The 72089-nt window shown below is 36.2% G+C and overlaps 4 protein-coding genes and 2 pseudogenes across 4 annotated transcripts; 4 read left to right on the top strand and 2 right to left on the bottom strand.

The window, feature by feature from the left end:
* The first annotated feature begins 4962 nt into the window (after positions 1-4962).
* Positions 4963-6729, top strand: LOC149493761 (uncharacterized). Its single transcript, XM_089726333.1, has 3 exons — positions 4963-5190; positions 5756-5965; positions 6286-6729. Exons 1-3 carry the CDS (start codon positions 4963-4965, stop codon positions 6727-6729), a joined length of 882 nt encoding a protein of 293 aa, XP_089582459.1.
* A 1558-nt stretch (positions 6730-8287) lies between these two features.
* Positions 8288-22022, top strand: LOC110009973 (CCA tRNA nucleotidyltransferase, mitochondrial). The gene is given in 11 exon segments (XM_089726332.1): positions 8288-8406; positions 12311-12360; positions 12472-12570; positions 13040-13149; positions 13305-13485; positions 14860-14972; positions 15453-15516; positions 15879-16022; positions 16403-16570; positions 21745-21842; positions 21918-22022. Coding segments are annotated over 11 exon segments (1251 nt in total).
* Positions 22023-41324: 19302 nt separating this feature from the next.
* Positions 41325-65614, top strand: LOC119369100 (tRNA nucleotidyltransferase cca2-like; annotated as a pseudogene).
* LOC149493760 (uncharacterized) lies at positions 44806-46130 on the top strand (annotated as a pseudogene).
* On the bottom strand, positions 46942-48359 carry LOC149493759 (uncharacterized). The gene has a single exon (XM_089726216.1). It carries the CDS (start codon positions 48229-48231, stop codon positions 47128-47130), a length of 1104 nt encoding a protein of 367 aa, XP_089582342.1. The 5' UTR covers positions 48232-48359; the 3' UTR covers positions 46942-47127.
* Positions 65615-67973: 2359 nt separating the features above from the next.
* On the bottom strand, positions 67974-69265 carry LOC149493758 (NAC transcription factor 47-like). The gene has a single exon (XM_089726257.1). The coding sequence runs from the start codon at positions 69178-69180 to the stop codon at positions 68074-68076; it is 1107 nt and encodes a 368-aa protein (XP_089582383.1). The 5' UTR covers positions 69181-69265; the 3' UTR covers positions 67974-68073.
* Between the last annotated feature and the right edge of the window lie 2824 nt (positions 69266-72089).

Genomic DNA, 72089 nt, shown 5'->3' with positions numbered 1-72089 from the left:
ATCGGGAGAGCTTGTTAGTGATTTTAGGGTTGTTTCCCCGACTTGAACAACTAAAGTTGATTAACAAACTAACAAAAATAAATTGGATAGAGTTAAGTGAAATCAAAATCCCTAGTAACTTTAAATCCTTGATTTCTTTCCTTCAAATACTGTTGCTTGATTTATTTTTGTTCTCTTTTAATTATTTATTTTAAATTTCTTACAATCATTCCCCTTATTGCCATTTAAATAATAATAGGTTAACATAATTTTGGTATTTGATATACAATCCTGTGGAGACGATACTCTACTTGCTGCGATTTCATACACTTGCAAAAATCACTGTCAGAAGACAGGTAACAATTTTGTACAGATCTACAGATACGTACTTGAAGTTGCAGTACAGGCAAAAGTATTTTGTTATAAAAATTGACTGTAGTTTCACCTTCTAAGCATGATTGTTAAGAATCAGCAAAATTGTATTTTAACTATGGGCTTTATGACCCACTTATTCTACTGTGTTTACACTTGGAATCGTAAACATTTTGACTTGTTCATATAACTGGTATATAGCTGTTAAATATTAGTTCATACAGTTCGTATTTTAACTGCTTTTGGGTTAAGTTTAAAAATCTTATAATGATTCCTTTTCAATTGATCCTCAAGAAGAAGACTACAATTCCCATCTTGGATCGTTTTTGAATCAGATGTCTGGTATTTGATTGAAATGTCTTCTGTGTACCATGGATATGGGCATGCTAGAGAAGCAACAGGCTCAAGAACTCAACAAATCTCACATAACAGTCATTTTAACTTACAAATCTAGTCTCAGTTTATCACGTCAGAAAAAATAGAAATCAATTCCCTATCAAATTCTTCTGTAAAGTGTCTGTTTTATTTTGAAAAACATTTACATGGAATTAACAGAGGAAATTGAACATCTTAATTTGGAGTATTTCATTATTTTGGCAACAGAAAGGAACAAAAAAAAAAAAAAGCCTTTAAGACCAAAATACACAAACTGAAAGCCTTGCAACACAGGCATCAAACCAAACATCTTGAAATCACACGAAACTTGCAGGGACATTTCTTTCAACCAAAAACAGAGGATACCGGACAATACATTTACGTATGCAAGGAAGGAAGCAATCTTGCTCATATCCATATGAACCCATCATTCAAATGCACAAATTCAGCATTTCCCAACACATTACTAATTGAATTGAATTGAATGTAGACAAGTTGAAAATACTAAATAATACTGCAAAGAAACAACACATATGTTTTGAATCCAATACTTGAGTTTCCTTTAATGAATCAACATGTAAATTGATTACACAGAAAACACCAATAGTGTTCCATATTTTTGAAACAAACTAAAAAAAAGAACCACCAAAAATGTTTTCCTTGTCATATCTGCAATTAAACCGCAGCTCAATGGCTAAGGTTGTGGAAAAGAGGAAGAGAGAATGTACAAGAGGCACTAAACAGAACCAGAATTAGGATCAGAATCAGACCCCAGAAATTTCTACATATCAGCAAAAAAATCCTCATTCTCATCGCCATAATCGATCTGATCAAATTCAAAGGTATTAGCATTATCCAGCAGCTCCTCAACACTAAATTCAGTACCCATTGGCTCATCGCGATCAGCGCCTACCGTCAAACATTCATCACCTCCAGGAGCCCAGATATCATTACATTCTGAGACAACGTGTTCAAGCTCGTCTACCTGATTATTAGCCCTAAGTTCAGTTCCCAATGGATAATCAAAATCGCTACCTATAACCCAATTCCCATAATCTCCGTTTCCTCTCATGATACTACAATCTGATGTTACTTCTTGTTGTTCTTCTACTTGATTATTAGCCCAAAATTCAGTACCCATTTGATCATCAAAATCAGAAGCTATAACCAAACAATCATCATCTCCATTAGCCCTAATCTGGTTATAGTATGACTCTGCTTCATTGTCATTAGCCTTGATACGCTTATTGCCAGACATAAACATCTCACAGTTTACAACTTCACCACCCTCACAATCATCTATTTTCCTCTTGCCCTTATTTTTTTCCCCTGTTTTAGACCCATTTTTCCTCAAACGACAGAGCACTAATTCACGGTTCAAATCAGGCAAACTATACTCAAACAAGATCCAACCGCAATGGTGGCTTGAATTTCTGTTTTTGTATTTGAACCTTTTCTTGGTTGCTTCTATCTTAATCCTACAATCAAAATCTGCCCTAGCCGTGACTTCAAAAATTTTCCCAGAATCTTCTCTATGCCAGTTACCCTCACCAGTACCAACACTTCGATCAACTCTAGAACAGTCAGTAATCAGCGTTTGTTTGTTCTTCTTCTGCGAGGCTTTCTTCTTTAATTCAGTGAAAAAGTAGAGATCCTTAACATCAGTTCTCTCGTCACCACCGAATCTCTTCCAGACTTCCCAGGGCTCTTCTCTTCCATATAACTGGCAGTCACTTACTATCATCTCCGCTGCCGCAAAAGGCTTTCCAGTGAGTTTCTTGTACAGATAGTGACCTGCTAACTCCTCATCGGTAGGATCGAACCGAAATCCAGGAAGCATGGTTGAATTCTAGTCTCCCGTTCTTGATTTTCTCTAGAAATTCTTGAATTTTCTCAGCTTTCTCAGGGAAAAGTAGCGCAGAAGCCAAATAATAGTTTGGGAATCAAGCAAAAAGAGGGAACGAGGGAAAGCAATAAATACCTAATGGAGAGACGCGGGATGTTACCGTTATACCGTTAGAAGAAGATAATTTGAAATCTTAGTTTTATGAGTTTTGCGTGTGGACAGATAATTTAAATCTTTGAATTGGCTATATATAAATCTTGAAAAGTGTTTAACATTGTGTCTAACAATAAAAAAAACGCGTTGGTAGATATATTTATTTGCTAATGAAAAAATGAAACTCTAATAATTTTAAATGAGTTGGATTTAAGTAAATTATTATTCAATTATTATGTAATATAAAATTCAAATAATCAATTAATTCTGCAAGTAATATAATCAAATATTATAGTACTCAAACTCAGCTTAATTATTGGGTCGAAGCTACTCGATTTTAAGTTTAAAACAATTAAAATCAAGTTAAACTCAAATTTTTTTGTTAGTCCAATCGAAATAGCTCATAAATAGTTTAGCTCACTTGCATCTCGATTAATTGAATACTTTGTGCAAAAGACCAAGGTTGATTAAGTTTTACTCCCTAATTAAAAGTATGTGATGTAGTGCAAGAAGTTAAGTTTCGACAATTGACGCTTTTGGAGGCAATTTTTGTAGAAATGATGAAATGTATTTTGACAATTAAGTTTCAAATTCTAATCTGACTCATTGAGCAATTTAATTGAAAATTTTCATACATTGAATGTTTATTTAACCACTTTCAATTATTTGATATGTGTTTAAGAAGAGTAATTTTGTAAATTAAAATATCCAACAAATTAAATTAAAGTTCGATGCATCCATTTTTATAGGAATTCAAGTCTTGAATCTTGCAATGAATCTTTATTTTGTTTTTGAGATATTGTGAATGCTAATGGATTTTATTTTCATTGTCTTAAAAAATGTGAATTTGATTCCGCTTAGATACAATGCTTTTACAGAATACCTTTACAATAGAATCTTTAATCCTTTCATTGAAGCTACTACCGTTATATAGTCATTCAAGCAATAGAGCTAGGAGGCCAAAAAATAAATAAATAAGGAATAATTTAATATTTGGTCCTTGAGGTTTGAATGAAACATTCGCAATAAAAATGGTTGTTTCCCTTTGAGTGTTTGACTTTCATTGATTAGAAATCTCATCACTGCATTAAAAACACAAACAAAGGTAGGAACATTTTGGAGATTTCTGTGAAATAGTCGAATATTGTTAATAACCGTTAACATACAATAATAAAATATATTAAAATAATAATACTAGACTCCTAAATAAACTCTAACTAATAGATAATTTAGGATTCGTAATCCTTATCCTAAGTCCAGTATATATACTCTAAATTTACCCTAAGGACACGTTATTTCACAATTTACTACACCTCAAATTTCGAGAGCTTAATAATTGGTGCGGTGAGCGTGGAAGACACCTTTAAAACCTAAAAAATCCCCACAGTTTTTCTCAATTCCTATGGCTAATGATTCCACTGAACGCCTCAACATGGAAGGCCAAGAAAACAACCATGGCGAGGCCAAGAAAACAACCATGGTGAGGCCAACCAAAAACCCACATTCGCCCCCTCCAACAACCACTGATCCCCAGGTAGTAGCTACTCTATCTCAGGCTTATTCGTTGTTTACCACTATGCTGAAATGCCTCTTAGAGAACCCTCTACCTATTGGCGAGCCAGTACCACCCACCAGGCCGGCGAACCCCCCAACCTAGAACATAGCCTCCCTCCCACCTCGCCTAAATACTGAAGTCATTTAGTGTCTGATCGATACCATGAGGCGGAATCGGAGGTGGACCCTAGTGCGATTAACCTTGGCAGCCAAGAGCTAAGTCACACTTAGCCAGTCTTGGACGAAGTTAATCTTCAAAATGTTGTCAAGGAATTGGTTTGAGAGTGTAGAGAGACAAGAGAACCATGGGATTATGGTCTTCGACAAGACTCGCGCTTGTCAGCTGATATTTTGGCTGTAGCCTTCCCACCAAAGTTCAAACTTCCTACTTTCCAATCATATGATGGATCTACCGATCCCCGAAGCCATCTGGCGACCTTCCGGGCAATGATGTACTGGAGGATCTAATATGCAAGGTCTTCCCAACTACCTTGAAAGGAGCAACTCAAGAGTGGTATCAAACACTCAAAACAGGATCTGTTCATTCCTTCTCCCAGTTAGCCACAATATTCCAAGCTTGTTTTATAACATGTGTATCATCCAGAAAAATATCATCTGACTTGGTAGATTTAAAAAGAGAAGAGGGGGAGACTCTAAGGCAATACGTATCCAAATTTCAAAGAATGGTGATGCAAATGGAGAACTTGAATGATGAGGTGGCCATTAGCGCCATGGCAAAGAATTACAAGTACAATAAGTTGTTTAAGAGTTTAAGTATAGACCCTCCCCTGACCTTCGCCGAGCTCATGGTGCAAGCTCACAAATACACCAAATCAGATGAAGCCTATGAGGCACAACAGCATAGATCGCCTAAAGAAGACCGGTATAGGCACAGAAGACACTCATCCCCGGTAAGGAGATGATTGTCCCAAAGGGGGTTGCCCATCTGGCTCCCACGAACCAGTTACTCTGTTCGAATGCCATACTTAAGAGATGGCAGACCACAATAAGATCGAGAGTTTACCCCTTTGAATAGACCACACTCAAAAATATTGTCTTGAGTTAGAGAACATGGCAATCAAATTCAGTTCTATTATCCTAGAAAGATGAAGCAGGATACCTCGAGCCATCGAGATAAAAGCAAGTATTGAGAGTTCCATAGGGATGTAGGCCACAAGACCGAAGCCTGCTGGCAATTAAAGAAAGAGATAGAATGCCTTCTGCAAAGAGGCGAACTAAAGCAATTTGTTGGGAGAGCTCGGAGGGAAAGTGAATAGAAAGACAAGAAGGTGGAAAAATGTCATAACCTAGGCACAATCCACACCATATTTGGTGGCTCATCGGGGGGGTGACAGCAATGCAGCTAGGAAAAGGAGAGTTATGGAAATGTATTCCATTCTACCCCAGTAGAAATTGAGCGCTAGTCCGCCCATATCATTCTCTAAGGCGGATGACAAACTTGTACATACTCCACAGAATGATGCCCTAGTAATTAGGGGAATTTTGGAAAACTTTCTAGTAAAAAGAATCTTGGTAGATGAAGGTAGTGCAGTGAACTTGTTGAGCATGAAAGTGTTCAAGGCTTTGAAACTAGACCAGGCGAAGCTTAAACCTGTCCGAACCCCTTTAATCGGCCTGGCAAGAAAACCTGTACAATTTTCTAGATCTATAGACATAACCCTAGAGGTCAGAACTAAAGTCTCATCAAGGAAACTCAAATTGGAGTTTATGGTAGCAGACATTCACTTTCTATACAATTCTATGTTGGGAAGACTAGCCCTATTTGAATTGAAGCGACCACATGCATCAGGTATCTCACCATGAAGTTTTACTCCGACAAGGGCGAAGTCATCGCTATTAGGGGAGACTAGAATATAGCTCGGGAAGTAAATATGATAGCACTGAAAGGGTTACCTCTTACCCTACCAATCATGTGGATGCTAGAATAAGAACCACCATAAAGTCAACCAAACACCAACCCTTTGATATCCCCAAACATAATACAGACCAGCCCAACACCTGTGGGTAAGCTGATCACATGGGAAGGGAAACAGGGGAAGAACTTAATGTCAGGAGACGATCTTTCGAGAGAGGTACATGATAATCTTAAGACAGTTTTAGGGGATAATGTTAACAGCTTCAGCTGGACTGCGAAAGACATAATTGATATCGATCCTGATACCATATCCCGCACGCTCAGCATAGACCCAAGCTTTAAATCGATAAAGCAAAAAAAGCGGAATCATGGTCTAAAAAGACAACATGTTATTGCAACTGAAGTGGCTAAGATTTTGAAATCAAAGTTTATAAGGAAGGTGAACTATCTAGAATGGCTAGTGAACATAGTTTTAGTATCGAAGTCCAATGGAAAATGGAGATTATGTGTTGACTTTACTGATTTGAACAAGGCATGCCTTAAAGATCCTTACCCTTTACCCAATATAGATTAGCTGGTAGATTCAGTAGCCGACTATGAAATATATAGTTTTATGGATACAGAAGTTGGATACCGTCAGATAAGGATGAACAAACTGGATGAGGAAAAGATGAGCTTCATCACTGATAGAGAAATTTATTGTTATCAAGTCATGCCATTCGGATTAAAGAACGCAGGAGCCATATACCAGAGTTGGTCAATAGCATGATCCAAGATCAGATAGGCGAACCGTAGAAATATATGTGGATGACATGATAATAAAAAGTACTCAAGCTGTCGACCATCCTAGAGACCTACATGAAGTGTTTGAAATCCTGAATAGGTTTAATATGAAGTTCAATCTAGACAACTACACATTCAGAGTTAAGGCGGAGAAATTTTTGGGTTTTGTGATATTATGAAGGGGGATTGAGGTGTACCTTGATAAGATCAAGGCAATTTTGAAGATGCAAGAACCCACCAGCATTCATGAAGTTCAATAGTTGAATGGTCGAATTACAGCCTTAGTGTGATTTATCTCCTACTCGGCCAAGAGGCGCATGCCTTTCTACCAAACCCTAAAGCAGTTGAAAGGTTTTCAATAGGATGAAAAGTGCTAGCTCACCTTTGAAAGAATTAAAGATTTATTGTCTTTTGCTCCCCTCTTGAGCAAACCTAAAAAAGATGAGCCCTTATACTTGTAGTTAGCTGCTATTGAAAATTTTGTTGCATCAGTATTGGTTAGGGAAGAGGAAGTTGAGCAATATCTTGTTTATTACATTAGCAAAGTCTTAAGGGGTTTTAAGCTCAGTATCCAAATGTTGAAAAATTAGCATTCGCCATCCTTAATTCGACGAACCAGCTGTGGCACTACTTCCAATCTCACACTATAATTATCCGAACTAACCGCCCCCTAAAAAAGATCCTATACTGAGCCGAAACTTCCAGAAGATTGGTGGAATGGTCGATTAGATTAGGAGAATTTGATATCAGGTACACTCCTTGTACCGTAATGAAGGCACAAATGCTTGTAGACTTTGTGGCAGAAATTTCTAGTGAAGATGAAAAAGGCGAGCCTGAAGCCGAACTCCTGAACCCCAGCTACAACACTTGGCAGTTGCACACTGACAGGGCCTTAGGGAGCTCGGGAGCTACAGCAGGGGTAATCTACAAGGGCCAAGAAAGAAAAAAATTCAGTATGTCGTACGCCCAGACTTTACGACAACTAACAATGGTGCCGAGTATGAGAGTTTAATAACCAAAAAGCGAAATCTATTCAAGTACCATTATCTAGCCTTATTCCTCTTACACAAGTTAGAAGAAGAAGGCAGCATTAGGAAGATGACCTAAATAGAACGGGTGAACAATAAAGAGGCAAACTCCATAGCCAAAGCTGCAACGCGGGAAGAAGATTTACTAAGGGAAGTGATTGTCTAACACCAAAACCGGCTGAGCTATGAGTTAAATGAAGTCCTTGTATCCCAACCGATAGTAACTGGATGGGTCTGATCATTGACTTCTTATAGAATGACGTTCGGCCTAGCAATAAGTAAGAGGTGATCAAGCTTTGCGGGAAAGCGGCGAACTATGCAATGGAAAATGGAGAACTCTGCAAGAGATCAAAATCACATCATTGGGTGAAGTGTCTAACTGAGGAAGAAGGCAATTATTGGCAAATGAAGGTGTTTGCAAGGCACATGAGGGCTCAGAGGTATGCTTCGAAAAATACTGCTCCTAGGATACTATTGGCAAATAATGAAGAAGGATGTTAGCCAGCATATTCGCCATTGTAGCACTTGTCAAAAATATGATCGTGTATCCAGAAAAGCCTTATCAGAACTACAATCCTTATCATCAGCCTAGCCTTCGCTCAATAAGGGATAGAAATTCTAGCACCTTTTCCCACAACAAGAGCGTAAGAAAGTTCATGCTAGTTGCAATTGATCACTTCTCCAACTGGGTAGAAGTCAAGGCCCTCAACACCATTACCCCAGCTCGGGTTATTAGCTTTTTCAAGAACAATGTGATATTTAGATATGGCGTGCCCCATAAAATTGTTACTAAAACTGGTAAGCAATTTGACTCAGGAGTCTTCAAATCTTTTTGTTAAGACTGGCACATTGGGCTCCATTTACCTTGGTAGCCCACCCACAAACTAATGGCCTTACTGAAGTCACCAATAGTACCATCCCGCAAGGCTTAAAGAAGAGGTTGGATGGAGAAAAAGAGAACTAGGTAGATGAACTAAATAGCGTCTTATGGGCTTATAGAACCATGCCTCGGCAAGCAATATAGCAAACCCCTTTCTCTTTAGTATATGGGACCAAAGCAGTTGTATCAGTAGAGATCAGCATACCTAGCAAAAGAGCAGGAGTGTACGAAGAGCTCGACAGCAATGAGAGCCCAAAAATTAGCTTAGACTTGGCAGAGGAGCTTAGGGAGGATGCTGCGGTCCGAGTTGAAGCATACAAACAAAGGATAAGAAGATACTTTAATAAGCAAGTTCAAAGTAGGTAGTTCAGAGAAGGAGACAGAGTATGGCGAAAGGCAGAGATAACCAGATGCTTAACAGATGTGGGTAAATTAGGATAGAAATGGGAAGGTCACTATGAAATTTTGAAGTATTAGGCCCAAGAACATATAAGCTGAGAAAGATTGAGGGAGTTGAATTACCTCGGACATGGAACGCTAATAATCTAAAAATGCATATTGTATCTCTAGTTAATAATATGTAAAGTAACTTTTGTATTTGAATAATAATAAGGCCTCAGGTTTTTTCACTTAATGTATCAAGCCTTTCAAAGATAAAAAAGGGCATGATGCACTAAGTTTTTACTAAAGGATCTTACTTAAAAATTTTTCTCTTTCCAGCCTTCACATTAGTTCGCTAGATGACTTATGCGGTCCTTTTCACTAAGTACATTAGCTTGGACATTCGTAGCCTGTCCAGATGACCTAAGCAGTCCTTCTCATTAAGTCCATTAGGTCGAACATACATAGCTTGCCTAAATGACCTAAGCAGTCCTCTTCGCCAAGTCCATTAGCTCGGACATACGTAGTTCGCCCAGATGACCTAAGCGGTCCTTCTCTCTAAGTCCATTAGCTCATAGCTCACCCAGATGACCTAAGCGGTCCTTTTTACTAACTCCATAGATTTGGAAACACGTAACTCACTGAATAAAACTTAAGTAAACCCTTAGGCTCGATTATACACAGTTTGGATTTTAACTTTAAATCTTAAAAGTAAAAGAAAAATACTTAGGCAAATATGAAAAGCTCAACACACGAGCAATAGTGATAATTTTCATTCATTTCATAAAAAGTGATCACATAGTTATTTTACAAGGTATCCCTATTTAAAAAGATAAGTTACAAAACTTTTTACCCTCTATAAATCCTAATCTAGCTATATGTCTTGGTCAGTAGACCCATCCCTAGTTGCACCTCGCCCTTTTGAAGAAATGAGGTGAATATTAGCAGATACCTTAGTTTCTACCCTTGGTGGAGACAAATAATCGATAGGGCGATTTGCATCCTCTTCTCCTTCCTCGTCTTCATCACCCTCATCTAGGTGTACTTCATTTATCCAACCCCAGTCAACTTTAGGCTCCTTCGCCTTCAGTTGGGTTAGAATGGTCGTCCTCAAGCTTAAGCATGCCTTTGCCAGATTATCTTCCTCAGACCCCACTTAATCCTAAAACTTCTACAGCTCCTTCTCATCTCTTTTACCCTGCTTTCAAGCTCTTTATTCTTGTTGAGTAATTCCCAGCTCTCCTCTCTCAACCTGTCTACATCAGCATCTCGAGTCGCAATCTCTGCCTAATGCTGAGCCTCCTGTTCCCTCATGGTAACTTCAACACCCTTTAGTGCATCCTCCATGTGGTTTTTCTTCACTTTCATCTTAGTATAACCTATCTTTAACTTGGTTATCCAAGCAAAGTTCATACTGTTGGCGTTGATAGCTTGAAACAAGCATTGGTTGATTAGATCCTTTATCTCCACATCGTCAGAATAAGGCAACTGAAGAGTCACCTCATTTAATAAGGCAACTCTTCAAGTACCCCCCCAAACCAATGCCTAATTCTTTGCAAAATAAAGATGCCATAAAATGACAGCCTTCACAACAAGCAACACAACAAAAGCTTATAAAAAAAAACTAATGAAATAAACAGACACTAAAAATACATAAACACTACATTTGGGCATAAAATGACCAAATAACTAATGGGGAACTACTGTTAACATACAATAATAAAATATATTAAAATAATAATACTAGACTTCTACATGAACTCCAACCAACAGATAATGTAGGATTCGTAATCCTTATCCTAACATGACTATCATAAATCCAGTATATATACTCCAAATTTGCCCCAAGGATGGGTTAATTTACAATTTACTACACCTAAAATTTTGAGAGCTTAACAATAACTAAGCAATTAAATTTTGAAAAAGATAACCAATGAGTTTTGTTTAGTGATACTGAAACTATTTGCAAAAATCTAAAAGTTTCGAATTCAAATCTCCACTTACCTAAACTAATCCAAAGTTAAAAGTTGAAAAGCAGAACCTATCCACTTTAGTTTCAAAGCTTGGAGTTGTCTCCAAGACTATGAATTTGCAGCCAAGAAAAGTTCAAATTTCAAAAGACAAATGAGAGACCAATATAGATAACATAAATACATTAGGCCTAAATAAAAAGAATGGTATACATGTGCATGTCAGAGTTTGTTATAATTTTTAGAATTTTAAACCTACTTCTTACTCATTAATCTATCATCTATCTCGTGTTAGTTTTCCAATTGCATGCTTGATTAAAACTTCAAGTATGTTTAAGAAGCCAAGGAAAATCAAGTTAATAAATACAAATCACATTTTTTTTATTATCATTAATTTATTTTGAGATGTTTTATCAAAACTACAATGAATTAATTTTACAGTCTTCACTTTTCCAATTTAACCAGCAAATGACTACTGCCTATTGTTAAGTTTTTCAAGTAGACTATCTAACTACTGACTTATGTGGTATCCATCAATAACTACATCAATAGGCCAAATTAAACCATTGGTCACTCAAATTTTTAAAGCTAATTTTAGTTTGGTAATTAAAGATCCATTTGTTTATTTGATGCCAGACTTTTTCATTTAACAAACCAAATATAATCATATTAAAATTTAAGAGCAATCCTACCAGGAAAATACAAATCAAATAGGGTTTTTTTTTAGAATTAGGGAGGTGGTTTTCGAGCCTAAGACTATGCCAAAATTTGTATTCGGTAATTGCACTAGGCATAGCTTGTGAGTGCAATGAAATATCAAAATTTAAAAATTTGCTTATGCATAATAAGTTTTGTTGAAATATTCAAGATATTTTTCAGCTCAAGGCAGGTTCACTTGTATTATAACGAAAAACATAAATGGAAACAATAATTATTTTCAACAAAGTCAAAACAAATTATTCAGCAATTAGCTTCGTGAATAAATTACATTCATTTATGTTGGTATCTTCCTCTTTAAATGATTAAATTGGTGCGCTCTCTGTACGCTATTCATGATAACTATATATTTGTTGTTGGACTAACGTATGGCATTAACATTTCATTTTATGTCAGCTTGTTCTACAATATTAATACCAGTTCAGTTGAGGAATTTACCGAAAGAGGTTAAGATAGGCTTTCTATGCTGTTCTCTTTCGTTTACTGTTAAGTAAATTTGTTACGTCCTTTGCATAAAGCTTTCTCACTTATATTGCCTTCTCTTTCTTTCATTGCAGGCATTGAAGATCTAAAGTCTGGAAAAATAGTTACTCCTTTACCTCCAAAAGCTACTTTTTTGGATGATCCACTTAGAGTTCTTCGAGCTATTCGATTTGGTACTTCTGAATTTAGATTTTATTTGATTGTGTTGGGAATTTCATTTTTCTTTTTCCTTTTGGTGAAATTTGACTACACATAATTTTTTGGATAACATATGCAAGTTTCTCGCTCAACATGTCTTGAAATAGTTCAGTATCAAAACTTCCTTGGTTTTTTTTTTCTAGGGCTTCATTTTAAACAACTACCAACTAATAACAGCAGTAATTAAGAAGTAAGATCAAACTTAAGTATTGCTCTGAAATTGCTATGCATATATGGGCAATAACTCAACTGCTGAAAACTTTTGAGTCCATGTCTATTATATAACCTGATCATGTCTTACAAAACACCTCAAATTTTTTCATATGCGTAGTCAGCTAGCGTGATCTTACAACCTAATATTTTTCTTCACTTCTATTGGTTCTTTTTGTTTTGCTTCTCTTTTTCCATTTCTATGTCTTACATGGCTAATTTCTGGTTATTTAGGTGCAAGGTTTGGATTCATACTTGATGAAGAACTCAAAGTAGCTGTTGCCTGTGATGATGTGCAAAATGCTCTTGCAGTGAAAATTAGCAAAGAGCGCATTGGAACTGAAGTATGCTAACCCTCTTGAATAGATGAATAGCATGTGCCTCAAAATATTTTTTGATGTCTGGCAAGACATTGACTTGCTTGTGAGGGACTTCTTTATATCCATTGTGTACTATGATAGTTGTTTATTATTTATCTCGTTGCTGCTCTTCTGTGCAGGTTGATCTCGTGATTTTTGGCAATCAACCTGTTAAAGCTACGACACATATTTCAAATTTGACATTATTCTTGGTTGTCTTTGGTTTTCCTCCTAAGGTTGAGCCAGCATTGTCAGATGGATGCCACAAGTATGATATGGTTCATGATGTCATTGATAATTACATCTTATCTCTGTTTTTATGTAAAATAAATCTGATGCTAAGTTTGAGTATCAAACTAGGCCAAAATCCAAATTAGAGTTTGTTATATTATTTAGCAAGAGCTTAGGAATGATGAAGGCATGCATTAGCATGATTATAATTTATCTTTCTCTAGTTAAGTATGACTACCGGTTCATTTTGAACTGGAATCGAACCGTACTGTAGATGAACCTAATCAAATCAAAATCGTCGGTTCAAAATTTTGAACCGAAACCGGTGGTTCAAGGGCCGGTTAAGGTTCATGTGAATGTTAAAATTTGAACCTGAACCAGCCCTGAACCGGTGGTTCCAGTCCAGTTCGAACCGAAAATTTTCTCTTTTTATTTTCAAAATAATAATCACTTAGCATATTTTATACATCTCTAAAAGTCTTAATAATATATTACTACATGATATACTTTACTTAAGATTTTTTAAAAAAAAAATACGCTTTACTTTAAAAGTTAAAAATTTAAAAAGTAAAATGGAAAGAAAAGAGAGAAATACTTGGTCCAAACTTATATTGTTTTTAACTTTTTTTTTTTACCCTTTTAAATTGTTTACTAAGTTTAAAATTACATTTTTTTTGAAGCATTTTTCAAAATTTTCTTATAAGTTATTTAATTAATAACATTTAAACAAAATAAAGTGATAACTTATTTGATTATTTTGTAAAATTAATTATTTTTATTCTTATATGAGTATGAGCATTCTAAAATTTATTTAAAATAAAATTTACTAATATTTTTTAAACTCATATTAATATTTTCGAAAAAAAGATGTAACTTTAGAACTGATTTTTTTTAAAAATATATATATATATATCACCAGAAATCGTGATCGGAACCGTTAGTTCATCAAAACTGTACCGTAACTGGAACCCGACCGGAACCGACAGTTTAAGAGCCAATTCAGGTTTAACAATTTAAAAATTTTGATCCGTTGGTTCAAAAAACCGGAACCGACGGTTCAATGAATCGGCTATGCCTATCTCTAGTCCAGTAATTTGGTGGTCAAACATAGTGCGTTTTAAAAGTTTTCTCCTCTATCCTGAAATTTTACCGCTTTGGAATTTAAAAATAGATGCAGCTTATTGAGCAAAGTAAACCCATTCATTCAATATCGTTTCAGCAGTTTTGATGTTTTGCATTTTTATTAAGAAATTTTTGTAGTATTAATAGCAGCTGGAATGCACTCTTTTCATGAGATATTGATCCTGAGAGAATTCCTATACACTTTTGCTGACATCATTATTATTGGGCCGCGAATTATTTCCCAAATCTTTTTACTTTCACCTTCTTCTGTTGACATTATCTAAAGTAGTTTCCATTTCAATTCTTTTTATGCATGTTTAGTGTGTTGTCTTTGGTTTTGAGTTATAAATACCGTCACATTTGCATTCTAGGATGAACAAAGGAGACTCTGTTTATATGCTGCGTTGTTTCTTCCATTCAGAAATGTTAAATAGAAGTATGAGAAGGGTAAAAAGGTATGGTCCTTGTTTCTTTTTCTTTATATCCTGCATCTTTTTGTGCTTGTTTCTTTATTTCTGGAAGCATGCAACGGATCCACATGAACACTAAACGTGCATCACAGGAAGTTGTTACCATTGTTTAGTTTCATAATAGGATGATGCAAATATTTAAGCTTTTTTCGCACCATTTGTTGTCCCCCTTGTATAATTCTCTCACCCTCTCTCAGAATGGGATTTTGGCAGGGAGCCACTTTACAGTTGTATTTTTTTGGGGCATCCTGACCCGGCTGCAACATTCAACAAAGTACAAACAATTTGATTTTGAATCATAATGAATTCCCTTTGGCCCTGAATTATCTTTTCAGGCTTTTGACGTTTCTTAATTTTCTGATTGTACTCTTTGTCTTGGGTTTCAATACAAGCATATCTTTATTTCGATATCCAATAGTTAAGTTTATTTGCTGCTGAAGCTGCCCATGTGTTCTCATGCTGCAGGCTCCTGTTGTCAACTTTGTCTTCAAAGACTCTCTTAAGCAAAAAGTCAGCGACTCTGAAACAGTGAGTTTAACCTATTCTCTTTGGTTTCTAACTGCATCTACTAATGATAGGATATAATTTCAACAGTCTCAGGGGCTTCTTGAAGATAACTTCAATTGTTTTTTTGTAGGTTATTTGTTGGAATTCTAGGGAAGGAGAAAGGGAAATGCATAAGATGATTAACAATGTTTAGCACTTCATTGAATTAACAAAAGGATATGCCTATTTATAGGCTTACAAGTGAATCAAATAAGACCTAAAAATACTCCTAAAAATCATTAATCTTAATAACAAAAACATCAAATTCTATGCAGAAAATCTGGTATAACTAAAATTGAAATCTCAATATATTTTTAATAATATTATTTTGAATTAATCCTAACATTATTAAGATACATAGTTCAATTGAGAAATTCTTAAACTTGATCCCTTTGCTTACTTCTAATGAGGACACCCATCCAGATGAAGTTGACTGGGGAGTAGAACTTATTGATGTGCCTTTCTCATTAGAACACCGCGTATTGGCAAGTATAAAGTTGTCCGCGACATATTCAACCTCTCGCTGATTTCTCTATGATTCTTTCTTATTTGGCTCGTCTATTGATAACTTTCACTACTATAAACAATCATTCTAGTAAATACCTATAAATTTGTAACAAGTCACCCAACCTCTGTCATTTTATTCTAGATAGTCAATTTTCTATTCTAAATAGTAAGTGACCACAATATCCGTGACCGTATAGATGTGCCGGAATAGTTCAGTATTCTTACCCTGAAATAGCCTGATTGCCTAAATCCGCCCCTTTTGGCATTCATTGGAATGGCTGCTCAGCCATTATATTAAATATATCACAAACAATTAGGGCATTCAGTTCAGTAAACTGCTACTTGTAACTTTAATGATGCAGGATTTCGGCTACGAGAAATCAAAGACTTCTGGCGAGTTGCTTTATTGATATCTACTGTGATATATCCCACCAACACAGATTTTACTCAAGAACTTTTAGATAAACAGTTTCAACTCGACAAGAGAAGAGAACTATTTAAGACAGTTGAGAATGCCATTACTGGACTAGGTATGAAAATTCATCTGTGTTATATGATTCATACTCTGTAAAGTGTATATATTGTATTTTGTATCCTCACAGGCATGTTAGTTTAGTCTAGACTCTAACCGAATGCCAACTCACACAACTCTGTGATTGGTTCAGTTCTTGTATAAATACTAACACAGATATGTGAATAAACAGAAAGAGATTCAGGAATGCTATCCCAAAACGGCATCTCCTGTAAACACTCTGTGTTCCATTGTTGCTGGCTTCTTTAATCCTTATCATGGTATCAGAGTCGTGGTAATTGTATTAATCGAAACCTTGTTTCAATTGCCTAAAATTGAGAAAAGTACATAAGTTAGAAAATTTACAATCGAGACGATGATGTCTCCAGAAGATCTGGCGAAGATCATTGCTGCGATCAACACCAAATCAACTGAGGATGATCCATATCATACTCATGGTTCGGAGGCGCCTGGATTCAGCCTAGTGAGTGTACCTTTGAGAGGACCAAATTACCTCTCTTGGAGCAGATCAGTTCAGATTGCTTTAAGAGCAAAGAAGAAGCTGGGTTTTGTTGATGGGAAGATTAAAGCACCTGAATCTGGGTCGGCCGATTATGATAAATGGTTGACTGCAGATAGTATGGTGGTTTCATGGTTGCTAAACGCCATGGCCAAAGATATATCTGATGCGTTTGTTTTCTGCAAAAACACAGAAGCGTTGTGGGATGAGTTAAAGCAACGATATGGTGAGAGTAATGGACCGATGATCTATCAAATTAAAAGGGAGATCGCTAGTTACAAGCAAGGAGATGATATTGTGCAAGAGTATTATACAAAGCTTAAGAAGAAGTGGGATGAGCTTTTATGTTTAGCACCTTTACCAGTATGTTGTGAGGTTGGTACAGCTATCACTGATTATGATAACAATCGTAGGCTTATGCAATTTGTGATGGGTTTAGGGGATGAATATGATAACGTGAAGAATCAAGTGTTGCTGCAAGATCCTCTTTCATCGATTAACAAAGCCTATTCCATGGTGATGAGTGTAGAGAAACAAAGGGAAGTACAGACCAGCAATATCACATCCACTGAAATGGCAGCAATTATGATGGCGAGAAGGGGTAGCAGTAGTTATTCCAAAAATAGAAATAAAATTAAGAACAGTGGCGGAAATTCATCATACACCAGAAAAGAGGATAGGAAGAAGGAGTATTGCACCAACTGCAAAACAGGAGGGCACAAGATTGATGATTGCTTCTCTATTCATGGATATCCTGACTGGTTTATTGAGTCACAGAAGAGTAGGGGGGTGGACGTGCGCAAGTATTATGCTGCTAATAATGTTTCACAGATTGCAGAAGCAGAGTCTCCATTACAACAACATAGTCAGAATCAGAAAGGAAATGATCTACCCAATGCTAATAACGTTGTCTCTGATTATTTACAGCAAGAGTTCCAAAAGTTTCTCAGGTCCAAGGGTGGCTTTGCTGAGCAAGATGATGGGAATATCAGAAATGTGAACTTCGCAGGTACGTTACTTAATTCTGTTATTTTTGGCATTGATATTAATTGCAAGGATAATTGGATAATTGATTCTGGAGCAACTTATCACATCACACCTAAGCTGTCCTTTTATAATCAAGTGATTGAGCTAAAACCACCTAAAACCATTCGGTTACCTGACAATTCTACCAGATCAGTGACACATATAGGGAATATAAAATTAAATGATCGAATAACTTTGTACAATGTCTTATATGTTCCCTCATTTAATTGCAATCTCATGTCCGTCAGTTTGGTCACTAGAACTTACCGTTTGTCGGTCCACTCATTTCTTGAACATTGTGTATTCCAGGATTTACTGACTAAGAAGGTGTTGGGAGAAGGAAGGGTTATTGAAGACCTTTATTTTTTGACAAGTGATTCTTTTAATAAACACAGTAGTTGTTTTTCTACTGCTACTTGTAATAATCACGATAGGCATTTAGCAATGCTGTGGCATGCTCGTTTGGGGCATATAGCACATAAAAGATTGAAACATGTTCCTGGAATTTCTCAATATGATTATGCTGATTTGATGTGTCCAATTTGTCCCATTGCAAAACAAACTCGTTTGCCGTTTTCAACTAGCACAATCACTACTGTGGATATTTTTTATCTCACTCATGTGGATTTATGAGGCCCTTATCAGTTAAAATCTGTCACTAATGCTGTATATATGTTGACGATTGTTGATGATTTCAGTCGGTTTTGCTGGACATATATGTTGAAAAGTAAAGATCAGGTATTGACAGCTCTAAAGTCTTATTTTCAATATGTGTTCACGCATTATGGCAAGACTATCAAAATAATACGATCGGATAATGGCACTGAGTTCATTAATTTTGCTTGCAATTCATTTTTTCAAGAAAAGGGCACTTTACATCAACGGTCTTGTGTTCACACTCCGCAGCAAAACGGAGTTGTTGAAAGAAAGCATCGCACTCTTTTGAATATTGCCAGAGCTTTACTTTATCAATCTGAGCTTCCATCTTCCTTTTGGTCTGAATTATTGTTGATTGCTACTCATATTGCTAATAGGTTACCCTCCGAAAATCTTAATTGGCAAACACCCTATGAAAGATTACATGGCAAATCTGTTGATTATAGTTATTTTCGAACTGTGGGTTGTTTGTGTTTTGCTACCAGTACTTTACCACACAAGCGAAAGTTTGCTCCTCGGGCTTCTCCTTGTGTTTTACTTGGTTATGCTCAGCAGCAAAAAGCATATAAACTTTATAATTTGCACACCAAAGCTCTTTTCAGTTCTCGGGATGTGGTTTTCTTTGAAGATGTGTTTCCATTTCATCATTCTAAACCTGACAGTATCACAGATTTTGTTTTACCTAAATGTATTACAGATTAGGATGTCCCTATTTCCACTTTTCCCTCTACTGCTCCTTTACCGCTCGCTGACATAATATCACTGCCTCCTGATTTGGTTGAACATCCAGAAAGTGGTCCACCTGATATCATTCAACAGCCACATTTGACGGTTGAGGTTGGTTCTGGTAGTGATTCGATGGCTGAGGTTGGTTCCGGCGATGGTTTGGCAATTGTACCTATTGTTTCTGAACCAGTATTACGGAGAAGTACTCGGTCTCGCAATCCACCTCCATGGTTAACCGATTTTGTCACTGATTCAACCAAAAGTTCTCATATCCATTTTTCTACCTCTCATTTGTCTTTTGTTGCTCAAATATCCAAGATTATTGAACCTTGTAATTATAATCAAGCTAAAAATGACATTAATTGGGTAATTGCCATGCATAAGGAACTCACTGCATTAGAACAAAATAATACTTGGGTGCTCACTGATTTACCTCCTAATGTCACTCCTATTGGTTGTAAGTGGATTTACAGGGTGAAGTATAATGCAGATGGCAGCATCGAACGCTACAAGGCTCGTCTTGTCGCCAAGGGGTATAACCAATTGCTCGGTTTGGATTACAACCAGACCTTTTCTCCTGTGGCTAAATTGGTTACTGTTCGAGTTTTCTTAACCGTTGCAGCTGCTTTCACATGGCCCGTGCATCAACTTGATATCAACAACGCCTATTTACATGGGTTTCTTGATGAAGACATTTATATGCAGGTGCCGCCCGGTTATGAGAAAGCTATGCCTGGACAAGTTTGTAAGTTGCAACGGTCACTTTATGGGTTGAAGCAAGCTGGCCGCCAATGGAACAAAGAATTGACTTCTAGTTTGCTCACACAGGGGTTTACTCAATCATCCTATGATCATTGTTTGTTTACTAAAGGTCAAGGTCCTGCCTTTTTGGCTATCTTGGTTTATGTTGATGATTGTCTTATTACAGGTCCTTCGATTGACTTGATTACTGCTTTGAAAGAATCCTTACATACCAAGTTCACTATCAAAGATCTTGGTCCTGCAAAGTATTTTTTGGGTATTGAAATTGCTTGATCCTCGGATGGTATGTTGTTAACGCAACATAAGTTTATTTCAGATATTGTGGCCGATACTGGTTTACAGGATGCCACAGCCCTTTCTAGTCCTTATGTTCAGGGGCTAAAACTTACAGCTGACATGGGCAATCCTCTTCCGGATCCTGAATGCTACCGCCATCTTGTTGGTCGATTGTTATACCTGTCTCTTACTCGACCCGATATAAGTTTTGCTGTTCAGCAATTAAGTCAGTTCATGCAGGTTCCAAACCAACATCATTTTAAAGCAGCCTTGGCTGTTGTAAAATATTTGAAAGGCACAAGTCTTATGGGTTTATTTCTATTTGCCGTGAATGATTTCAAGCTTCGGGCATTCTCTGATGCCGATTGGGCAGCTTGTGCTGACACCAGGAGGTCCGTTACAGGATTTTGTATTTTTTTGGGTACTTCGTTGGTCTCTTGGAAATTGAAGAAGCAGCCAACCGTCAGTCGTTCTTCTACCGAATCTGAGTACAGGGCAATGGCATCCACTGTTTGTGAGCTACAATGGTTATCTTCCTTGCTTACTGATTTTCATATTATTGTACCTACCCCAATACCTTTGCATTGTGACAATAAAGCAGCCATGCACATTGCTGCTAACCCCGTTTTTCACGAAAGAACTAAACACATTGATATTGATTGTCACGTGGTGCGCAACAAGTTACAAACTGGGTTTATTAGTACTCCCTATCTCCCCAGTTCACTTCAGTTAGCTGATTTGTTCACCAAGCCTTTATCTAATCAGCCATTTCAGACTTTTGTTTGCAAGCTTGGATTGGTTGATTTCTCTCCAAATCCAGCTTGAGAGGGGGGGTGTAAAGTGTATATATTGTATTTTGTATCCTCACAGGCATGTTAGTTTAGTCTAGACTCTAACCGAATGCCAACTCACACAACTCTGTGATTGGTTCAGTTCTTATATAAATACAAACACAGATATGTGAATAAACAGAAAGAGATTCGGGAATGCTATCCCAAAACGACATCTCCTGTAAACACTCTGTGTTCCATTGTTGCTGGCTTCTTTAATCCTTATCATACTCCTAAGAATTTTTATCCTTCTGAGCATAGGTATAAAAATGTCAAATACTCGTTATTTGCTATGTATATATTATAGACATAAGAAAACCCTAGTTTGTTTTATTTTGACTGGGAAGCTCCCCTGCATGTCCTTTTTCTGATTGTGATGTTTTTATCATGATACAGGTCTTGAAAAAATCTGGGACGTATAGCGACTGGTTAATGGCAAAGATATTATCAGCGTTTTGCAGCTTAAATCAGGAGGACCTCTTGTTCGGGAATGGGTAAGGCAATCGTTCTTTCCCATAGTTGAGAGCTACTATAAAATTTCTTGATTCTAATTTATTTCCTCTTTGCAGCAACAAAAATTGCTAGTTTGGCAACTTGCCCATCCCACAGGAACTGCAGAAGAATGCCTTGATTGGATGAATGAAACGCACTCAAAGCGTACCAAAATGGCGTAAACATCAATCTAATTCAATCTCTATTTAATATAAGACCTCATCTAATCTGACTGGAAGTTGCTTTTGCACGTTACCCTGAGTTCCCATGAACATTCATGTAGCTTTGGGTAATAGACTGATGGAGAAATGATGGAAGACAGGTAGCACGAGAAAATTTCTCAAGTTTCGAGTAACAATTTTGTACAGATCTACAGATACGTACTTGACTATAGTTTTGAAACAGGAAACGCGGTTCAGGTAACTCATTTCTAGATTTTAAGTGATCGAAGCTAAGATGCTTAGTTTTGAAACTTAGAGCAATAACTAGTGCAGTTGTGGGATTGGGCAACGAGAAGAGTGCCTTTATAGAAGGAAGGAGCGGTTTTATAAAACAGGAAACAGGAAACAGGAAAAAGGAAATGGTTTTGTTCAAAATAATAGCGGCGGGACCCAACGCCGAGGTTGTTTGGGCCTGTGTTCGTCCTGAACTTAGTAATTGTGTACGAATGTGTGCTTCTCTCGGGAGAAATTCAATATCTCTTGTAATAAAAAAAAAAAAGTTTATTATTTATTTGGATTGAAAACGAACTCATACTAAACCCAATTTAGGTTAGCTTAGATTGTGTTAATATATTATATAATAACTTAAAACTTTTCTTTTAGAAATTAAAATTCAATTATTAATTATTAATTATTAATTTAGTGATCAATATATACTTCAAATTATGTAGATTATGATTTTATTAAAAATATATAAGGGGAAGATATTGTTGATGAAAAATTATTAATTTATTTATGAATTTTTGTAAAAAATTATATGTCAATTTTTAATTTTTCACTTTGATCTATTGAAACTCTCTATTTATAAAATTATATCTATTAAATATTTTAATTAATAAAATTATTATATTAAATGCCCAACTTGTAATGAGCAAAGTCTTTCGAACAAAAATATTTGTTGAATAATTAAAAAATGTGAAAATTAGTTTTAGAAAATAATATTAATTAGGGGGTGAGCAAAACAACTAATCAAAATTACATATATTAGTTCAGCTCAGTAAACGCATTGAAAGGGAATTTTGTTTTATGGGTTAGTTAGTTTGAATTGAAATTATTAGTGATTCGACTTGATTTTACAAAAATTAACTGGTTAGACTTAAAATCGATTCCAAATGGTACAAATTGATCAAAATCGATTGGTTCAATATGGTTGAATTTAATATCAATTTTGGTTCGATTGCAATCAAACAAAATTCAAATTTAGATTTTTAACTTTGGTTTGGTTAGGTTTGAATCAAATGAACCATTTTCTCATCCCTAATATTAATTACACATCAAATCATTAATGCTAGTATATAAAAATATATAAAATTACTAAAATCAAAAGTATTTTGTTATAAACATTGACTATAGTTAATTGTTAAGAATCAGAAAATTGTATTTTAACTATGGGCTTTATGACCCACTTATTCTACTGTGTTTACACATGGAATCGTAAACATTTTGACTTGTTCATCTAACTGGTATATAGCTGTTAAATATTAGTTCATACAGTTGGTATTTTAACTGCTTTTGGGTTAATGTTCTTAAACGTCATGGAATTTGATGGAACCCATATAAGTTTAAAAATCTTATAATGATTCCTTTTCAATTGATCCTCAAGAAGAAGACTACAATTCCCATCTTGGATCGTTTTTGAATCAGATGTCTGGTATGTGATTGAAATGTCTTACTGTGTACCATGGATATGGGCATGCTAGAGAAGCAACAGGCTCAAGAAATCAACAAATCTCACATAACAGTCATTTGAACTTACAAATCTAGTCTCAGTTTATCACGTCAGAAAAAATAGAAATCAATTCCCTATCAAATTCTTCTGTCAAGTGTCTGTTTTATTTTGAAAAACATTTACATGGAAACAAACAGAGGAAATTGAAAAACATCTTAATTTCGTGTATTTCATTATTTTGGCAACAAAAAGGCAAAAAAAGAAAAAAAAGCCTTTAAGACCAGATTACACAAACTGAAAGCCTTGCAACACAGGCCATTTGATCAGGCATCAAACCAAACATCTTGAAATCACACAAAACTTGCAGGGACATTTCTTTCAACCAAAAACAGAGTATACCGGACAATACATTTAAGTATGCAAGGAAGGAAGCCATCCTGATCATATTCATATGAACCCATCATTCAAATGCACAAATTCAGCATTTCCCAACACATTAATAATTGAATTGAATTGAATATAGACAAGCTGAAAATACTAAATAATACTGAAAAGAAACAACACATATGTTTTGAATCCAATACTTGATTTTCCTTTAATGAATCAACATGTAAATTGATTACACAGAAAACACCAATCATGTTCCATATTTTTGAAACAAACTAAAAAAAAGAACCACCAAAAATGTTTTCCTCGTCATATCTGCAATTAAACAGCAGCTCTATGGCCAAGGTTGTGGAAAAGAGGAAGAGAGAATGTACAAGAGGCACTAAACAGAACCAGAACCAGGATCAGAATCAGACCCCAGAAATTTCTGCACATCAGCAAAAAAATCCTCATTCTCTTCACCATAATCGATCTGATCAAATTCAAAGGTATTAGCATTATCCAGCAGCTCCTCAACACTAAATTCAGTACCCATTGGCTCATCACGATCAGCGCCTACCGTCAAACATTCATCACCTCCAGGAGCCCAGATATCATTACATTCTGAGACAACGTGTTCAAGCTCGTCTACCTGATTATTAGCCCTAAGTTCAGTTCCCAATGGATAATCAAAATCGCTACCTATAACCCAATTCCCATAATCTCCGTTTCCTCTCATGATACTACAATCTGATGTTACTTCTTGTTGTTCTTCTACTTGATTATTAGCCCAAAATTCAGTACCCATTTGATCATCAAAATCAGAAGCTATAACCAAACAATCATCATCTCCATTAGCCCTAATCTGGTTATAGTATGACTCTGCTTCAATGTCATTAGCCTTGATACGCTTATTGCCAGACGTAACCACCATCTCACAGTTTACAACTTCACCACCCTCACAATCATCTATTTTCCTCTTGCCCTTATTTTTTTCCCCTGTTTTAGACCCATTTTTCCTCAAACGACAGAGCACTAATTCACGGTTCAAATCAGGCAAACTATACTCAAACAAGATCCAACCGCAATGGTGGCTTGAATTTCTGTTTTTGTATTTGAACCTTTTCTTGGTTGCTTCTATCTTAATCCTACAATCAAAATCTGCCCTAGCCGTGACTTCAAAAATTTTCCCAGAATCTTCTCTATGCCAGTTACCCTCACCAGTACCAACACTTCGATCAACTCTAGAACAGTCAGTAATCAGCGTTTGTTTGTTCTTCTTCTGCGAGGCTTTCTTCTTTAATTCAGTGAAAAAGTAGAGATCCTTAACATCAGTTCTCTCGTCACCACCGAATCTCTTCCAGACTTCCCAGGGCTCTTCTCTTCCATATAACTGGCAGTCACTTACTATCATCTCCGCTGCCGCAAAAGGCTTTCCAGTGAGTTTCTTGTACAGATAGTGACCTGCTAACTGTAAGGCGGTTATGAATAATATTTCTCATTGATACAGAGTACTCCTATTTATAATACATTGTAGAGAGAATTTAGGTGTTACAGATATAATATAATACAAACTATATTTATCTCTATTAACAGAATACAGCTAGAATAGTTATCCAATACCCTCCCTCAATCGATGTGTGGTTGAACACAGAGATTGCTTCGCAAAAACTGAAAACGTTGTGCTGTCAATCCTTTCGTGAATAAGTCTGTTGTCTGTTCTTTTGACGGAATATGTCTAACACTTAGCTGGCCTGCACTTACTTTTTCTCTAACAAAATGAATATCTAATTCAATATGCTTAGTTCTAGCATGTTGAACTGGATTGGCTGCCATGTATGTTGAACTTATGTTGTCACAAAAAACTTCAGGTCTGTCCTTCAAGGTAACATTTAATTCATGTAACAAATACCGAATCCATGTCAATTCTGCTATACAACTCGCAACTGCTTGATATTCAGCCTCCGCACTTGATCGAGAAACTGTTGCTTGCTTCTTAGAGGACCATGAAATCAAGTTGCTGCCAAAATAAACACAAAATCCAGTTGTGGATCGACGAGTATCATGACATCCTGCCCAATCCGCATCTGAATAAGCTGTTAAACATGGTTCGCCTCCTTTATACAATTGTAACCCATAGTTTGATGTTCCTCGAAGATAACGAAGGATTCGTTTTACAGCGTGTAAATGCTTTTCACGTGGTGAATGCATATATTGACATACCTGATTTACTGCAAAGATGATATCAGGTCTTGTGAATGTCAAGTACTGCAGCGCACCCACTATGCTGCGATATAGTTGAGGATCCGAACAAAGTGGGCTTTCAACTGAAGAAGTAAGCACATCATTAATTGCCACTGGTGTTGAGAGAGGTTTCACTGTCTCCATGCCTGACTTCTTTAATAAATCCAAGATGTATTTCGTTTGATGCATAAATAGACCAGATGAGTTTTTCGTAACTGCAATCCCCAAGAAATAATGCAATGTTCCAAGGTCTGTCATCGCAAATTCATCCTTCAACGAAGCCAAAATCTGTTCTAACAATAAACCAGATGAAGCAGTTAGAATAATGTCATCAACGTACAGAAGCAATACTGCCATATCCTCTCCCTTTCGCAAAATAAACATAGAATTATCAGCACGGCTACATTGAAAACCCAATAGTTGAAGATAAGAAGTAAAGCGTTCAAACCACGCTCTCGGTGCCTGTTTTAAGCCATAAAGTGCTTTTCGAAGCTTACAGACATATTCTGGAAATTCTGGATGAACAAACCCACGTGGTTGTTGCATATAAACATCTTCCTTTAACACTCCATGCAAAAACGCATTTTTGACATCTAATTGATGTATCGGCCAGTCCCTCGAAGTTGCCAAAGAGAGCACAGTTCGAATAGTTGTTGATTTAACAACTGGACTGAAAGTTTCATCATAATCTTGTCCAGCCTTCTGCGCAAAACCTTGAGCCACCAAACGTACTTTGTATCGCTCTAAACTTCCATCAGATCGAAGCTTGACACGATAAACCCACTTTGACCCAATGATATTACCACTTTGCGGCTTTGGAACAAGTATCCAGGTCTGGTTATTTAACAAGGCATTATACTCCTCTGACATTGCCTTCTTCCATTGTGGATCTTTATTTGCTTGTGTGAAACAAGTTGGCTCAACAAACTGTGTACTCTGAACAGCAGTCATAGAAAATATATTCTTTGGTTTGCGTATACCTGCCTTTGATCGTGTCATCATTGGATGTTGATTAATTTGTTCAGTCGGCCTTTCTTCAACAGTTGCTAGCGGCATTGAATTGGAGGGATTTTCTGCACTTTCTTGCCGATCAGAAGAACACTTGTTGCGTGCTGAAATCTGTATCCTGCAGTAACAGAGGTGATGCTGGTTGTGATAACAGAACTGGTGCTGATTTTGCTTTTCTTTGCAATGAAGTTACAGTAGATGGAAAACTTGGTAACGGCAGTCGAAATGGAGTAGTGGCAGAAGATTGATGTTGTTCCATTGCAGCAACAAGCTTTTGATAGGGAAATTCATTCACATTGAACGTGACATGCCTGGAAACAATGACTTTCTTCGAAACTGGATCATAGCAACTGTAACCCTTATAATTCAAGGGAATTCCCAAGAAAACACAATGAATTGAACGAGGAGCCAATTTATGAGCTGCAGTGGCAAAAACGTTAGGAAAACAAGAGCAGCCAAAAACTTTAACATGAGCATATATAGGAGGTTTAGCAAATAATTTCTCATGCGGAGAGACATAAGCCATAGTACTTGAAGGCAAAATATTATACAAATAAACTGCCATGTGCAATGCTTCAACCCAAAACTGCAGTGGTAAACATGCTTGACTCAACAATGTGCGAACCATAGTAATAAGTGTACGATGCAACCTTTCTACTGCCCCGTTTTGTTGAGGGGTATAAGGACATGAGTATTGAAGTTTTATACCATTTTCCCTTGCAAAATCCTGAAGTAAAGAACTTGTATATTCACCTCCACCGTCACACTGCAAAACCTTAATCATACAATGAAATTGAGTTTTGATAAACATTGCAAATTCAACAAAAATTTGATAAACATCACTCTTGCGTTTCATTGGAAAAAGCCATACATAACGAGAAAAATCGTCCATAAACGCCACATAGTATTTAAAGCCACTAAAAGACAAGACAGGAGACGTCTAGACATCAGAATGAATTAATGTAAAAGGAGCAGAAGCTCGTACATGAAAATTAGAAAATGGCAGCCTAGTATGCTTACCCAATTGACAAGCATTACAACTTATTTTATTAAAACTAGAAGAATGAAAAATTTTGGACAAAATAGACGAGCTATAATGACCCAAACGACGATGCCATAATACTGGAGAATCTTGAAACGCAACATGACTTGACGAACCAGAAGACGAAGACAACGAAGGAGGAAACTCATAAAGATCACCAGGACTACTGCAGCTGAGAAGAGGATTCCGCGTCCGCAGATCCTTCACACAAAAGCCAAAAGGATCAAATTCAACAGTACAATTATTATCACGAGTAAACTTTTTAATAGAAACAAGATTACGAGCAACTGAAGGAACAACCAGAACATTTTTAAGACGAAAATTAGAGGAAGGAGTAGACAACATATAATTACCAACATGAGTAATTGGAAGTGAGGACCCATTACCAAACTTAACAGAATCATGACCTTGATAGGATTGAACATTATTAAGAATACCTGGATTGCCAGTCATATGAGAAGTAGCCCCAGTATCGGGTAACCATGGAGTTGGCACAGGTTCTTGAAGATTGAAAGCCGCATATGATTGATTATAACCAGATGGACATGACTGAGACTGACGCAGAAAGAAGGGACAATCACGGGCTGAATGAGAAAATTCAGAACAGATTTGACACTGAACAGATTGATTTACTTGTTGAGGTATAGTGTGCGAAACTGGCGGTCGTGCTCCAAGAATTCCAGTGTTATAATTTGCTGTATAGTAAGGATTGGAAAATGATTGCTGTGGATAGGATTGTCCTCTTCTGCCTCTACCTCGCCTGCCACGTCCACGATTGTAAGAATCATAAGAATTCTGGTTTTGATTGTATCCTCGACCACCTCTTCCACGACTTGAATTGTTATTATTTGTAGGTGACCGATCGACAGCAACAAGAGCAGTTTGAGAAACAGACGTTGCTGTAGACGAGGCCTGCCTTTTTGTTCGATTCTTTATCCTGAGCTCTTGCAAATATAAAGCAGTCCGAGTTTCAACAAAATTCGGAAGAGGTGTTTTGCTGGTGAGGCTTATAACCACATTCTCATATTCAGTTGGTAATCCTTCAAGAACCTGCATGACCAGATCATCTTCTCCAATTTGATACCCAATAGTACAGAGAGAATCATAAATACTTTTGAGTTTTTGCAAATACTCATCAATCGAAAGAGTGTCCTTAGTAACACTGTAGAATTCTGCCTTTAATTGAAGGAGCTTGGCATGTGCCTGATCTTTAAATAGAGTTTCAATAGAATCCCAGGCTTGCTTCGCTGTAAGTGTGACATTAGGTTTAATAAGACTTCTCAAAATTTCAGAATTAACCGTAGCTTGGATCCATGAGAGGACAAGAGAATCAACTTGCTTCCATGACACAAACTCTGGATTACGTATTGAAACACCATCCATAGTAATTTTCTCAGCAGGAGATTGTTCAGAACCATCAATATGACTATAGACATTGTACCCTTGAAGCACGGGTACCATAAGTGATCTCCACACCAGATAGTTTGTGAAAGACAGGGTTTCACTAACATAATTTCTGATATTTGAAACAGAAAAGGAAGGATGAGTCATAGAAGGAATAGCAGAAGAAGACGACACACCAGTATTCTGAGTAATGGAAGGAGGTGTTGAGGGAGGAGTGACCATTATGATAGAAAGACACAGAAATTTAGCCAGAAAAACGCAAAGAAAGATGGAAGACAGAAAAAAAAAAAAAAAAAAAAAAAAAAAAAAAAGAGAATTTGGAACCCTAAGGCTCTGATACCATGTAAGGCGGTTATGAATAATATTTCTCTTGTAAGTCTTATTGATACAGAGTACTCCTATTTATAATACATTGTAGAGAGAATTTAGGTGTTACAGATATAATACAATACAAACTATATTTATCTCTATTAACAGAATATAGCTAGAATAGTTATCCAATACTAACTCCTCATCGGTAGGATCGAACCGAAATCCAGGAAGCATGGTTGAATTCTAGTCTCCCGTTCTTGAATTTCTCTAGAAATTCTTGAATTTTCTCAGCTTTCTCGGGGAAAAGTAGCGCAGAAGCCAAATAATAGTTTGGGAATCAAGCAAAAAGGGAACGAGGGAAAGCAATAAATACCTAATGGAGAGACGCGGGATGTTACCGTTATACCGTTAGAAGAAGATAATTTGAAATCTTAGTTTTATGAGCTGTGCGTGTGGACAGATAATTTAAATCTTTGTATTGGCTATGTATAAATCTTTATAAGTGTTTAACATTGTGTCTAACAATAAAAAAAACGCGTTGGTAGATATATTTATTTGCTAATGAAAAAATGAAACTCTAATAATTTTAAATGAGTTGGATTTAAGTAAATTATTATTTAATTATTATGTAATATAAAATTCAAATAATCAATTAGTTCTGCAAGTAGCCATAATTGAATATTATAGTACTCAAATTCAGCTTAACTATTGGGTCGTAGCTATTCGAGTTTAAGTTTAAAACAATTAAAATCAAGTTAAACTCAAATTTGTTTTGTTAGTCTAATCGAGATAGCTCATAAGTAGTTTAGCTCACTTGCATCTCGAATAATTGGATACCTTGTGCGAAAGACCAAGGTTGATTAAGTTTTACTCCCTAATTAAAAGTATGTGATGTTGTGCAAGAAGTTAAGTTTCAACAATTGACGCTTTTGGAGGCAATTTTTGTAGAAATGATGAAATGTATTTTCACAATTGAAGTTTCAAATTTTAATTTGACTCATTGAACAATTTAATTTTTAAAAATTTCATACATTGAATGTTTATTTAACGACTTTCAATTATTTTATATGTGTTTAATAAAAGTGCTTTTGTAAATTAAAATATCCAACAAATAAATTTTTATAAATTAAAGTTCGATGCATCCATTTTTATAGCAATTCAAGTCTTGAATCCTGCAATGAATCTTTATTTTGTTTTTGAGATATTGTGAATGCTAATGGATTTTATTTTCATTGTCTTAAAAAATGTGAATTTGATTACGCTTAGATATAATGCTTTCACAGAATATCTTTACAATAGAATGTTTAATCTTTTCATTCAAGCTACCACCGTTATATAGTCATTCAAGCAACAGAGCTAGGAGGCCAAAAAAAAAACAAGGAACAATTTACTATTTGGTCCTTGAGGTTTGAATGAAACATTCGCAGTAAAAATGGTTGTTTCCCTTTGAGTGTTTGACTTTCATTGACTAGAAATCTCATCACTGCATTAAAAACACAAACAAAGGTAGGAACATTTTGGAGATTTCTGTGAAATAGTCGAATATTGTTAATAACCGTTAACATACAATAATAAAATATATTAAAATAATAATACTAGACTCCTAAATAAACTCTAACTAACAGATAATGTAGGATGCGTAATCCTTATCCTAACAAGACTATCCTAAATCCAGTATATATACTCTAAATTTACCCCAATGACGTGTTATTTCATAATTTACTATACCTCAAATTCTGAGAGCTTAACAATTGGTGCGGTGAGTGTGGAAGACACCTTTAAACCCTAAAAAATCCCCACAGTTTTTCTCGATTCCTATGGCTAATGATTCCACTGAACGCCTCAACATGGAAGGCCAAGAAAATAATCATGGTGAGGCCAACCAACAACCCACATTCGCCCCTCCAACAACCACTGATCCCTAGGTAGTAGTTACTCTATCTCAGGCTTATTCGTTGTTTACCACTATGTTGAAATGCCTCTTAGAGAACCCTCAGCCTATCCGCGAGCCAGTACCACCCACTAGTCGGGCGAACCCTCCCCACCTAGAACATAACCTCCCACCCACCTCGCCTAAATACCGAAGTCATTCAGTGTCTGATCGATACCATGAGGAGGAATCGGAGGTAGACCCTAGTGCGACTAACCCTAGCAGCCAAGAGCTAAGTCACACTTAGCCAGTCTTGGACGGAGCTAATATTCAGAATGTTGTCAAGGAATTGGTTTGGGAGTGTAGAGAGACAAGAGAAACATGGGATTATGGCCTCTGGTAAGACTCGCCCTTATCAGCTGATATTTTGGCTGCAGTCTTCCCACCAAAGTTCAAACTTCCTACTTTCCAATCATATGATGGATCTACCGATCCCCGAAGCCATCTGGCGACCTTCCGAACAATGATGTACCTTTAAACCAACTCGGAGGATCTAATGTGCATGGTCTTCCCAACTACCTTGAAAGGAACAGCTCAAGAGTAGCATCAAACACTCAAAACAGGATTCGTTCATTCCTTCTCCTACTTAGCCACAATATTCCAAGCTTGTTTTATAACATGTGTATCATCTAGAAAAATATCGTCTGACTTGGTAGATTGAAAAAGAGAAGAGGGGGAGACTCTAAGGCAATACGTATCCAAATTTCAAAGAATGGTGATGCAATTGGAGAACTTGAATGATGAGGTGGCCATTAGCGCCATGGCAAAGAATTACAAGTACAATAAGTTGTTTGAGAGTTTAAGTATAGGCCCTCCCCTGACCTTCGCCGAGCTCATGGTGCGACCTCACAAATACACCAAATTATATGAAGCCTATAAGGCACAACAACATAGATTGCCTAAAGAAGAGAGGCATAGGATCAGAAGACACTCATCCCCGATAAGGAGACGATCGCGCCGAAGGGGGTTACCCATCCGGCTCCCACGAATCAGTTACTCTGTTCGAATGCCATACTCAAGAGATGGCAGACCACAACAAGATCGGGAGTTTACCCCCTTTAAACAGACCACGCTCGAAAATATTGTCCTGATTTAGAGAACATGGCGATCAAATTCAATTCTATTATCCTAGAAAGATGAAGGAGGATACCTTGAGCCATCGAGATAAAAGCAAGTATTGTGAGTTCCATAGGGATGTAAACCACGAGACCGAAGCCTGTTGGCAATTAAAGAAAGAGATAGAATGCCTTGTGCAAAGAGGCGAACTAAAGCAATTTGTTGGGAGAGCTCGGAGGGAAAGTGAATAGAAAGACAAGAAGGTGGAAAAATGTCATAATCTAGGCACAATCCACACCATATTTGGTGGCTCATCGGGGGGTGATAGCAATGCAGCTAGGAAAAGGTGAGTTAGGGAAATCTATTCCATTCTACACAATAAAAATCGAGCGCTAATCCGCCTAAATCATTCTCAGAGGCGAATGACGAACTTCTACATACTCCACACAATGATGCCCTAGTAATTGGGGGAATTTTGGAAAACCTTCTAGAAAAAAGAATATTGGTGGATGAAGGTAGTGCAATGAACTTGTTGACCGTGGAAGTGTTTAAGGCTTTGAAACTAGACCAGGCGAAGCTTAAACCTGTCCGAATCCCATTAGTCGGCCTAGCAAGAAAACCTGTACAAATGTCTAGATCTATAGACATAACCCTAAAGCTCAGAACCGAAGTCTCATAAAGGAAAATTGGAGTTTATGGTAGCAGACATTCACTTTCCATACAATTCCATATTGGGAAGACTAGCCCTATTTGAATTGGAAGCGACCACATGCATTAGGTATCTCACCATGAAGTTTTACTTCGACAAGGGCGAAGTCGTCGCTATTAAGGAAGACTCGAATATAGCTCAGGAAGCAAATAGATAGCACTGAAAGGGTTACCTCTTCCCCTACCAATCATGTGGATGCTAGAAGAAGAACTATGACAAAGTCAACCAAACACCAACCCTTTGATAACCCTAATCATAATACAGACCAGCCCAACACTTGTGGGCGAGCTGATCACATGGGAAGTGAAACAGGGGAAGAAGTTAACATCGGAAGACGATCTACTCAGAGAGGTACAGGATTGTATTAAGACAGTTTTAGGGGATAATGTTAACAGCTTCGGCTGGACCGCGAAAGACATAATTGATATCGATCCTGATACCATATCCCGCACGCTCAGCATTGACCCGAAGCTTTAAACCAATAAAGCAAAAAAGCGGAATAATGGTCTAAAAAGACAGCATGTTATAGCAACTGAAGTGGATAAACTTTTGAAATCAAAGTTTATAAGGAAGGTGAACTATCTAGAATGGTTGGCGAACGTAGTTTTGGTACCAAAGTGGAATGGAAAATGGAGATTATGTGTTGACTTTACCGATTTGAACAAGGCATGCCCTAAAGATCCTTACCCTTTGCCCAATGTAGATTAGCTGGTAGATTCAATAGCCGGCTATGAAATATATAGTTTTATGGATACAGAAGTTGGATACCATAAGATAAGAATGAAAGAACTGGATGAGGAAAAGACGAGCTTCATCACTGACAGGGAAATCTATTGTTATCAAGTCATACCGTTCGGATTAAAGAACGCAGGAGCCATATACCAGAGGTTGGTCAATAGCATGTTCCAAGATCAGATAGGCGAACTGTAGAAGTATATTTAGATGACATGATAATAAAACGTACTCAAGCTGTCGACCATCCTAGAGTCCTACATGAAGTGTTTGAAATCCTGAATAGGTTTAATATGAAGTTCAATCTAGACAACTACACATTCAGAGTTAAGGCGGAGAAATTTTTGGGTTTTATGATATCATGAAGGGGGATTGAGGCGTACCCTGAGAAGATCAAGGTAATTTTAAAGATGCAAGAACCCACTAGCATTCATGAAGTTCAACAATTGAATGGTCGAATTATAGCCTTAGTGCGATTTATCTCCTACTCGCCCAAGAGGTGCATGCCTTTCTACCAAACCCTAAAGCAGTTGAAAGGTTTTCAATGGGATGAAAAGTGCTAGCTCGCCTTTGAAAGAATTAAAGATTTATTGTCTTTCGCTCCCCTCGTAAGCAGACCTAAAAAAGATGAGCCCTTATACTTGTACTTAGCTGCTATTGAAAATTCTGTTGCATCAGTATTGGTTCGGGAAGAGGAAGGTGAGCAATATCTTGTTTATTAGATTAGCAAAGTCCTCAGGGATTCTGAGCTCGGTATCCAAATGTTGAAAAATTAGCATTCGACATCCTTAATTCAGCGAACCAGTTGCACCACTACTTCCAATCTCACACTATAACTATCCGAACTAACCACCCCCTGAAAAAGATCCTACACTAAGCCGAAACTTCTAGAAGATTGGTGGAATGGTCGATTAGATTGGGAGAATTTAATATCATGTACGCTCCTCGAACTGCAATGAAGGCATAAGTACTGGCAGACTTTGTGGCCGAAATTTCTAGTGAAGATGGAAAAGGCGAGCCTAAAGCCGAACTCCCGAACCCTAGCTACAACACTTGGCCGTTGCACACTGATGGGGCTTTAGGGAGCTCAGGAGCTATAGCAGGGGTAATCTACAAGGGCCAAGGAAGAAAAAAATTCAGTATGTCGTACGCCCAGACTTTACGACAACTAACAATGGTGCCGAGTATGAGGATTTAATAACCAAAGAGCGAAATCTAATCAAGTACCATTATCTAGCCTTATTCCTCTCACACAAGTTTGAAGAAGAAGGCAGCATTAGGAAGATGACCTAAATAGAATGGGCGAACAATAAAGAGACAAACTCCATAGCCAAAGCTGCAGCGCGGGAAGAAGATTTACTAAGGGAAGTGATGGTAGAACACCAAAATCGGCTGAGCTATGAGTTAAATGAAGTCCTTGTATCCCAACCAGCAGCAACTGGATGAGTCTGATCTTTGACTTCTTATAGAATGGCGTTCGGCCTAGCAATAAGCCAGAGGTGATCAAGCTTTGAGGGAAAGCGACGAACTATGCAATGGAAAATGGAGAACTCTGCAGGAAATCAAAATCACATCCATGGGCGAAGTGTCTAACTGAGGAAGAAGGCAATTACATCATAAGGGAGACCCATGAAGGTGTTTGCAGGGCAAATGAGGGCTTAGAGGCTATGCTTAGAAAAATACTGCTCTTAGGATACTATTGGCAAATAATGAAGAAGGATGTTAGCCACATATTCACCATTGTAGCACTTGTCAAAAATATGATTGTGCACCTAGAAAACCCTTATCAGAACTACAATCCTTATCATCAGCCTAGCCTTTTGGTCAATAAGGGATAGACATTCTAGCACCTTTTCCCACCACAAAAGCGTAAGAAAGTTCATGCTGGTTGCAATTGATCACTTCTCCAAGTGGGTAGAAGCCGAGGCCCTCAGCACCATTACCCCAGCTCGGGTTATTAGCTTTTTCAGGAAGAATGTGATATTTAGATATGGCGTGCCCCATAAAATCATTACTGACAATGGTAAGCAATTTGACTCTGGAGTCTTTAGATCTTTTTGTGAAGACTGGCACATTGGGCTTCATTTTATCTTGGTAGCCCACCAACAAACTAATGGCCTTACCGAAGTCACCAATAGTACCATCCCGTAAGGCTTAAAGAAGAGGTTGGATGGAGAAAAAACTAACTAGGTAGATGAACTAAACAGCGTCTTATGGGCTTACAAAACCATGCCTCGACAAGCAACATAGCAAACCCCTTTCTCTTTAGTATATGGGACCAAAGCAGTAGTATGAGTAGAGATAAGCATACCTAGCAAAAGCGCAAGAGTGTACGAAGAGCTCGGCAGCAATGAAAGCATAAAAATTAGCTTAGACTTGGTAGTAAAGCTTAGGGAGAATGCTGCGGTCTGAACTGAAGCATACAAACAAAGGATAAGAAGATACTTTAATAGGCAAGTTCAATGTAGGTAGTTCAGAGAAGGAGACAGAGTATGTCGAAAGGCAGAGATAACCAGATGCTTAACATATGTGGGTAAATTAGGACAGAACTGGGAAGGTTACTATGAAATTTCAACGCAGTTAGGCCCGAGAATATATAAGCTGAGAAAGATTGAGGGAGCTGAATTACCTCGGACATGGAACGCTGATAATCTAAAAATGCATATTATGTCTCCAGTTAATAATATGTAAAGTAACTTTTGTATTTGAATAATAATAAGGCCTCGGGTTTTTTCACTTAATGTATCAAGCCTTTCAAAGATAAAAAAGGGCATGATGCATTAAATTTTTCTTGAAGGATCTTACTTAAAAATTTTTCTCTTTTCAGCCTTCACATTAGTTCGCCAGATGACCTAAGCGGTCCTTTTCACTAAGTCCATTAGCTCGGACATTCATAGCTCATCTAGATGACCTAAGCAGTCCTTCTCATTAAGTCCATTAGCTCGAACATACACAGCTCGCCTAGATGACCTAAGTAGTCCTCTTCGTCAAGTCCATTAGCTCAGACATACGTAGTTCACCCAGATGACCTAAGCAGTCCTTCTTACTAAGTCCATTAGCTCGAACATACATAGCTCGCCCAGATGACCTAAGCAGTCCCTTTTACTAACTCCATAGATTTGGAAACACGTAACTCACTGAATAAAACTTAAGTAAACCTTTAGGCTCGATTATACACAGTTTGGATTTTTACTTTAAATCTTAAAAGTAAAAGAAAAATACTTAGGCAAATATGAAAAGCTCAACACACGTGAAATAGTGATAATTTTCATTCATTTCATAAAAAGTGATCACATAGGTATTTTACAAGGTATCCCTATTCAAAAAGATAAGTTACAAAACTTTTTACCCTCTATAAATCCTAATCTAGCTACATGTCTTAGTCAGTAGACCGATCCCCAGCTGCACCTTGTCCTTTTGAAGAAATGGGGTGAATATCAGCAAATACCTTAGTTTCTACCCTTGGGGGAGACAAATCATCGATAGGGCGATTCGCATCCTCTTCTCCTTCCTCGTCTTCATCACCCTCATCGGGGTATACATCATTTATCCAACCCCAGTCAACTTCAGGCTCCTTCACCTTTAGTTCGGCTAGAATGTTCGTTCAAGCTTAAGCATGCCTTGGCCAAATTATCTTCCTCAGACCTCACTTGATCCTGAAACTTCTACAGCTCCTTCTCATCTCTTTTACCCTACTTTCAAGCTCTTTATTCTTATTGAGTAATTCCCAGTTCTCCTCTCTCAACCTGTTTACATCAGCATCTCGAGTAGCAATCTCTACCTTGTGCTGAGCCTCCTGTTCCCTCATTGTAACTTCAGCACCCTTTTGTGTATCCTCCATATAGTTTCTTCACTTTCATCTTAGTATAACCTATCTTTAACTTGGTTATCCGAGCAAAGTTCATACTGTTGGCGTTGATAGCTTGAAACAAGCATTGGTTGATTAGATCCTCTATCGCCACATCGTCCACATGCTCAAAGTAGCTAGCATTTGTAGGGAATAGACAATGGTGAGCCACTTCTCGGCTAGGCTGTCCTCCCAAAGATTGCACGTCACCCCATACTTATGTAGGAAGTCGCTCCGGATGTCCAACGCCCTTGGAGGAACAGGAGAGGGGACAGGAACACGTACTTCCCTCTGCCTTTTTCTGAGAGGCTCTACCAGCGGGCTTAAGGGAGGTTGTTTGCAATGAGTGACCCCTACAACAGCGTCAACTTTGATCGGTTGAGTATCAGGTACCACCGAAGGAGCCTCGTTTCCCGAAATCCCAGCAACAGCCTTTTTCTTCATTGCTTCGATGACCTTGGCTATCTTAGAGCTTTTAGATTTCTTCAGTACCATTTCTGCGCCGAAGCAAGAAGGGAAAATTAAGAGATGTTAGTGTCAAGAATCAAAGGCAAAGTTATTAAGGACAAAGCTTACCAGAGAAGGAAGGGTTGGGTCTCATGGGTCCACTAGGGTAACAGGTCGGATAACCCTCGGCTATCACCTGCTTAGATTAACAGAACCAAGTCCCTTAGCCTTTATTAACTCCATACAAGTTCGGTCATAAGGACTGGGCAAGGTAGGAATGTGGCAAAGAGGATCCTCAGACCAATGGTTTGCCACTCCAAACCCCCCAGGATATTTGATAATGAAATAATAAGATTTTTAATTTTTCAAAGAGGAAATGTTATATTTCTTTGAAAAAATGTTGCAAGTGTTATTTGCCTGGTGGAAGCAGTGGTCCTCCATTGGGCGAACGGAGAAATGATAAAGCTCCCAAACCGCCCTAGCCATCACATTATACCCATCTTGGTGAGCCAACGCTATTAGGCCACACAAGAGCCTCAAGCCATTGGCGTGTAGTTGGCTGATAGTAATGTTGTACTCATTGAAAACTTATTTCAGTGATTTGGATAAAGGAAATCGAACCCTAGATTGGAAGCTTTCTTCATACATCATATAATAGAATATCCATCTAACGGCTCGATTACCCTCTTGCCCTCTGAAGGTTGGATCAGTTTGTATTCTGGTTAAAGGTTATGTATAAAACATACATCCAATAGCTCGCCCTCATCAATATCAGATGTTATGTTGGCAATTATAACATTCTCCTTCCAACCCTTGGCTTCGCCCACCCCCAAGTCAATGTCCGTAGTATGCTCATCACCGAACTAATCATGTAACATCTGGACATCCTCGTCACCAGAGGAACCCATGACCCTGACAGGCAAAATGCAAAAGGAAGAAAGGAGCAGATTGAACTTACTCGGAAGAAGTTAGAGAGGGAAACAATTTAGAGAGAGATGCTCTGAGGATCAATTTCTGAGAAGTGAAACAAATGAAGTAAGGAAGTGGCCTTATATAGGTCAGGCTAGGCAACTGAAGAGTCACCTCATTTAATAAGGCAACTCTTCAAGTACCCCCCCCCCCCAAACCAATGCCTAATTCTTTGCAAAATAAAGCTGCCATAAAATGACAGCCTTCACAACAAGCAACACAACAAAAGCTTGTAAAAAATAAATAACTAACGAAATAAACAGACATTAAAAATACATAAACACTACATTTGGACATAAAATGACCAAATAACTAATTGGGAACTACTGTTAACATTCAATAATAAAATATTTTAAAATAATAATACTAGACTCCTACATAAACTCCAACCAACACATAATGTAGGATTCGTAATCCTTATCCTAACATGACTATCCTAAATCAAGTATATATACTCCAAATTTATCCCAAGGATGGGTGAATTTACAATTTACTACACCTCAAATTCTGAGAGCTTAACAATAACTAAGCAATTAAATTTTGGAAAAGATAACCAATGAGTTTTGTTTAGTGATACTGGAACTATCTGAAAAAATCTAAAAGTTTCGAATTAAAATCTCTACTAACCTAAACTAATCCCAAGTTAAAAGTTGAAAAGTAGAACTAATCCACTTTAGTTTCGAAGCATGGAGTTGTCTCCAGGACTATGAATTTGCAGCCAAGAAAGTTCAAATTTCAAAAGAAAAATGAGAGACTAATATAGATAACATAAATACTTTAGGCCTAAATAAAAAGAATGGTATACATGTGCATGTCAGAGTTTGTTATAATTTTTAGAATTTTAAACCTACTTCTTACTCATTAATCTATCATCTATCTCGTGTTAGTTTTCCAATTGCATGCTTGATTAAAACTTCAAGTATGTTTAAGAAGCCATGGAAAAACAAGTTAATAAATACAAATCACATTTTTTTATTATCATTAATTTATTTTGAGATGTTTTATCAGAACTACAATGAATTAATTTTACAGTCTTCACTTCTCCAGTTTAACCAGCATACGACTACTGCCTATTGTTAAGTTTTTCAAGTAGACTATCTAACTACTGACTTACGTGGTATCCATCAATAACTACATCAACAGGCCAAATTAAACGATTGGTCACTCAAATTTTTAAAGCTAATTTTAGTTTGGTAATTAAAGATCCATTTGTTTATTTGATGCCAGACTTTTTCATTTAACAAACCAAATATAATCATATTAAAATTTAAGAGTAATCCTACCAGGAAAATACAAATCAAATAGGGTTTTTTTTTAGAATTAGGGAGGTGGTTTTCAAACCTAAGACTATGCCAAAATTTGTATTCGGTAATTGCTTATACATAATAAGTTTTGTTGCTTATACAAAATTTAAAAATTTGTATTTGGTTCACTTGTATTATAACAAAAAACATAAATGGAAACAATAATTATTTTCAACAAAGTCAAAACAAATTCCATTCATTTATGTTGGTATCTTCCTTTTTAAATGATTAAATTGGTGCGCTCTCTGTATGCTATTCATGATAACTATATAATTATTGTTGGACTAACATATGGCATTAACATTTCATTTTATGTTAGCTTGTTCTACAATATTAATACCAGTTCAGTTGAGGACTTTACTGAAAGAGGTTAAGATAGGCTTTTTATGCTGTTCTCTTTCGTTTATTATTAAGTAAATTTGTTACGTCCTTTGCATAAAGCTTTCTCACTTATATTACTCTTTCTTTCATTGCAGGCATTGAAGATCTAAAGTCTAGAAAAATAGTTATTCCTTTACCTCCAAAAGCTACTTTTTTGGATGATCCGCTTAGAGTTCTTCGAGCTATTCGATTTGATACTTTTGAATTTAGATTTTATTTGATTGTGTTGGGATAATTTTTTGGATAACACATGCAAGTTTCTTGCTCAGCATGTCTTGAAATAGCTTAGTATCAAAACTTGTATTTTTTATATCTCTATTTTGTTTTCTTAGTGTCATGTAATGTCTTCAAGAAACATTTGGGTTTTATCCTTTCAATTGAATTATAAATTTTCATTGAAATAAAACTCTACCAAACAATTAGAACTCATGTTGGTCCTTGGATAGGTGAAACATGTTGAACTTTGTAAATCTTCTAAGGCTTCATTTTAAACAGCTGTATTTAAGAAGTAAGATCAAACTCTACCAACTAATAACAGCTGTATTTAAGAAGTAAGATCAAAATTAAGTGATTGATCATTGCTCTGAAATTGCTATGCATATATGGGCAATAACTCAACTGCTGAAAACTTTTGAGTCCATGTCTATTATATAACCTGATCATGTCTTATAAAACACCTCAAATTTTTCATATGCGCAGTCAGCTAGCGTGATCTTACAACCTAATATTTTTCTTCACTTCTATTGGTTCTTTTTGTCTTGTTTCTCTTTTTCCATTTCTATGTCTTACATGGCTAATTTCTGGTTATTTAGGTGCAAGGTTTGGATTCATACTTGATGAAGAACTCAAAGTAGCTGCTGCCTGTGATGATGTGAAAAATGCTCTTGCAGTGAAAATTAGCAAAGAGCGCATTGGAACTGAAGTATGCTAACCCTCTTGAAAAGATGAATAGCATGTACGTCAAAATATTTTTTGATGTCTGGAAAGACATTGACTTGCTTGTGAGGGACTTCTTTATATCCATTGTGTACTATGATAGTAGTTTATTATTTATCTCATTGCTGCTCTTCTGTGCAGGTTGATCTCATGATTTCTGGCAATCAACCTGTTAAAGCTATGACACATATTTCAGATTTGACATTATTCTGGGTTGTCTTTCGTTTTCCTCCTAAGGTTGAGCCAGCAGTGTCAGAAGGATGCCACAAGTACGATATGGTGCATGATATCATTGATAATTACATCTTATCTATGTTTTTATATAAAATAAATCTGCTACTAAGTTTGGGTATCAAACTAGTCCAAAATCCAATTTAGAGTTTGTTATATTATTTAGCAAGAGTTTAGGAATGATGAAGGCATGCATCAGCGTGATTATAATTTATCTTTCTCGAGTTAGGCATGGCCACCAGTTCATTTTGAACTGGAACCAAATTGTATTGTAGATGAACCGAAACTGGATCGGAACCGTCGGTTCAAAATTTTGAACCAGAACCGGCGGTTCAAGGGCCGTTAAGGTTCATGTGAATGTTAAAATTTGAACTTGAACCAGTCCTGAACCGGCGATTCCAGTCCGGTTTGAACCGAAAATTTTCTATTTTTATTTTTAAAATAATAATCACTTAGCATATTTTATACATCTCTAAAAGTCTCAATAATATTTTACTACATGATATACTTTACTTAAGATTTTTTTTTTTTTTAAAATACACTTTACTTTAAAAGTTAAAAATCTAAAAAGTAAAATGGAAAGAAAAGAGAGAAATATTTAATTAAACTTATATTGTTTTTAACTTTTGTTTTTACGCTTTTAAATTGTTTACTAAGTTTAAAATTACAATTTTTTGAAGCATTTTTGAAAATTTTCTTATAATTTATTTAATTAATAACATTTAAACAAAATAAAGTGATAACTTATTTGATTATTTTGTAAATTTAATTAATTTTATTCTTATATGAGTATGAGCATTCTAAAATTATTGAAAATAAAATTTACCAATATTTTTTAAACTCATATTAATATTTGCGAAAATAAGATGTACGTTAAAACCATTTTTTTTTAAAAAAAAAAGCATATATCGCCAGAAATTTTGATCGGAACCGTACCGGAACCGGCCAAAACCGGAACCCGATTGGAACCGGCGGTTCAAGGATCGGTTCAGGTTCAACATTTCAAAAATTTTGAACCGTTGGTTCCATGAACCGGCCATGCCTATCTCTAATCTAGAAATTTTGTGGTCAAACATAGTGCGTTTTAAAATTTTCCTCCTCTCTCCTAAAAGTTTACTGCTTTGGAATTTAAAAATAGATGCAGCTTATTGAGCAAAGTAAACCCATTCATTCAATATCGTTTGAGCAGTTTTGATGTTTTGCATTTTTATTAAGAAATTTTTGTAGTATAATAGCAGCTGGAATGCACGCTATTCATGAGATACTGATCCTGAGAGAATTCCTATACACTTTTGCTAACATCATTATTATTGGGCTTAGAGAATGTCATTGTGTTTACAACAGCCTTTTATTATATATATGTTTTTTTTTCCTACTCACAGGATCCTTTTACCCATTTTAGGCTCTGTGTTGCTTACTTGGATGCTGCATGGAACCTTATTCAATCAATTGGGTGTTCTTTCTTCACTGTGAGTGAGCCACGAATTATTTCCCAAATCTTTTTACTTTCACCTTCTTCTGTTGACATTATCTAAAGTAGTTTCCATTTCAATTCTTTTTATGCATGTTTAGTGTGTTGTCTTTGGTTTTGAGTTATAAATACTGTCACATTTGCATTCTAGGATGAACAAAGGAGACTCTGTTAATATGCTGTGTTGTTTCTTCCATTCAGAAATGTTACATACAAGGATGAGAAGGGTAAAAAGTTACGGTCCTTGTTTCGTTTTCTTTATATCCTGCATCTTTTTGTGCTTGTTTCTTTATTTCTGGAAGCATGCAACGGATCCACATGAACACTAAACGTGCATCACAGGAAGTTGTTACCATTGTTTAGTTTCATAATAGGATGATGCAAATATTTAAGCCTTTTTCGCACCATTTGTTGTCCCCCTTGTATAATTCTCTCACCCTCTCTCAGAATGGGATTTTGACAGGGGACCACTTTACAGTTTAATTTTTTTTGGGCATCTTGACCCGGCTGCAACATTCAACAAAGTACAAACAATTTGATTTTGAATCATAATGAATGCCCTGAATTATCTTTTCAGGCTTTTGTCGTTTCTTAAATTTCTGATTGTACTCTGTCTGGGGTTTCAATACATGCATATCTTTATTTCGATATCCAATAGTTAAGTTTATTTGCTGCTGAAGCTGCCCATGTGTTCTCATGCTGCAGGCTCTGTTGTCAACTTTGTCTTCAAAGACTCTCTTAAGCAAAAAGTCAGCTGACTCTGAAACAGTGAGTTTAACCTATTCTCTTTGGTTTCTAACTGCATCTACTAATGATAGGATATAATTTCAACAGTCTCAGAGGCTTCTTGAAGATAACTTCAATTGTTTTTTTGTAGGTTATTAAGATACATAGGTTAATTGAGAAATGCTTAAACTTGATCCCTTTGCTTACTTCTGATGAGGACACCCATCCAGATGAAGTTGACTGGGGAGTAAAACTTATTGATGTGCCTTTCTCATCAGAACACCGCGTATTGGCAGGTATAAAGTTGTCCGCGGCATATTTAACCTTACCCTGAAATAGCCTGATTGCCTAAATCTGCCCTTTTTGGCATTCATTGGAATGGCTGCTCAGCCATTATATTAAATATATTACAAACAATTAGAGCATTCAGTGCAGTAAACTGCTTCTTGTAACTTTAATGATGCAGGATTTCTGCTACGAGAAATCAAAAACTTCGGGCGAGTTGCTTTATTGATATCTACTATGATATATCCCACCAGCACAGATTTTACTCAAGAACTTTTAGATAAACAGTTTCAACTCGACAAGAGAAGAGAACTATTTAAGACAGTTGAGAATGCCATTACAGGACTAGGTATGAAAATTCATCTGTGTTATATGATTCACACTCCTAAGAATTTTTATCCTTCTGAGCATAGGTATAGAAATGTCAAATACTCGTTATTTGCTATGTATATATTATAGACATAAGAAAACCCTAGTTTGTTTTATTTTGACTGGGAAGCTCCCCTGCATGTCCTTTTTCTGATTGTGATGTTTTATTTCCTCTTTGCAGCAACAAAAATTGCTAGCTTGGCAACTTGCCCATCCCACAGGAACTGCAGAAGAATGCCTTGATTGGATGAATGAAACGCACTCAAAGCGTACCAAAATGGCGTAAACATCAATCTAATTCAATCTCTATTTAATATAAGACCTCATCTAATCTGACTGGAAGTTGCTTTTGCAAGTTCCCCTGAGTTCCCATGAACATTCATGTAGCTTTGGGTAATAGACTGATGAAGAAATGATGGAAGACAGGTAGCACAAGAAAATTTCTCAAGTTTCGAGTAACAATTTTGTACAGATCTACAGATACGTACTTGAAGTTGCAGTAGAGGCAAAAGTATTTTGTTATAAACATTGACTATAGTTTCACCTTCTAAGCATAATTGTTAAGAATCAGAAAATTGTATTTTAACTATGGGCTTTATGACCCACTTATTCTACTGTGTTTACACTTGGAATCGCAAACATTTTGACTTGTTCATATAAGTGGCATATAGCTGTTAAATATTAGTTCATACAGCTGGTATTTTAACTGCTTTTGGGTTAATGTTCTTAAACGTCATGGAATTTGATGGAACCCAGATAAGTTTAAAAATCTTATAATGATTCCTTTTCAATTGATCCTCAAGAAGAAGATTACAATTCCCATCTTGGATCGTTTTTGAATCAGATGTCTGGTATGTGATTGAAATGTCTTCTGTGTACCATGGATATGGGCATGCTAGAGAAGCAACAGGATCAAGAACTCAACAAATCTCACATAACAGTCAATTTTAACTTACAAATCTAGTCTCAGTTTATCACGTCAGAAAAAATAGAAATCAATTCCCTATCAAATTCTTCTGTCAAGTGTCTGTTTTATTTTGAAAAACATTTACATGGAAACAAACAGAGGAAATTGAACATCTTAATTTCGTGTATTTCATTATTTTGGCAACAAAAAGGAAAAAAGAAAGCCTTTAAGACCAAATTACACAAACTGAAAGCCTTGCAACACAGGCCATTTGATCAGGCATCAAACCAAACATCTTGAAATCACACAAAACTTGCAGGAACATTTCTTTCAACCAAAAACAGAGTATACCGGACAATACATTTAAGTATGCAAGGAAGGAAGCAATCTTGCTCATATTCATATGAACCCATCATTCAAATGCACAAATTCAGAATTTCCCAACACATTACTAATTGAATGGAATTGAATATAGACAAGTTGAAAATACTAAATAATACTGAAAAGAAACAACACATATGTTTTGAATCCAGTACTTGATTTTCCTTTAATGAATCAACATGTAAATTGATTACACAGAAAACACCAATCATGTTACATATTTTTGAAACAAACTAAAAAAAAGAACCACCAAAAATGTTTTCCTTGTCATATCTGCAATTAAACAGCAGCTCAATGGCCAAGGTTGTGGAAAAGAGGAAGAGAGAATGTACAAGAGGCACTAAACAGAACCCGAGTCAGGATCAGAATCAGACCCCAGAAATTTCTGCATATAAGCAAAAAAATCCTCATTCTCATCAGCATAATCGATCTGATCAAATTCAAAGGTATTAGCATTATCCAGCAGCTCCTCAACACTAAATTCAGAACCCATTGGCTCATCACGATCAGCGCCTATCGTCAAACATTCATCCTCTCCAGGAGCCCAGATATCATTGCATTCTGAGACAACGTGTTCAAGCTCGTGTACCTGATTATTAGCCCTAAGTTCAGTTCCCAATGGATAATCAAAATCGCTACCTATAACCCAATTCCCATAATCTCCGTTTGCTCTCATGATACTACAATCTGATGTTACTTCTTGTTGTTCTTCTACTTGATTATTAGCCCAAAATTCAGTACCCATTTGATCATCAAAATCAGAAGCTATAACCAAACAATCATCATCTCCATTAGCCCTAATCTGGTTATAGTAGGACTCCGCTTCATTGTCATTAGCCTTGATACGCTTATTGCCAGTAATAACCATCTCACAGTTTACAACTTCACCACCCTCACAATCATCTATTTTCCTCTTGCCCTTATTTTTTTCCCCTGTTTTAGACCCATTTTTCCTCAAACAACAGAGCACTAATTCACGGTTCAAATCAGGCAAACTATACTCAAACAAGATCCAACCGCAATGGTGGCTTGAATTTCTGTTTTTGTATTTGAACCTTTTCTTGGTTGCTTCTATCTTAATCCTACAATCAAAATCTGCCCTAGCCGTGACTTCAAAAATTTTCCCAGAATCTTCTCTATGCCAGTTACCCTCACCAGTACCAACACTTCGATCAACTCTAGAATAGTCAGTAATCAACGTTTGTTTGTTCTTCTTCTGCGAGGCTTTCTTCTTTAATTCAGTGAAAAAGTAGAGATCCTTAACATCAGTTCTCTCTTCACCACCGAATCTCTTCCAGACTTCCCAGGGCTGTTCTCTTCCATATAACTGGCAGTCACTTACTATCATCTCCGCTGCCGCAAAAAGCTTTCCAGTGAGTTTCTTGTACAGATAGTGACCTGCTAACTCCTCATCGGTAGGATCGAACCGAAATCCTGGAAGCATGGTTGAATTCTAGTCTCCCGTTCTTAAATTTCTCTAGAAATTCTTGAATTTTCTCAGCTTTCTCAGGGAAAAGTAGCGCAGAAGCCAAATAATAGTTTGGGAATCAAGCAAAAAGAGGGAACAAGGGAAAGCAATAAATACCTAATGGAGAGACGCGGGATGTTACCGTTAGAAGAAGATAATTTGAAATCTTAGTTTTATGAGTTATGCGTGTGGACAGATAATTTAAATCTTTGTATTGGCTATATATAAATCTTTAAAAGTGTTTAACATTGTGTCTAACAATAAAAAAAACGCATTGGTAGATATATTTATTTGCTAATGAAAAAATGAAACTCTAATAATTTTAAATGAGTTGGATTTAAGTAAATTATTATGTAATATAAAATTCAAATAATCAATTAGTTCTGCAAGTAACCATAATCAAATATTATAGTACTCAAACTCAGCTTAACTATTGGGTCGAAGCTACTCGATTTTAAGTTTAAAACAATTAAAATCAAGTTAAACTCAAATTTTTTTGTTAGTCCAATCGAAATTGCTCATAAATAGTTTAGCTCACTTGCATCTCGATTAATTGGATACCTTGTGCAAAAGACCAAGGTTGATTAAGTTTTACTCCCTAATTAAAAGTATGTGATGTAGTGCAAGAAGTTAAGTTTCGACAATTGACGCTTTTGGAGGCAATTTTTGTAGAAATGATGAAATGTTTTTTGACAATTAAGTTTCAAATTCTAATCTGACTCATTGAGCAATTTAATTTATAAAATTTTCATACATTGAATGTTTATTTAACCACTTTCAATTATTTGATATGTGTTTAAGAAGAGTAATTTTGTAAATTAAAATATCCAACAAATTAAATTAAAGTTCGATGCATCCATTTTTATAGGAATTCAAGTCTTGAATCTTGCAATGAATCTTTATTTTGTTTTTGAGATATTGTGAATGCTAATGGATTTTATTTTCATTGTCTTAAAAAATGTGAATTTGATTCCGCTTAGATACAATGTTTTTACAGAATACCTTTACAATAGAATCTTTAATCCTTTCATTGAAGCTACTACCGTTATATAGTCATTCAAGCAACAGAGCTAGGAGGCCAAAAAACAAATAAGTAAGGAATAATTTAATATTTGGTCCTTGAGGTTTGAATGAAACATTCACAGTAAAAATGGTTGTTTCCCTTTGAGTGTTTGACTTTCATTGATTAGAAATCTCATCACTGCATTAAAAACACAAACAAAGGTAGGAACATTTTGGAGATTTCTGTGAAATAGTCGAATATTGTTAATAACCGTTAACATACAATAATAAAATATATTAAAATAATAATACTAGACTCCTAAATAAACTCTAACTAACATATAATATAGGATTCGTAATCCTTATCCTAAATCCAATATATATACTCTAAATTTACCCTAAGGACACGTTATTTCACAATTTACTACACCTCAAATTTCGAGAGCTTAACAATTGGTGCGGTGAGCGTGGAAGACACCTTTAAACCCTAAAAAATCCCACAGTTTTTCTCAATTCCTATGGCTAATGATTCCACTAAACGCCTCAACATGGAAGACCAAGAAAACAACCATGGCGAGGCCAACCAAAAACCCACATTCGCCCCTCCAACAACCACTGATCCCCAGGTAGTAGCTACTATATCTCAGGCTTATTCGTTGTTTACCACTATGCAGAAACGCCTCTTAGAGAACCCTCTACCTATTGGCGAGCCAGTACCACCCACCAGGCCGGCGAACCCCCCAACCTAGAACATAGCCTCCCTCCCACCTCGCCTAAATACCGAAGTCATTTAGTGTCTGATCGATACCATGAGGCAGAATCGGAGGTGGACCCTAATGGGATTAACCTTAGCAGCCAAGAGCTAAGTCACACTTAGCCAGTCTTGGACGGAGCTAATCTTCAAAATGTTGTCAAGGAATTGGTTTGAGAGTGTAGAGAGACAAGAGAACCATGGGATTATGGTCTTCGACAAGACTCGCGCTTGTCAGCTGATATTTTGGCTGTAGCCTTCCCACCAAAGTTCAAACTTCCTACTTTCCAATCATATGATGGATCTACCGATCCCCGAAGCCATCTGGCGACCTTCCGAACAATGATGTACTGGAGGATCTAATGTGCAAGGTCTTCCCAACTACCTTGAAAGGAGCAACTCAAGAGTGGTATCAAACACTCAAAACAGGATCTGTTCATTCCTTCTCCCAGTTAGCCACAATATTCCAAGCTTGTTTTATAACATGTGTATCATCCAGAAAAATATCATCTGACTTGGTAGATTTAAAAAGAGAAGAGGGGGAGACTCTAAGGCAATACGTATCCAAATTTCAAAGAATGGTGATGCAAATGGAGAACTTGAATGATGAGGTGGCCATTAGCGCCATGGCAAAGAATTACAAGTACAATAAGTTGTTTAAGAGTTGAAGTATAGACCCTCCCCTGACCTTCGCCGAGATCATGGTGCAAGCTCACAAATACACCAAATCAGATGAAGCCTATCAGGCACAACAGCATAGATCGCCTAAAGAAGAGTGGTATAGGCACAGAAGACACTCATCCCTAGTAAGGAGACGATTGCCCTGAAGGGGGTTGCCCATCTGGCTCCCACGAACTAGTTACTCTGTTCGAATGCCATACTTAAGAGATGGCAGACCATAATAAGATCGAGAGTTTACCCCTTTGAACAGACCATGCTCAAAAATATTGTCTTGAGTTAGAGAACATGGCGATCAAATTCAGTTCTATTATCCTAGAAAGATAAAGCAGGATACCTTGAGCCATCGAGATAAAAGCAAGTATTGTGAGTTCCATAGGGATGTAGGCCACGAGACCGAAGCCTGCTGGCAATTAAAGAAAGAGATAGAATGCCTTCTGCAAAGAGGCGAACTAAAGCAATTTGTTGGGAGAGCTCGGAGGGAAAGTGAATAGAAAGACAAGAAGGTGGAAAAATGTCATAACCTAGGCACAATCCACACCATATTTGATGGCTCATCGGGGGGGTGACAGCAATGCAACTAGGAAAAGGAGAGTTAGGGAAATGTATTCCATTCTACCCTAGCAGAAATCAAGCGCTAGTCCGCCCATATCATTCTCTAAGGTGGATGACAAACTTGTACATACTCCACAGAATGATGCCCTAGTAATTAGGGGAATTTTGGAAAACTTTCTAGTAAAAAGAATCTTGGTAGATAAAGGTAATGCAGTGAACTTGTTGAGCATGAAAGTGTTCAAGGCTTTGAAACTAGACCAGGCGAAGCTTAAACCTGTCCGAACCCCTTTAATCGGCCTGGCAAGAAAACCTGTACAATTTTCTAGATCTATAGACATAACCCTAGAGGTCAGAACTAAAGTCTCATCAAGGAAACTCAAATTGGAGTTTATGGTAGCAGACATTCACTTTCGATACAATTCTATGTTGGGAAGACTAGCCCTATTTGAATTGGCAGCGACCACATGCATCAGGTATCTCACCATGAAGTTTTACTCCGACAAGGGCGAAGTCATCGCTATTAGGGGAGACTAGAATATAGCTCGGGAAGTAAATATGATAGCACTGAAAGGGTTACCTCTTACCCTACCAATCATGTGGATGCTAGAATAAGAACTACCACAAAGTCAACCAAACACCAACCCTTTGATATCCCCAAACATAATACAGACCAGCCCAACACCTGTGGGTAAGCTGATCACATGGGAAGGGAAATAGGGGAAGAACTTAATGTCAGGAGATGATCTTTCGAGAGAGGTACATGATAATCTTAAGACAGTTTTAGGGGATAATGTTAACAGCTTCAGCTGGACTGCGAAAGACATAATTGATATCGATCCTGATACCATATCTCGCACGCTCAGCATAGACCCAAGCTTTAAATCGATAAAGCAAAAAAAGCGGAATCATGGTCTAAAAAGACAACATGTTATTGCAACTAAAGTGGATAAGATTTTGAAATCAAAGTTTATAAGGAAGGTGAACTATCTAGAATGGCTAGCGAACATAGTTTTGGTACCGAAGTCCAATGGAAAATGGAGATTATGTGTTGACTTTACTGATTTGAACAAGGCATGCCTTAAAGATCCTTAACCTTTGCGCAATATAGATTAGCTGGTAGATTCAGTAGCCGGCTATGAAATATATAGTTTTATGGATACAGAAGTTGGATGAGGAAAAGATGAGCTTCATCACTAATAGGGAAATTTATTGTTATCAAGTCATGCTATACGGATTAAAGAACGCAGGAGCCATATACCAGAGTTGGTCAATAGCATGATCCAAGATCAGATAGGTGAACCGTAGAAGTATATGTAGATGACATGATAATAAAAAGTACTCAAGCTGTCGACCATCCTAGAGACCTACATGAAGTGTTTGAAATCCTGAATAGGTTTAATATGAAGTTCAATCTAGACAACTACACATTCAGAGTTAAGGCGAAGAAATTTTTGGGTTTTATGATATTATGAAGGGGGATTGAGGCGTACCTTGATAAGATCAAGGCAATTTTGAAGATGCAAGAACCCACCAGCATTCATGAAGTTCAATAGTTGAATGGTCAAATTACAGCCTTAGTGCGATTTATCTCCTACTTGGCCAAGAGGCGCATGCCTTTCTACCAAACCCTAAAGCAGTTGAAAGGTTTTCAATAGGATGAAAAGTGCTAGCTCCCCTTTGAAAGAATTAAAGATTTATTGTCTTTTGCTCCCCTCTTGAGCAAACCTAAAAAAGATGAGCCCTTATACTTGTAGTTAGCTGCTATTGAAAATTTTGTTGCATCAGTATTGGTTAGAGAAGAGGAAGTTGAGCAATATCTTGTTTATTACATTAGCAAAGTCCTAAGGGGTTCTAAGCTCAGTATCCAAATGTTGAAAAATTAGCATTCGCTATCCTTAATTCGACGAACCAGTTGTGGCACTACTTCCAATCTCACACTATAATTATCCGAACTAACTGCCCCCTAAAAAAGATCCTATACCGAGCCGAAACTTCCAGAAGATTGGTGAAATGGTCGATTAGATTAGGAGAATTTGATATCAGGTACACTCCTTGTACCGTAATGAAGGCACAAATGCTTGTAGACTTTGTGGCCGAAATTTCTAGTGAAGATGAAAAAGGCGAGCCTGAAGCCGAACTCCTGAACCCCAGCTACAACACTTGGCAGTTGCACACTGACAGGGCCTTAGGGAGCTCGGGAGCTACATCAGGGGTAATCTACAAGGGCCAAGAAAGAAAAAAATTCAGTATGTCGTACGCCCAGACTTTACGACAACTAACAATGGTGCCGAGTATGAGAGTTTAATAACCAAAAAGCGAAATCTATTCAAGTACCATTATCTAGCCTTATTCCTCTTACACAAGTTAGAAGAAGAAGGCAGCATTAGGAAGATGACCTAAATAGAACGGGTGAACAATAAAGAGGCAAACTCCATAGCCAAAGCTGCAACGCGGGAAGAAGATTTATTAAGGGAAGTGATTGTCTAACACCAAAACCGGCTGAGCTATAAGTTAAATGAAGTCCTTGTATCCCAACCGGTAGTAACTGGATGAGTCCGATCATTGACTTCTTATAGAATGACGTTTGGCCTAGCAATAAGTAAGAGGTGATCAAGCTTTGCAGGAAAGCGGCGAACTATGCAATGGAAAATGGAGAACTCTGCAAGAGATCAAAATCACATCTATGGGTGAAGTATCTAACTGAGGAAGAAGGCAATTACATTATAAGGGAGACCCATGAAGGTGTTTGCAAGGCACATGAGGGCTCAGAGGTATGCTTCGAAAAATATTGCTCTTAGGATACTATTGGCAAATAATGAAGAAGGATGTTAGCCAGCATATTCGCCATTGTAGCACTTGTCAAAAATATGATCGTGTATCCAGAAAAGCCTTATCAGAACTACAATCCTTATCATCAGCCTAGCCTTCGCTCAATAAGGGATAGAAATTCTGGCGCCTTTTCCCACAACAAGAGCGTAAGAAAGTTCATGCTAGTTGCAATTGATCACTTCTCCAACTGGGTAGAAGTCGAGGCCCTCAGCACCATTACCCCAGCTCGAGTTATTAGCTTTTTCAGGAACAATGTGATATTTAGATATGGCATGCCCCATAAAATCGTTACTAAAAATGGTAAGCAATTTGACTCAGGAGTCTTCAAATCTTTTTGTGAAGACTGGCACATTGGGCTTCATTTACCTTGGTAGCCCACCCACAAACTAATGGCCTTACTGAAGTCATCAATAGTACCATCCCGCAAGGCTTAAAGAAGAGGTTGGATGGAGAAAAAGAGAACTAGGTAGATGAACTAAATAGCGTCCTATGGGCTTATAGAACCATGCCTCGGCAAGCAACATAGCAAACCCCTTTCTCTTTAGTATATGGGACCAAAGCAGTTGTATCAGTAGAGATCAGCATACTGTGAACCCCCACCCCAAATGTTAGGCATATGATGCATATGACTAAGGGCAGAAATGCATGTGAATGTGTGAGTCGCCACCTTGTTTAATTATTTTAGGGTAAACTAGGAAAAAACCCTAAGTGACTCCAATTTTAATTAACCTAATTACTAGATTAATTATCCCAATGTCTAAGGCCTGGTTTGCAAACCCGAGGTGGATCCCGAGACCATGTCATGTTGATGAACTAACCAAAGAATGAATGCTTTGCAGGGTGATTAATGTAATTGGACCAATGAAATGTTTAAGTGATTTTGACTTGCCACTCGAGGTTAAATCCCAAACGTGCCTACGTACTTCCGTTTGAATGGAAGATCAAAGTTCACGTAGTTCGATGGGCTTTTTTTTTAAAGGGCTTTGAATGGGTATGCTTAATGCATGAATGTGTGTATGCTTCGTGCATTTTGTTTAGGCATTTTGCCAAAAAGGTTGATTGATTTATTGAGGCGTTTGTTGCCAAAAGGAGGTGTTTGATTGGGCTTATTGTTGCCAAAAGGAAGTGTTTGATTGGGCTTATTGTTACCAAAAAGAAGTGTTTGATTGGGCTTATTGTTGCCAAAAATGGATTAAGGCTTTTAGCCAAAGAGTTTTGTGATTTAGGCAATTTGTTTGCCAAAAGATTGGTTTATTTAAAGGCTTTTAGCCAAAAATGTGTAGATTTGAAGGCTTCTAGCCAAAAGTGTTGATTTAGGCAATTTATTTGCCAAAAGATGTTGATTGGGCGATTGTCGCCAAAATTGATTGATTTACGGCAATTTATTTGCCAAAAGATTGATTAATTCAAGGCGTCTTGCCAAAAATTGATGTATAATTTAGGCAATTTGTTGCCAAAATGATTTATTAAACTGTAGGCAATTTGTTGCCGAAAACGTGATTGATTAAGGCTTCTAGTCACAATTATTGATTAATTGGACTTAAGCCGGACTGTTCGAAATAAAGGCAATTAAACCGTAGTTATTAATTAACTAGGCTTTTTAGCCAATATTGTCGGATTTAGCATTAATACCACGATTATTAATTAACCGGGTATTTAAGCTTAATCATATTTGATTGAGGCAGTTTATTTGCCTAATTGATGACATGAATGCGTTTATGTAGTTGTAGAGTTATTAGGAGTAGAAGAGAAATATGCATGAAGTGCTAAAATTAAATGAGCGAAGTTTTGTTTATTTACCTGAGTTAACCGGCGACCGCTTCTTAGCTTCAGCTTGAAAAACTCCGGATTAAGCTCCTCGTTTGGGGAATATTAATTTAGAATTAATTTAATTTAAGTGGTCAAATATCAAAGCAAGAAAGCAATAAAAGCTAAATTAAAAACGCAGAAAAGCAGTAAAAGAATCGCAAGGAGCATAGGGGAGAAGGAGCGTCCGTCAACACAGACTGAGTGAGTAAAACTGAGTGCCCGGGGCTATTTTTATAGGCAAAATCCTGGCTGGAGGGCGGCAGCTGCCGCCGAGGTCGGTGGCAGCTGCCACCGGGGTCGGCGGGCTTGGTAGTCTTTCGTTCTAAAAGCTTTTTCGGGGGTTCCGTACCTCCAAAAAATATTCCGGGACCTGTTCTGCGATCCTCGTAATTTTCCGAACGTTTCAAGTACCATATTGGCATACTTTTGGTAAACTTTCCGAATGGCCTCCGGTCCGGTCGAACTGTTTGCAGTCTGGAAAAATAGGCTTTTTCTGAGCCTCAAAATTTGAGTATTCACACATACCTAGCAAAAGAGCAGGAGTGTACGAAGAGCTCGACAGCAATGAGAGCCTAAAAATTAGCTTAGACTTGGCAGAGGAGCTTAGGGAGGATGCTGCGGTCCGAGTTGAAGCATACAAACAAAGGATAAGAAGATACTTTAATAAGCAAGTTCAAAGTAGGTAGTTCAGAGAAGGAGACAGAGTATGGCGAAAGGCAGAGATAACCATATGCTTAACAGATGTGGGTAAATTAGGATAGAAATGGGAAGGTCACTATGAAATTTCGAAGCATTAGGCCCAAGAACATATAAGCTGAGAAAGATTGAGGGAGTTGAATTACCTCGGACATGGAACGCTAATAATCTAAAAATGCATATTGTGTCTCTAGTTAATAATATGTAAAGTAACTTTTGTATTTGAATAATAATAAGGCCTCAGGTTTTTTCACTTAATGTATCAAGCCTTTCAAAGATAAAAAAGGGCATGATGCACTAAGTTTTTCCTGAAGGATCTTACTTAAAAAATTTTCTCTTTCCAGCCTTCACATTAGTTCGCTAGATGACTTATGCGGTCCTTTTCACTAAGTCCATTAGCTTGGACATTCGTAGCCTGTCCAGATGACCTAAGCAGTCCTTCTCATTAAGTCCATTAGCTCGAACATACATAGCTTGCCTAGATGACCTAAGCAGTCCTCTTCGCCAAGTCCATTAGCTCGGACATACGTAGTTCGCCCAGATGACCTAAGCGGTCCTTTTTACTAACTCCATAGATTTGGAAACACGTAATTCACTGAATAAAATTTAAGTAAACCCTTAGGCTCGATTATACACAGTTTGGATTTTAACTTTAAATCTGAAAAGTAAAAGAAAAATACTTAGGCAAATATGAAAAGCTCAACACACGAGCAATAGTGATAATTTTCATTCATTTCATAAAAAGTGATCACATAGTTATTTTACAAGGTATCCCTATTCAAAAAGATAAGTTACAAAACTTTTTACCCTCTATAAATCCTAATCTAGCTATATGTCTTGGTCAGTAGACCCATCCCTAGTTGCACCTCGCCCTTTTGAAGAAATGAGGTGAATATCAGCAGATACCTTAGTTTCTACCCTTGGTGGAGACAAATAATCGATAGGGCGATTTGCATCCTCTTCTCCTTCCTCGTCTTCATCACCCTCATCTAGGTATACTTCATTTATCCAACCCCAGTCAACTTTAGGCTCCTTCGCCTTCAGTTCGGTTAGAATGTTCGTCCTCAAGCTTAAGCATGCCTTTGCCAGATCATCTTCCTCAGACCCCACTTAATCCTAAAACTTCTATAGCTCCTTCTCATCTCTTTTACCCTACTTTCAAGCTCTTTATTCTTGTTGAGTAATTCCCAGCTCTCCTCTCTCAACCTGTCTACATCAGCATCTCGAGTCGCAATCTCTGCCTTATGCTGAGCCTCCTGTTCCCTCATGGTAACTTCAACACCCTTTAGTGCATCCTCCATGTGGTTTTTCTTCACTTTCATCTTAGTATAACCTATCTTTAACTTGGTTATCCAAGCAAAGTTCATACTGTTGGCGTTGATAGCTTGAAACAAGCATTGGTTGATTAGATCCTTTATCTCCACATCGTCAGAATAAGGCAACTGAAGAGTCACCTCATTTAATAAGGCAACTCTTCAAGTACCCCCCCAAACCAATGCCTAATTCTTTGCAAAATAAAGATGCCATAAAATGACAGCCTTCACAACAAGCAACACAACAAAAGCTTATAAAAAAAAACTAATGAAATAAACAGACACTAAAAATACATAAACACTACATTTGGGCATAAAATGAGCAAATAACTAATGGGGAACTACTGTTAACATACAATAATAAAATATATTAAAATAATAATACTAGACTTCTACATGAACTTCAACCAACAGATTATGTAGGATTCGTAATCCTTATCCTAACATGACTATCATAAATCCAGTATATATACTTCAAATTTGCCCCAAGGATGGGTTAATTTACAATTTACTACACCTAAAATTTTGAGAGCTTAACAATAACTAAGCAATTAAATTTTGAAAAAGATAACCAATGAGTTTTGTTTAGTACACTGAAACTATTTGCAAAAATCTAAAAGTTTCGAATTCAAATCTCCACTTACCTAAACTAATCCAAAGTTAAAAGTTGAAAAGCAGAACCTATCCACTTTAGTTTCAAAGCATGGAGTTGTATCCAAGACTATGAATTTGCAGCCAAGAAAAGTTCAAATTTCAAAAGACAAATGAGAGACCAATATAGATAACATAAATACTTTAGGCCTAAATAAAAAGAATGGTATACATGTGCATGTCAGAGTTTGTTATAATTTTTAGAATTTTAAACCTACTTCTTACTCATTAATCTATCATCTATCTCGTGTTAGTTTTCCAATTGCATGCTTGATTAAAACTTCAAGTATGTTTAAGAAGCCATGGAAAATCAAGTTAATAAATACAAATCACATTTTTTTTATTATTATCATTAATTTATTTTGAGATGTTTTATCAGAACTACAATGAATTAATTTTACAGTCTTCACTTTTCCAATTTAACCAGCAAATGACTACTGCCTATTGTTAAGTTTTTCAAGTAGACTATCTAACTACTGACTTATGTGGTATCCATCAATAACTACATCAATAGGCCAAATTAAACCATTGGTCACTCAAATTTTTAAAGCTAATTTTAGTTTGGTAATTAAAGATCCATTTGTTTATTTGATGCCAGACTTTTTCATTTAACAAAGCAAATATAATCATATTAAAATTTAAGAGCAATCCTACCAGGAAAATACAAATCCAATAGGGTTTTTTTTTTTTAGAATTAGGGAGGTGGTTTTCGAGCCTAAGACTATGCCAAAATTTGTATTCGGTAATTGCACTAGGCATAGCTTGTGAGTGCAATGAAATATCAAAATTTAAAAATTTGCTTATGCATAATAAGTTTTGTTGAAATATTCAAGATATTTTTCAGCTCAAGGCAGGTTCACTTGTATTATAACGAAAAACATAAATGGAAACAATAATTATTTTCAACAAAGTCAAAACAAATTATTCAGCAATTAGCTTCGTGAATAAATTACATTCATTTATGTTGGTATCTTCCTCTTTAAATGATTAAATTGGTGCGCTCTCTGTACGCTATTCATTATAACTATATATTTGTTGTTGGACTAACGTATGGCATTAACATTTCATTTTATGTCAGCTTGTTCTACAATATTAATACCAGTTCAGTTGAGGAATTTACTGAAAGAGGTTAAGATAGGCTTTCTATGCTGTTCTCTTTCGTTTACTTTTAAGTAAATTTGTTACGTCCTTTGCATAAAGCTTTCTCACTTATATTACCTTCTCTTTCTTTCATTGCAGGCATTGAAGATCTAAAGTCTGGAAAAATAGTTACTCCTTTACCTCCAAAAGCTACTTTTTTGGATGATCCACTTAGAGTTCTTCGAGCTATTCGATTTGGTACTTCTGAATTTAGATTTTATTTGATTGTGTTGGGAATTTCATTTTTCTTTTTCCTTTTGGTGAAATTTGACTACACATAATTTTTTGGATAACATATGCAAGTTTCTCGCTCAACATGTCTTGAAATAGCTCAGTATCAAAACTTCCTTGTTTTTTTTTTTTTTTTTTTTTTTTGTATCTCTATTTTGTTTTCTTAGTGTCATGTAATGTCTTCAAGAAACATTCGGGTTTTGTTCTTTCAATTGAATTATAAATTTTCTATGAAATAAAACTCTACCAAACAATTAGAACTCATGTTGGTCCTTGGATAGGTGAAACATGTTGAACTTTGTAAATCTTCTAGGGCTTCATTTTAAATAACTACCAACTAATAACAGCAGTAATTAAGAAGTAAGATCAAACTTAAGTATTGCTCTGAAATTGCTATGCATATATGGGCAATAACTCAACTGCTGAAAACTTTTGAGTCCATGTCTATTATATAACCTAATCATGTCTTATAAAACACCTCAAATTTTTTCATATGCGTAGTCAGCTAGCGTGATCTTACAACCTAATATTTTTCTTCACTTCTATTGGTTCTTTTTGTTTTGCTTCTCTTTTTCCATTTCTATGTCTTACATGGCTAATTTCTGGTTATTTAGGTGCAAGGTTTGGATTCATACTTGATGAAGAACTCAAAGTAGCTGCTGCCTGTGATGATGTGCAAAATGCTCTTGCAGTGAAAATTAGCAAAGAGCGCATTGGAACTGAAGTATGCTAACCCTCTTGAATAGATGAATAGCATGTGCCTCAAAATAGTTTTTGATGTCTGGCAAGACATTGACTTGCTTGTGAGGGACTTCTTTATATCCATTGTGTACTATGATAGTTGTTTATTATTTATCTCGTTGCTGCTCTTCTGTGCAGGTTGATCTCGTGATTTTTGGCAATCAACCTGTTAAAGCTATGACACATATTTCAAATTTGACATTATTCTGGGTTGTCTTTGGTTTTCCTCCTAAGGTTGAGCAACAGTGTCAGATGGATGCCACAAGTATGATATGGTCCATGATGTCATTGATAATTACATCTTATCTCTGTTTTTATGTAAAATAAATCTGATGCTAAGTTTGAGTATCAAACTAGTCCAAAATCCAAATTAGAGTTTGTTATAGTATTTAGCAAGAGTTTAGGAATGATGAAGGCATGCATTAGCGTGATTATAATTTATCTTTCTCTAGTTAAGTATGACCACCGGTTCATTTTGAACTGGAATCGAACCGTACTGTAGATGAACCGTAATCAAATCAAAATCGTCGGTTCAAAATTTTGAACCGGAACCGGTGGTTCAAGGGCCGGTTAAGATTCATGTGAATGTTAAAATTTGAACCTGAACCAGCCCTGAACCGGTGGTTCCAGTCCAGTTCGAACCGAAAATTTTCTCTTTTTATTTTCAAAATAATAATCACTTAGCATATTTTATACATCTTTAAAAGTCTTAATAATATATTACTATATGATATACTTTACTTAAGATTTTTTTAAAAAAAAAATACACTTTACTTTAAAAGTTAAAAATCTAAAAAGTAAAATGGAAAGAAAGAGAGAAATACTTGGTCTAAACTTATATTGTTTTTAACTTTTTTTTTTTACCCTTTTAAATTGTTTACTAAGTTTAAAATTACGTTTTTTTTTAAGCATTTTTCAAAATTTTCTTATAAGTTATTTAATTAATAACATTTAAACAAAATAAAGTGATAACTTATTTGATTATTTTGTAAAATTAATTATTTTTATTCTTATATGAGTATGAGCATTCTAAAATTTATTTAAAATAAAATTTACCAATATTTTTTAAACTCATATTAATATTTTCGAAAAAAAGATATAACGTTAGAACCGATTTTTTTAAAAAAAAATATATATATATATCACCAGAAATCGTGATCGGAACCGTCGGTTCATCAAAACTGTACCGTAACTGGAACCCGACTTGAACCGGCGGTTCAAGAGCCGATTCAGGTTTAACAATTTAAAAATTTTGATCCGTCGGTTCAAAAAACCGGAACCGGCGGTTCAATGAATCGGCCATGCCTTTCTCTAGTCTAGTAATTTGGTGGTCAAACATAGTGCCTTTTAAAAGTTTTCTCCTCTATCCTGAAATTTTACGGCTTTGGAATTTAAAAATAGATGCAGCTTATTGAGCAAAGTAAACCCATTCATTCAATATCGTTTGAGCAGTTTTGATGTTTTGCATTTTTATTAAGAAATTTTTGTAGTATAATAGCAGCTGGAATGCACGCTTTTCATGAGATATTGATCCTGAGAGAATTCCTATACACTTTTGCTGACATCATTATTATTGGGCCGCGAATTATTTCCCAAATCTTTTTACTTTCACCTTCTTCTGTTGACATTATCTAAAGTAGTTTCCATTTCAATTCTTTTTATGCATGTTTAGTGTGTTGTCTTTGGTTTTGAGTTATAAATACCGTCACATTTGCATTCTAGGATGAACAAAGGAGACTCTGTTTATATGCTGCGTTGTTTCTTCCATTCAGAAATGTTAAATAGAAGTATGAGAAGGGTAAAAAGGTATGGTCCTTGTTTCTTTTTCTTTATATCCTGCATCTTTTTGTGCTTGTTTCTTTATTTCTGGAAGCATGCAACGGATCCACATGAACACTAAACGTGCATCACAGGAAGTTGTTACCATTGTTTAGTTTCATAATAGGATGATGCAAATATTTAAGCTTTTTTCGCACCATTTGTTGTCCCCCTTGTATAATTCTCTCACCCTCTCTCAGAATGGGATTTTGGCAGGGAGCCACTTTACAGTTGTATTTTTTTGGGGCATCCTGACCCGGCTGCAACATTCAACAAAGTACAAACAATTTGATTTTGAATCATAATGAATTCCCTTTGGCCCTGAATTATCTTTTCAGGCTTTTGACGTTTCTTAATTTTCTGATTGTACTCTTTGTCTTGGGTTTCAATACAAGCATATCTTTATTTCGATATCCAATAGTTAAGTTTATTTGCTGCTGAAGCTGCCCATGTGTTCTCATGCTGCAGGCTCCTGTTGTCAACTTTGTCTTCAAAGACTCTCTTAAGCAAAAAGTCAGCGACTCTGAAACAGTGAGTTTAACCTATTCTCTTTGGTTTCTAACTGCATCTACTAATGATAGGATATAATTTCAACAGTCTCAGGGGCTTCTTGAAGATAACTTCAATTGTTTTTTTGTAGGTTATTTGTTGGAATTCTAGGGAAGGAGAAAGGGAAATGCATAAGATGATTAACAATGTTTAGCACTTCATTGAATTAACAAAAGGATATGTCTATTTGTAGGCTTACAAGTGAATTAAATAAGATCTAAAAATACTCTTAAAAATCATTAATCCTAATAATAAAAACATCAAATTCTATGCAAAAAATATGGTCTAACTAAAATTGAAATCTTAAAATATTTTTAATAATATTTTTTTGAATTAATCCTAACATTCCCTCTTAATTCAAACATAATATATTTTTTTATTACGATAATTTTTTTTTTAATCTAGCATTTGAAGCACCTCTCTCAAATTAACTTTGTTGAAGCACTTCCAACTCATCATTTTGATGCACTTCTCACCAAATATTGATGCACTTCTCATCAAACTAGCAAATGAATTTTAATTTTTTTTTAAGCACTTCTCTTCAAATATTGATGCACCTCTCATCACTTTCTTTATTTTGAAGCACATCTCTCCAATGTTCTCATAGAGCACATCTCTTCAATACTCAAAAAAGAATTTTTTTTCAACCACCCTTCTTTCAAGAAATTCCTCACCAAGTAATTTAATTTTGTTAATAATGGACATGAGATTGTTAACATATTCTTTGACACCTTCATATGTTTTCATTTTTGCATCTCAAATTCTCTTTTGAGATTCAAAACTTGCATCAATTTCGTTTCCTCGTTGCCTTGATGCTCATTTTTTAATGAGTCCCATATCTCCTTTGTTGTTTCACATGTCATAATACTTGTGAAAATTATGTCCGAAATAGAAGAGTGAAGGCATGTTTTGCTTTGAATTTTTTGGCTTTTTCTTCGTTATGATTCTTAATTTGAACCATAGTTGGGTTGGATGGCAACGGAGGGATTTTTTTTTCTGTTTCAACATCCTCCCATAAGTCATAAGCTTGTAAACAAATTTTCATTTTAACAACCCATAGCTTATAATTTTCACCAACAAAAATTGGAGGGGAAGAAAATGGAATAGTGTTTGTGGCCATTATATTTATTTATTTATTTATTTATTGGCTCAAAGGGATAGGCTCTGATACCAAAAATATTGAAATTTTAGGGAAGGGGAAATGGAAATGCACAAGATGATTAACAATGTTTAGCACTTCATTGAATTAACAAAAGGATATGCCTATTTATAGGCTTACAAGTGAATCAAATAAGACTAAAAATACTCCTAAAAATCGTTAATCTTAATAACAAAAACATCAAATTCTATGCAGAAAATCTGGTATAACTAAAATTGAAATCTCAATATATTTTTAATAATATTATTTTGAATTAATCCTAACATTATTAAGATACATAGGTCAATTGAGAAATTCTTAAACTTGATCCCTTTGCTTACTTCTAATGAGGACACCCATCCACCAGATGAAGTTGACTGGGGAGTAGAACTTATTGATGTTCCTTTCTCATCAGAACACCGCGTATTGGCAGGTATAAAGTTGTCCGCGGCATATTCAACCTTTCGCTGATTTCTCTATGATTCTTTCTTATTTGGCTCGTCTATTGATAACTTTCACTACTATAAACAATCATTCTAGTAAATACCTATAAATTTGTAACAAGTCACCCAACCTCTGTCATTTTATTCTAGATAGTCAATTTTCTATTCTACACAGTAAGTGACCACAATATCCGTGACCGTATAGATGTGCCGGAATAGTTCAGTATTCTTACCCTGAAATAGCCTGATTGCCTAAATCTGCCCCTTTTGGCATTCATTGGAATGGCTGCTCAGCCATTATATTAAATATATCACAAACAATTAGGGCATTCAGTTCAGTAAACTGCTACTTGTAACTTTAATGATGCAGGATTTCGGCTACGAGAAATCAAAGACTTCTGGCGAGTTGCTTTATTGATATCTACTGTGATATATCCCACCAACACAGATTTTACTCAAGAACTTTTAGATAAACAGTTTCAACTCGACAAGAGAAGAGAACTATTTAAGACAGTTGAGAATGCCATTACTGGACTAGGTATGAAAATTCATCTGTGTTATATGATTCATACTCCTAAGAATTTTTATCCTTCTGAGCACAGGTATAAAAATGTCAAATACTCATTATTTGCTATGTATATATTATAGACATAAGAAAACCCTAGTTTGTTTTATTTTGACTGGGAAGCTCCCCTGCATGTCCTTTTTCTGATTGTGATGTTTTTATCATGATACAGGTCTTGAAAAAATCTGGGACGTATAGCGATTGGTTAATGGCAAAGATATTATCAGCGTTTTGCAGCTTAAATCAGGAGGACCTCTTGTTCGGGAATGGGTAAGGCATTCGTTCTTTCCCATAGTTGAGAGCTACTATAAAATTTCTTGATTCTAATTTATTTCCTCTTTGCAGCAACAAAAATTGCTAGTTTGGCAACTTGCCCATCCCACAGGAACTGCAGAAGAATGCCTTGATTGGATGAATGAAACGCACTCAAAGCGTACCAACGTGGCGTAAACATCAATCTAATTCAATCTCTATTTAATATAAGACCTCATCTAATCTGACTGGAAGTTGCTTTTGCACGTTCCCCTGAGTTCCCATGAACATTCATGTAGCTTTGGGTAATAGACTGATGGAGAAATGATGGAAGACAGGTAGCACGAGAAAATTTCTCAAGTTTCGAGTAACAATTTTGTACAGATCTACAGATACGTACTTGACTATAGTTTTGAAACAGGAAACGCGGTTCAGGTAACTCATTTCTAGATTTTAAGTGATCGAAGCTAAGATGCTTAGTTTTGAAACTTAGAGCAATAACTAGTGCAGTTGTGGGATTGGGCGACGAGAAGAGTGCCTTTATAGAAGGAAGGAGCGGTTTTATAAAACATGAAACAGGAAACAGGAAAAAGGAAATGGTTTTGTTCAAAATAATAGCGGCGGGACCCAACGCCGAGGTTGTTTGGGCCTGTGTTCGTCTTGAACTTACTAATTGTGTACGAATGTGTGCTTCTCTCGGGAGAAATTCAATATCTCTTGTAATAAAAAAAAAAAAAGTTTATTATTTATTTGGATTGAAAACGAACTCATACTAAACCCAATTTAGGTTAGGTTAGATTGTGTTAATATATTATATAATAACTTAAAACTTTTCTTTTAGAAATTAAAATTCAATTATTAATTATTAATTATTAATTTAGTGATCAATATATACTTCAAATTATGTAGATTATGATTTTATTAAAAATATATAGGGGGAAGATATTGTTGATGAAAAATTATTAATTTATTTATGAATTTTTGTAAAAAATTATATGTCAATTTTTAATTTTTCACTTTGATCTATTGAAACTCTCTATTTATAAAATTATATCTATTAAATATTTTAATTAATAAAATTATTATATTAAATGCCCAACTTGTAATCAGCAAAATCTTTCGAATAAAAATATTTGTTGAATAATTAAAAAATGTGAAAATTAGTTTTAGAAAATAATATTAATTAGGGTGTGAGCAAAACAACTAATCGAAATTACCTATTTTAGTTGGGTTCAGTAAACGCATTGAAAGAGAATTTTGTTTTATGAGTTAGTTAGTTTGAACTGAAATTATTAGTGATTGGGCTTGATTTTACAAAAATTAACTGATTAGACTTAAAATCGGTTCCAAATGGTACAAATTGATCAAAATCGATTGGTTCAATATGGTTGAATTTAATATCAATTTTGGTTCGATTGCAATCAAACAAAATTCAAATTTAGATTTTTAACTTTGGTTTGGTTAGGTTTGAATCAAATGAACCATTTTCTCATCCCTAATATTAATTACACATCAAATCATTAATGCTAGTATATAAAAATATATAAAATTACTAAAATCAAAAGTATTTTGTTATAAACATTGACTATAGTTTCACCTTCTAAGCATAATTGTTAAGAATCAGAAAATTGTATTTTAACTATGGGCTTTATGACCCACTTATTCTACTGTGTTTACACTTGGAATCGTAAACATTTTGACTTGTTCATATAACTGGTATATAGCTGTTAAATATTAGTTCATACAGTTCGTATTTTAACTGCTTTTGGGTTAAGTTTAAAAATCTTATAATGATTCCTTTTCAATTGATCCTCAAGAAGAAGACTACAATTCCCATCTTGGATCGTTTTTGAATCAGATGTCTGGTATGTGATTGAAATGTCTTCTGTGTACCATGGATATGGGCATGCTAGAGAAGCAACAGGCTCAAGAACTCAACAAATCTCACATAACAGTCATTTTAACTTACAAATCTAGTCTCAGTTTATCACGTCAGAAAAAATAGAAATCAATTCCCTATCAAATTCTTCTGTCAAGTGTCTGTTTTATTTTGAAAAACATTTACATGGAAACAAACAGAGGAAATTGAACATCTTAATTTCGTGTATTTCATTATTTTGGCAACAAAAAGGCAAAAAAAAAAAAAAAAAAAGCCTTTACATTTAAGACCAAATTACACAAACTGAAAGCCTTGCAACACAGGCCATTTGATCAGGCATCAAACCAAACATCTTGAAATCACACAAAACTTACAGGGACATTTCTTTCAACCAAAAACAGAGTATACCGGACAATACATTTAAGTATGCAAGGAAGGAAGCCATCTTGATCATATTCATATGAACCCATCATTCAAATGCACAAATTCAGCATTTCCCAACACATTACTAATTGAATTGAATTGAATATAGACAAGCTGAAAATACTAAATAGCACTGAAAAGAAACAACACATATGTTTTGAATCCAATACTTGATTTTCCTTTAATGAATCAACATGTAAATTGATTACACAGAAAACACCAATCATGTTCCATATTTTTGAAACAAACTAAAAAAAAGAACCACCAAAAATGTTTTCCTTGTCATATCTGCAATTAAACAGCAGCTCAATGGCCAAGGTTGTGGAAAAGAGGAAGAGAGAATGTACAAGAGGCACTAAACAGAACCAGAACCAGGATCAGAATCAGACCCCAGAAATTTCTGCACATCAGCAAAAAAATCCTCATTCTCTTCAACATAATCGATCTGATCAAATTCAAAGGTATTAGCATTATCCAGCAGCTCCTCAACACTAAATTCAGTACCCATTGGCTCATCACGATCAGCGCCTACCGTCAAACATTCATCACCTCCAGGAGCCCAGATATCATTACATTCTGAGACAACGTGTTCAAGCTCGTCTACCTGATTATTAGCCCCAAGTTCAGTTCCCAATGGATAATCAAAATCACTACCTATAACCCAATTCCCATAATCTCCGTTTCCTCTCATGATACTACAATCTGATGTTACTTCTTGTTGTTCTTCTACTTGATTATTAGCCCAAAATTCAGTACCCATTTGATCATCAAAATCAGAAGCTATAACCAAACAATCATCATCTCCATTAGCCCTAATCTGGTTATAGTATGACTCTGCTTCATTGTCATTAGCCTTGATACGCTTATTGCCAGACGTAACCACCATCTCACAGTTTACAACTTCACCACCCTCACAATCATCTATTTTCCTCTTGCCCCTATTTTTTTCCCCTGTTTTAGACCCATTTTTCCTCAAACGACAGAGCACTAATTCACGGTTCAAATCAGGAAAACTATACTCAAACAAGATCCAACCGCAATGGTGGCTTGAATTTCTGTTTTTGTATTTGAACCTTTTCTTGGTTGCTTCTATCTTAATCCTACAATCAAAATCTGCCCTAGCCGTGACTTCAAAAATTTTCCCAGAATCTTCTCTATGCCAGTTACCCTCACCAGTACCAACACTTCGATCAACTCTAGAATAGTCAGTAATCAGCGTTTGTTTGTTCTTCTTCTGCGAGGCTTTCTTCTTTAATTCAGTGAAAAAGTAGAGATCCTTAACATCAGTTCTCTCGTCACCACCGAATCTCTTCCAGACTTCCCAGGGCTCTTCTCTTCCATATAACTGGCAGTCACTTACTATCATCTCGGCTGCCGCAAAAGGCTTTCCAGTGAGTTTCTTGTACAGATAGTGACCTGCTAACTCCTCATCGGTAGGATCGAACCGAAATCCAGGAAGCATGGTTGAATTCTAGTCTCCCGTTCTTGAATTTCTCTAGAAATTCTTGAATTTTCTCAGCTTTCTCGGGGAAAAGTAGCGCAGAAGCCAAATAATAGTTTGGGAATCAAGCAAAAAGAGGGAACGAGGGGAAAGCAATAAATACCTAATGGAGAGACGCGGGATGTTACCGTTATACCGTTAGAAGAAGATAATTTGAAATCTTAGTTTTATGAGTTGTGCGTGTGGACAGATAATTTAAATCTTTGTATTGGCTATGTATAAATCTTTATAAGTGTTTAACATTGTGTCTAACAATAAAAAAAACGCGTTGGCAGATATATTTATTTGCTAATGAAAAAATGAAACTCTAATAATTTTAAATGAGTTGGATTTAAGTAAATTATTATTTAATTATTATGTAATATAAAATTCAAATAATCAATTAGTTCTGCAAGTAGCCATAATCGAATATTATAGTACTCAAACTCAGGTTAACTATTGAGTCGAAGCTATTCGAGTTTAAGTTTAAAACAATTAAAATCAAGTTAAACTCAAATTTTTTTTGTTAGTCCAATCGAGATAGCTCATAAATAGTTTAGCTCACTTGCATCTCGAATAATTGGATACCTTGTGCAAAAGACCAGGTTGATTAAGTTTTACTCCCTAATTAAAAGTATGTGATGTTGTGCAAGAAGTTAAGTTTTAACAATTGATGCTTTTGGAGGCAATTTTTGTAGAAATGATGAAATGTATTTTCACAATTGAAGTTTCAAATTTTAATTTGACTCATTGAACAATTTAATTTTTAAAAATTTTGAATGTTTATTTAACGACTTTCAATTATTTTATATGTGTTTAATAAAAGTGATTTTGTAAATTAAAATATCCAACAAATAAATTTTTATAAATTAAAGTTTGATGCATCCATTTTTATAGCAATTCAAGTCTTGAATCCTGCAATGAATCTTTATTTTGTTTTTGAGATATTGTGAATGCTAATGGATTTTATTTTCATTGTCTTAAAAAATGTGAATTTGATTACGCTTAGATATAATGCTTTCACAGAATATCTTTACAATAGAATGTTTAATCTTTTCATTGAAGCTACCACCGTTATATAGTCATTCAAGCAATAGAGCTAGGAGGCCAAAAAAATAAATAAATAAGGAAAAATTTACTATTTTGTCCTTGAGGTTTGAATGAAACATTCACAGTAAAAATGGTTGTTTCCCTTTGAGTGTTTGACTTTCATTGATTAGAAATCTCATCACTGCATTAAAAACACAAACAAAGGTAGGAACATTTTGGAGATTTATGTGAAATAGTCGAATATTTGTAATAACTGTTAACATACAATAATAAAATATATTAAAATAATAATACGAGACTCCTTATTAAACTCTAACTACCAGATAATGGAGGATTCGTAATTCTTATCCTAACAAGACTATCCTAAATCCAGTATATATACTCTAAATTTACCCTAAGGACGCGTTATTTCACAATTTAATACACCTCAAATTCTAAGAGCTTAACGATTGGTGCGGTGAGCGTGGAAGACACCTTTAAACCCTTAAAAACCCCCACAGTTTTTCTCGATTCCTATGGCTAATGATTCCACTAAACGCCTCAACATAGAAGGCCAAGAAAACAACCATGGCGAGGCCAACCAACAACCCACATTCGCCGTCCAACAACCACTTATCCCCAGGTAGTAGCTACTCTATCTTAGGCTTATTCGTTGTTAACCACTGTGCTGAACGCCTCTTGGAGAACCCTCAGCCTATCGGCGAGCCAGTACCACCTACCAGGCCGGCGAACCCTCCCCACCAAGAACATAGCCTCCCTCCCACCTCGCCTAAATACCGAAGTCATTCAGTGTCTGATCGATACCATGAGGCGGAATCGGAGGTAGACCCTAGTGCGACTAACCCTAGCAGCCAAGAGCTAAGTCACACTTAGCCATTCTTGGACAGAGCTAATCTTCATAATGTTGTAAAGGAATTGGTTTGGGAGTGTAGAGAAACAAGAAAAACATGGGATTATGGTCTCCAACAAGACTCGCCCTTGTCAGCTAATATTTTGGCTGCAGCTTTCCCACCAGAGTTCAAACTTCCTACTTTCCAATCATAGGATGGATCTACCGATCCCCGAAGCCATCTGGCGACCTTTCAAACAATGATGTACCTTTAAACCAACTCGAAGGATCTAATGTTTAAGGTCTTCTGAACTACCTTGAAAGGAGCAGCTCAAGAGTGGTATCAAACACTCGAAACAGGTTCCATTCATTCTTTCTCCCAGTTAGCCATAATATTCCAAGCTTGTTTTATAACATGTGTATCATCCAGAAAAATATCGTCTGACTTGGTAGATTTAAAAAGAGAAGAGGGGGAGACTCTAAGGCAATACTTATCCAAATTTCAAAGAATGGTGATGCAAGTGGAGAACTTGAATGATGAGGTGGCCATTAGCGCCATGGCAAATTAGGTATAGACCCTTCCCTGACCTTCGCCGAGCTCATGGTGCAAGCTCACAAATACACCAAATTAGATGAAGCCTATGAGGCACAACATCATAGATCGCCTAAAGAAGAGAAGTGTAGGCACAGAAGACACTCATCCTCAGGAAGGAGACGATTGCCTCAAAGGGGGTTGCCCATCCGGCTCCCACGAACCAGTTACTCTGTTCGAATGCCATACTCAAGAGATGGCAGACCACAACAAGATCGAGAGTTTACCACTTTGACCATATCACGCTCGAAAATATTGTCCTGAGTTAGAGAACATGGCGATCAAATTCAGTTCTATTATTCTAGAAATATGAAGGAGGATAACTTGAGCCATCGAGATAAAAGCAAGTATTGTGAGTTCCATAGGGATATAGGCCACGAGACCGAAGCATGTTGGCAATTAAAGAAAGAGATAGAACTC

The sequence above is a fragment of the Jatropha curcas genome, chromosome 9, assembly GCF_041381405.1.
Source record: "Jatropha curcas cultivar XTBG-Jc1 chromosome 9, XTBG_Jcur_1.0, whole genome shotgun sequence".
Taxonomy (NCBI): Eukaryota; Viridiplantae; Streptophyta; class Magnoliopsida; order Malpighiales; family Euphorbiaceae; genus Jatropha; species Jatropha curcas.
This window is presented reverse-complemented; position numbering and strand designations above follow the sequence as displayed.

Coding starts and splice junctions, on each gene's coding strand:
- LOC149493761 (XM_089726333.1), top strand. CDS start 4,963: ATGGTGATGCAAATGGAGAACTTGAATGATGAGGTGGCCATTAGCGCC. Junction 5,191..5,755: donor ACAGAAGACACTCATCCCCG/GTAAGGAGATGA, acceptor CATACTCCACAG/AATGATGCCCTAGTAATTAG. Junction 5,966..6,285: donor CTATAGACATAACCCTAGAG/GTCAGAACTAAA, acceptor AACATAATACAG/ACCAGCCCAACACCTGTGGG.
- LOC149493759 (XM_089726216.1), bottom strand. CDS start 48,231: ATGCTTCCAGGATTTCGGTTCGATCCTACCGATGAGGAGTTAGCAGGT.
- LOC149493758 (XM_089726257.1), bottom strand. CDS start 69,180: ATGCTTCCTGGATTTCGGTTCGATCCTACCGATGAGGAGTTAGCAGGT.